This window comes from Chenopodium quinoa, unplaced genomic scaffold (assembly GCF_001683475.1).
Source record: "Chenopodium quinoa cultivar QQ74 unplaced genomic scaffold, ASM168347v1, whole genome shotgun sequence".
Lineage (NCBI taxonomy): Eukaryota > Viridiplantae > Streptophyta > Magnoliopsida > Caryophyllales > Amaranthaceae > Chenopodium > Chenopodium quinoa.
Window position 1 is genome coordinate 67,447 of NW_018744757.1, and position 72,089 is coordinate 139,535.

Sequence of the window (72,089 nt, forward strand, 5' to 3'; positions counted from 1 at the left end):
GTCAGTATATGCATAAACACAACTCCAAAAAAAGGGTGAAAGGTTCGAAGCCCACCAAGAGTGCCCCTTTCTTGGGGGAGTCGGTTGAAGCTTGTTGCATGATGGAGGCCCGCAACATGGTCGCCGCAGTCTTGGAGGCGGTAATTTTGCTCATAGCGTCCGCTGCAAAAACAAACAGCAAAGTTATTAAAAGTTATAACAAAAATGCACGGATCAACAGAGTATTCGACAGGCCGACTACCTCTTGAGGACCGACTGCTGAGGCCACAGGCGGCCAAAAAGTACTCGTCGTAGAGCCATTTGAAGCTCGGGACGCAGTGCAGGGGTACTTGCTCTAGTACCCCTGAAGTAGAGTCGACCCTCGACTCTACTTTAAAGAGTCCTTTATCCAGGATCTCTTTCTTAGCCTTGGGGGGAACAGGCGGCATGCTACGGCCGCCTGCAAGAAGGGGCGGATTCCTGTTCCACCTGTTGAGGCGCTTGTTCAGCTCCGTGTCTGAACTCTCAATGATGAAGAAGGTTCTCCGCCAGTCCTTCCATTTGTTTGCTTTACCTCTCGTCATGAGGTAGCCCCTGTGGCTCGTCAATTGATACCAGCCGGTACCGCCTGCCTTAGGGGTCCGGCTGAGGTAGTTCATGTGGGCGAAAGCCTCGAAGCTCGGCTCCACCCCGTGCAGTTCGCACCCGACCACATAGCCAAGTACGTTGACCCAGGAGTTCGGGGCTAACTGCCATAACCCCAACTCATACCCATCCAAGATCCGCTGAACAGCCGGATGTAATGGGAAGCGCAGCCCAGCCTTGATGGTCGCCTCGTAGCAGCCAAAGCAGGCGCTATCATAACTGGTACCAGCCGGCCAGACGACTGTGTCTTCTGGATCCGACACGAACACTAAAAAGCCGGGGCCCATTGTGTGGTTTGCGATAAAGCTCTCCACTTTCTCTTGCATGGCTGTGATCCGGCCCCGAGGTACCGTGCAGTAGTAGGGGGTATTTTGCTCTCGGTAAGAGGCGGATGGCTCCGCCCAATTGTCCCCCTTCTCAACTGCGTGAGAAAGCCTCGCCTCTTGCAGGCGACTGTTTTTCTCTTCTGTGTCCAGAGAAGCATGGCCAGAAGAGCTAGACTCGGAATCGTCCTCTGACGAGTCCGAAGAGGACGACTCGTCCCCTCTCCCGGCGGGGCCCGCCTCCTCTCCTTTAAAAGGAGCAGGAGAGAATGAAGAATTGTCAACTGAGAAATGGGAAGGGGTCACTTTTATTCCTCCCCCAGAACAACCGGCTTTCAAGCCGCTTTGTTTCACTTCCACATCTGGCGCCTGATCAGATGTTTCACTAATCGGCACCCTACGGGAGGAGCCGTCTTAATTTGAGATCCTGGCAGTCTTTTTTGTTCTGGCCATCATGCTCTGCATAGACACAGATACAGTCGGACTTTGTATAAAGGGCAAAGATGGGTCCGGAAAAGGGCAGGCGGCACTCCTAGTCCTAGATTCAGCCGTCCCCGGTGACCGAGTGATCACTAACCTAGGTCGTGTCGTGTGCTTCCGTGGTGCCATTTCAAAAAAAAGAATAAAATAAAAAGAAAATTAAGAGTAAGAAAACCGACAGTTACCTGAACGAGTGACAATTGATGAAGTTCTGAAAATCCTTTGCAGTCGGCTTGTCAGAGCAAGCGGTAGGCAGAAAAGTCCAAAATGTCAGAGCAAGTTCAGGGGTCCGAATGTTCTCTCACAAAGTTCTCAAGTGTGAAAATGACTGAAGTCAACACTCCCTTATATAGGCGAAGTGAGAAGGCGAAGGGTCACTTTCAGAATTCAAAATTTGGGCGGGAAAATCTCTCGGCCTTTCGCCGACTGACACCTGTAGCAGGTCGTCGCCTGTTACAGTGCGGCACCTGTCACAGGTAACACGTGACCAGTCACGTGCCACCTGTGAGGGGCAAATGATTAGGGGATTTTGCTCCTACCAATCGGAATGCGCCACGTGGGCCAATCAGGTCCTGCCAAGTGTCCCCCAGTTGGAACTGTCAGGGCTTGCCACGTGGCACACGCTTATTCGTCCACCTTGGACCTATTATGTCATGACACGTGGCATACTCCATGCCTAATGGAGAAACCGGCCACCCAGGCCCAACTTCTGAGGGAAGCCCAATCAGCCCTAGGTTAACCTAAACCTAGGATTAGCACGTTTCCCAAGGTTATAAATACCTCCCTTAATCCTCATTAAGGGAGATTACATTAATTACAGAGATTACACAGAGATAACAGGCTGATCACGCTAACAAAGCAGATTACCTACATTAAACACTCTCACCTAGAGAGACCCAATCACTTTAATTTCTACATTAATTACTCCTTAATCAAGTACTAACTTGAACGTTGGAGGCGGAGCTCCCACCACCAGGTGTCTCCGTTGTTTTGCAGGTACAGGCCTCCGGTTCCAGTCTCGGAATTGTAACTCTCCTGCAGGACATCGGAAAACCCCGAAACACTTAGGATAATTTAGTTTAGGAAGAAGTTGAATGGTTCGAGGATGTTTGATCGGTTCTAAGGAACCTGGGATCGTTGATGTTGATATCATTCGATCACTTGTTTGTCGATTGGGATTTTATGTGATTTTTATGCCTCGTTATGTACCTTTCAACTTATTCAGTTGGCTTAGTTGTTTATATATGTGTGCAAATAGGAAAAGCTTCTATTATGAGAATGTGTAGTCTAGTTTATATGATTTGCCTCATAGTCTTTTCTTACATTTTTGGATCGTGATAAACTTGTCTAATTGCATAAACTTTTGGAATAATGCTCATATTTTGATTCGAAACGTGAATGAATGTGTGTGGAATATCTTTTTCTACTTAAGCCAGTGATGAATACACAGTTTGAGTTTATTGTTGAACAATGTAGACGAGTCTAGGCGAAGGTAGTTGGTTAGAACACTTTTGTCATGTGAAACTCTATGCCTTTGAGCTGTGGTAAGATGAAGTCGCTTCCCGGTTGTGGATTTGACCCCCTTGATTGGTAGTTGCTTTATTTGTTAGATCCCGTGAGGTTTATTTGTTCTAGCCTTCATCATTCTTGTTGAGTGGCATATTTGGATCCTTGATTACGCATGTTTCGATCTTTGTGTTGACTTGTAGCTTCCAAGACCGACTTGACACTTTTAAGGGAGGAAGAGGGCACCTTTTTCATTTTTCTTATTTTGTTCCTTTCGTTTTGTTACAAATTGATTTTCTTTTTACATCATCTTACTTGCTAACCATGTTGAGCCTTTAATTCCATTCTTGGTTACCCATGTTACAAACCCGATGGTCGATGTTTTACCAACCCTTAGTTGTGAAGCGTTTACCTCGCAAGGTTTGTTTGAGCCTATTGTGTATAAATCAAGAATAATGATCGATAGTTGGTTTGAGCAAGTTTGAAAGTGAGCTTAATTGTAAAGATGTAATATGAAAATTTGTTTTTGAAAAAAACAAAGAGAAGAAAAAAAAAAGAAAATCAAAATAAAAAAAGGGAGAAAAGTCGTCCGAATTGTGAAAAAGGCGAAGACATATGAATAAAAGCTTTGAAGTTTGAAAAAGGATATTTGAGTGTGTATAACATAGAGAGTTTGGGATGTGTAAAAGTGTGATCAATGTTTATTGTGGAATGTGAATTGCATCTCTTGAGCTTCGTTTTTGAGAATCGTGATTCTTGCGCTTCATTTAGGATTTAACTCCACATTTTAAATTGTTTTCACCACCTTACCCATTGCCAATACATTACAACCTTGTAAGACCCTTAGACTTTAGAGGTGTTCGGTTCTCAAACGGTGGAGGGAGATACCTTTCAACCCTATGGAAAGATTATGCGTAATCGAGATGTCGGGATACCTTTGTTATTTCCTCAAAACATCACTTTTTCCGGTTCCTTCGAGGAATCACGAGGGGCCAATTAGAGTGGTGATTTGGAGCAAAAGGGGAGGACGTGGCCGGTTTGGTTGGGTTTAGAGGGAAGCATGATTTCTTTGTTCTCTATGTTTGGTTTAGGTCTTGTTCGCATTTGATTAACGATATCTTGGATTGTGTGTCTCGTTGCTTGTTTGAGTGAGTTTTCATTCCATGCATGGTTGTTCTAAGTAGGATCCATTGATTTCATTCCGTGCTTAATTTGATTTGTACGCAATGGCATAGTTTATTTGATCTTGTGTGTGTTTCCCTTGGTTTTTGCTCGAGGACTAGCAAAAGTGTAGCTTGGGGGGTTTTGACAAGCGCACTTTAGGGCGCGCTTTAGAGCATATTTTAGGATGATTTTGGATGTACTTGGGGCCGTTTTGGCCGATTATTACCTTATTATGCTTACGTCCCCCATATTACGTGCTTCACGGGTTTTCGGTTTGTTTTTTATGTGTTTTCAGGTAATATCAACCGAGTTTAATCGGATCCCGAGCCCTTGATGCGTAACCGAGCTAGCCTTGACTGAAGTCCGAGGAGTTAAGGAAGTTCAAGTGTCGTGCATTGATTACATAGCACAGGCAGCACGGCCGTGTTACCATAGGCACACCCGTGTTGGCCTATAAGCAAGCAACCCCAGGCAAGGCAGCACGGCCGTGCAAGCCAATAGCACGGCTGTGTCAGTATCCACGCACCCGCACGGCCGTGCAGGCCATTAGCACGGCCGTGCCAGATGTTGCCCGTGCCCGTGTCAGCTTCAGTATGAGCCCCGTGCTAGAGCATATTCAGCACGGCCGTGTCATTTTTAGCACGGCCGTGCCAGGAAGCTGCACGGCCGTGCCATATATAGCACGGCCGTGCCAATTTGAAGAAGAAATCCGGTTTACCTACTTACAAGCTAGCATGGCCGTGCCAAATACAGCACGGCTGTGCTGATCCAGGGTTGACTGCGCGCTTAACTTCTCCGAATTAGAAGACGTATATAAGGCCCGACTTTAGGAGGATTGCAGAGACAGTTTTAGAGATAGTTTTTGAGAGCCTTTGTAGAGAGTTATTGGAGAACGTTCTTAGGATTAGAGATTCATTAGTTTTCTTAGAGATTATTCTAGCGATTTTAGTTTTCTTGGATTGATTTGAAGCCAGATTTGTGAAGATTCTTTGTATTATTCATGAAGATGTTGGTCATCACACCAATGACTGCATTAGTCTCATGCGGTATCTGGACCGCCTGGCTGAGCAAGGTGATCTTGACACTTATGTCAAGAAATCTACGGGGAACACTTCCTCAAAAAAGCAGTCGGCCAAAAAGAATCAACAGGCCGACAGCTCCGACACAGATGATGCAGTCGTCTACACCATTGCAGGCGGCTTCTCAGGAGGCGGCCCCACTATTAGGGGCAACAAAGACAATATTAGGCGGTTAGATGTAAATTCCGTTCACCAAGAACGGCCGTCCAAATATTCATTTCCTGAGATTGTCATCACTGAAGAAGATCTAGGAGGGGTAAGAGGGTCGCATGACGACCCTATCGTTATTGAATGTAAAGTGGCCAACCAGAGAGTTGGCCGAATCCTCATAGATACCGGAAGCTCCTCAGATCTCAACAGTAGCAAATGTCTGTCAAAACTAAAATATCAGACTGACTGCATACATCCGGCCTCCCACCCATTAGTAGGGATTGGAGGAGGAGTCGTCCACCCAGTGGGACGAGTGGATTTACCCATTCGTCTGGGCGAAAAAGGGGAAGGACGACACATGGTAGTCCGGTTCCTGGTAGTAGAAGAACTCTCGGCCTACAACATGATTCTGGGACGACCAACCCTGAATAATTCCAAGGCTGTTATAATCCCATCTCTTATGTTGCTCAAGTTTGAGAGGGATAATGGAACAGTCGGCTTCCTAAGGGGAGATTAGAAGATGGCCCGAGAGTGCTATCTCTCGGATGTCAAGCCCACTGTTATGGCCACTGGGTCGACTGGTGGAAAAACAGACCTTGACAAAGTCAAGGAGAGTGCGCCTGTTCAAAGAGCAGGCGGCAAGAAGAGAAAGGCATCCCAGACAGAGGCCGCAAGAAAAGACAAAAAATAGCAATCATTGGCAGAGGAGCAGTCGGATGAATTCCGCCCTCAGCCGGCTGGTGAGCATACGGACTTGATCTTAGACGACTCACGTCCTGAGCGAACAGTCAAAGTTGGGACGACTGCTCTGAAAGACCTGGTGACGACTTTCACAAACTATTGAAAGAATACAAGGACATCTTTACATTCGAAGTCCATGAAATGCCAGGAATTAGTACTGATCTGGCGGTACATAAACTAGCCGTGGATCCGAAAAAGAAGCCGGTACGGCAGAAGAAGCGGAACCATGGCGAAGAAAGAAGTCAAGCGGCAGCCGCCGAAGTTAAAAAATTACTTGATGCAGGGTTCATTCGGCAATGTTACTTCCCAGACTGGGTTGCAAATGTGGTTCTTGTTAAAAAGCCGAATGGCACCTGGCGAATGTGTGTAGACTACACAGATTTAAACAAGGCGTGCCCCAAAGACAGTTACCCTCTGCCTAAAATTGATAACCTGGTCGACTCAACAGCCGGCCATGCTTTGATGAGCTTTATGGACGCCTACTCTAGTTTCCATAAAATTCCTTTCTGGAAGAAAGATCAGGAGAAGACGGCCTTCGTCACTGATAAGGGGTTATACTGTTACACGGTCATGCCGTTTGGTCTTAAGAATGCCCCGGCTACCTTCCAGCGAATGATAAACATTGTGTTCTTTGATCAGATTGGGAGAAACGTCGAGGCATACATTGATGATATGATTGTCAAGACTAAACTTCAGAAAGACCATCTGTCAGACCTCCGAGAAACTTTCGCCACACTCAGGCGGCACCATGTCATGCTCAATCCCAAGAAATGTGTCTTTGGAGTTGAGTCTGGGAAATTTCTCGGATTCCTTATCAATCAGAGAGGAATAGAGGCTAACCCTGAGAAGGTGCAGGCGGTCATTGACATGTAGTCGCCTCGTACCATCCGAGAGGTTCTAAGTTAACAGGTTGTCTTGCGGCCTTGGGAAGATTTCTAAGCCGATCAGGCGACAAATGCTTATACTTTTTCCAGGCAATTAAGAAAAAGGCAAGGTTTGAATGAGGGTCGGATGCTGAGGCCGCCTTCCAGAAATTGAAAGTTCACTTGCATTCCTTGCCGAGGCTGGTCAGCCCTTTGCCCAAAGAAGTACTCTACATGTATCTGGCCGTCTCTAATCATGCGTTAAGCGCTGTTCTCCTTGCTGAAAGAGACGGCTGTCAGCTCCCGGTCTACTTTGTCAGTCACGTACTGAAAAATGCCGAGTTGAGGTATCCCTTAGTGGAGAAATTTGGTCTTGCACTCTTCATGGCTGTTAAAAAATTGAAGCCCTACTTTTTGGCACATGCAGTCGTCGTGTATACAGACCAACCTATCAAGCGGCCACTGACCATCATGGAGTCGTCAGGCCGAATGATCAAATGGGCCATAGAAATACAGAGCCTCGAAGTTACTTTCGAGCCTAGAAAAGCAGTGAAGGGGCAAGCCTTTGCTGACTTTATTGTTGAGATGACTCGTCCTCCTGACTCTCAAGTTCCAGACCAAGTCTGGAAGGTATATGTGGACGGAAGCTCTACTTCAAATGGTTGTGGAGCAGGCGTCATATGTCAGTCGCCAGAGGGCGACAGGTACGAGTATGCTCTACGCTTCAGTTTTCAGGCCTCAAACAATGAGGCAGAATATGAAGCTTTACTAGCCGGAATCCGCATGTGCAAGGCGGCAGGGGCAAGAAAAATAGACGCCTGTTCCGATTCACAATTGATAGTGAGTCAGTACAATGGCGAATATGAAGCAACCCATCCGGCCATGATCAAGTATTTACAGGCGGTCCGACAAGCAGTCGGCTCCCTTGAGGATTTCCATCTGATCCAAGTGCCAAGATTAGAAAACAACCAGACGGATGCACTGTCAAAATTAGCATCATCCGCCTCCTCTGATACTCCTCGAACTGTTTTTTGGGAAGTAATGGAGAAGAGAAGCATCGAGGAAGACCTTATTGGAATCCTAGACAGAAGCTCAACCTGGATGGATCCAATCAGGGCATATCTGACAAACGGTACCCTGCCGGATGATCATCAACAGGTGGCAGCACTGAAAAAACGAGCAACCTGTTTTGAAATAATAAAGGGAGAACTTCACTAAAGGGGGTACCTTCAACCCTTCTTAAAGTGTGTTACTCCAGAAAAGGGACGAGAGATACTAGACGATCTTCACTCTGGTTACTGTGCTTCCCATATAGGCGGTAGGACGCTTGCTCAACGGGCAAGGCGGCAGGGCTACTTTTGGCCTACTTTAGAAGCAGATGCAATGGAGATGGTGAAAAAATGTGACAAGTGCCAAAGGTTTGGCAAGCTAATTCACCGTCAGGCTACTGACCTCACTGCCATTCATAGCCCACTACCGTTAGCTAAGTGGGGCATGGATATTCTGGGTCCATATACGCCTGCTACAGGCGGAAGGAGGTACATACTTGTTGCCGTCGACTACTTCACTAAATGGGTAGAGGCGGAGGCTGTAAAGGGAATCAAGACGAAGGATGTAATTTCATTCATTTGGAAAAATGTCATCACTCGGTTCGGGGTTCCCATGTCTATGGTTTTTGATAATGGTCCCCAATTTGAGACGCCTGTTCTCAAAAGCTGGTTGGGTGACCAAGGAATTGCACACTACTTTGCATCTGTCGGCCGTCCACAAGCAAACGGCCAGGTAGAAGCCTTTAATAAAATCATCTCAGACGGTCTTAAGAAAAAGATTGAACGAGCAGGCAGCCTATGGGCGGATGAATTACCACATGTTCTCTGGGCCATTAGGACGACTGAAAAAGGGGCGACTGGAGAAACTCCATTCCTCCTAACTTATGGTGCGGAAGATGTTCTTCTAATAGAACACTACGAGCCGACTCTTCGAGTAATGCTATATGACGAAGAGGCAAACTGGGAAGCCATGCGCCTGGCATTAGACTCACTTCCTGAAAGGAGGGGCAATGCTGTCTTGCGCCATGAAATTTACCACCTGAGAATGACTAGATCATACAACAAAAAAGTACACAGGCGTCCACTCAAAGTGGGGGACTTTGTACTTAGAAAAATGGAAGCAGTTGGTAGGGCTAATGAGTCTGGCAAACTAACTCCCAACTGGGAAGGACCCTACCGAATCTATGAAGAGGTCAGGGACGGTACCTACCGGCTGGAAATACAAGACGGACAACCGTTGCCTCGAACTTTGAATGTAGATAATCTTAAGAAATATTTCTTTTGAATGATGTAAATAATCAAGGGCTACTTAATAAAAGTTTGCACTTAATATTCAATTTTGTACTAAGAGGGGCACGCCTACTAACAAATAGTCGGCTACTCTCCATGTTTAAATTCTTACTTAAGAGGGGCATGCCGTCTGTACCTTTACAGCCGGCTACTCTCCATTGAGTATTTTACTCTCTTCAGAGGGGCATGCCGTCTGTACCTTTACAGTCGGCTACTCTCCATTGAGTACTTAACTCTATCTTCAGAGGGGCATGCCGTATGTACCTTTACAGTCGGCTACTCTCCATTGAGTATTTTACTCTATCTTCAGAGGGGCATGCCGCGTGTACCTTTACAGTCGGCTACTCTCCATTGAATATTTTACTCACCATAGGGGCATTCCGTCTGGACATAAAGTCGGCTACTCTCCATAGAAGAGGGCCGACTGGTTCCAAACACATAGCCACCCCCCTTATACTTAGCTAAAAAAGATTAGGGCCTGGCCGACCCTGTGCCTAAACAGGCGGCAACCCTCCTCTTACTTAGCACCTACGTTCACCAAGAACTAACCAAGGCCACAGGCCGAATGATCAGACTAGGCGCCAAACCAACTGATCAAATCTTCAAAACTAATACGACCTGTCCCAACATCATAGCAGGCGTCCGGCGGCATCCCTCCGGATGAAATTCGTCGCAGAGAGCAGCTCCCTTTTGGGTGGAACATTGCTCTATAAACTAATTACACGGCACCTATACGACTGCCCCCAAGGGCAACCACGTAGCCGTTTTTGAGACAAGGATAACTGTATCACTAACCAAACCAGTGGTAGCAGTTGACATCTGAGTCAGATGACCGCCTGTATTACTTGGGATAAATGCAGGGGGTACCTCTTGAGTTAATAGCCAACAAACATTGGCGAATCAAAAGGTTCAGCCGGCCTCCGCCGCCTGGTACCTTTACTACTCAAGAAGGAGTGACGGCGACTGAGTAACACCATTGTTAACTCATAGTCACTCTCTCAAACTTAGTATGGAGCCTAAAAGGTATGAGTCGTCCGCCTGTTTTTAGCAAACAGGGGCTCTCAACCACTACTCCTGCTAGGTTAACAACCTCTTGAGTCAATAGCCAACAAACATTGGCGAATCAAGGGGTCTAGCCGGCCTCCGCCGCCTGGTACTTCTACTTCTCAAGCAAGAGTGACGGCGACTGAGTAACACCAACGTTAACTCATAGTCACTCCCTCAAACTTGGTATGGAACCTAAAAGGTTTGAGTAGACCGCCTGTTTTTTGGCAAACAGGGGCACTCAAACCCCTATTCCTACTAGGTAACCACTCGGGTTAATAGCCAACAAACATTGGCGAATCAAGGGGAACAACCGGTACCCACCGCTTGATACCTCTACTACTCAGTTACTTGGAAACTAGGTAACAATCATGTTTACTTGGTCAGACCACTTTCCTACTTGGTTAATTTTGCAAATGATAGGACCGCCTGCCTAAAAGGGATCCAGTTTAAAATGGTTCGAATATCGATTGGATAAATGGCCGACTGATCGTCTAACCTGGAAACAGACAACCAGTCGTCCAGGGGCATAGGCGGCGTGACTAACTATCCGTACCTTTCTGCAACTATCGGCCATGTAAAACAGTCGGTAGTGTACAATTGGATATCAGAATATTCAATACTTGAACAAATTTGAAGCGAAACAAAAAATTCATTTAAAAGAAGCCGGTCATTAAAGACCGGCAAAATATTCAGAGCCCCGGCCCCCTGGCCGGGTAAATACAAAACAAACGGCACGCAGGCCGTGGAAAGAATACATAAAGCTTAAGAAGGGGGCAGATCTTCAATATTAGTAGCTGCCGCCTGGTCAGCACTCTTCTTGCTGGACTCGGCTTCAGTTGCATCCTTTTTTGATGCATTACCCCCAAGCGGCACAAGCGCCACTACCGGCTCCTCCTCCTCCAACGCTTCCTCCAACGCCTCTTCCTCAGCAGCCGCCAGGATCTCTTGATTATATGTGTTAGAACACTGGCGGTACGTTTTTTCCCATGAGGCAAAGTCGGCATTAGGGAAGAGGCGGCCCCAAGTCATGCGCTGGATTTGAGCAGAGTCTTCCATCATCTCCCAGACCAGCTCTTTCTTCTCTTGCTCGCCCTTCTCCGAGAGCTCCTGAGTAAGACTCTTCTCCTGGGTCACCAGGCGTTCCTTTACGTTGGCCAAGGATTTCTCCAAGGCTTCGTATGAGGACATCTTGTGGCGAAGAGGTCTCAGCTCGGCCTTGAGGTTGTTGATGGTCGCCTCCAGCTCGCCATTCCTCTTCTGGGCCGCCTCTAACTCAGCCTGGATAGCGGCGGTAGCCTGCGCCTGATAATAAAGAATATCAATGGTCAGAACTTCATTTTGGGCAATTTGAAACATTGCCTTATCACAGTTAGAGGCGGCCATAGCTTTTGTAGCCTTTACCTCTTTGTTCTTCCGGTTAAGCGGCTTGCGAAGGCCGTTCACCCGGAGTAGGGCCTAAGTAAAAAGGGGAACAGGCGTCAGTTTCCAAACAAAAAGAAAACAGGCGTCCTGGAATTCAAATACTCAAAAATATGCTAAGAATACCTCAGCAAGGACCCCTGCAATCCCGTCTAGGTCAAGGGTGCCGACACCCCTGACCGCCTCCCTTTCAGCTGGAGTAACGGCCTTGATCATAGACTTGGCCACCTCGACCAAGTCAGGCTCCTGAGGGCCGGCTGCATCAAGCATAACAAACGGATTAGACCTAGTAAAAAAGGGAGCAAGTCTAAAATTTACAAGGACAACTTCATACTTCTAGGCGGCCCAACTGGAGTTTTAGAAGAAGTGGCCGGCTGTTTCTCAGCCGCCGCATGTTTCCTGGCAGAACCAAGAGAGCTTGCAACAGTCGTCCTCCGGGCCTTGGGGTCCGGCTGTTGGGAAGAAGAAGCTCTTGGAGCGCCCGTCTAAAAAAGAAGAAAAAAGTCAGTATATGCATAAACACAACTCCAAAAAAAGGGTGAAAGGTTCGAAGCCCACCAAGAGTGCCCCTTTCTTGGGGGAGTCGGTTGAAGCTTGTTGCATGATGGAGGCCCGCAACATGGCCGCCGCAGTCTTGGAGGCGGTAATTTTGCTCATAGCGTCCGCTGCAAAAACAAACAGCAAAGTTATTAAAAGTTATAACAAAAATGCACGGATCAACAGAGTATTCGACAGGCCGACTACCTCTTGAGGACCGACTGCTGAGGCCACAGGCGGCCAAAAAGTACTCGTCGTAGAGCCATTTGAAGCTCGGGACGCAGTGCAGGGGTACTTGCTCTCGTACCCCTGAAGTAGAGTCGACCCTCGACTCTACTTTAAAGAGTCCTTTATCCAGGATCTCTTTCTTAGCCTTGGGGGGAACAGGCGGCATGCTACGGCCACCTGCAAGAAGGGGCGGATTCCTGTTTCACCTGTTGAGGCGCTTGTTCAGCTCCGTGTCTGAACTCTCAATGATGAAGAAGGTGCACCGCCAGTCCTTCCATTTGTTTGCTTTACCTCTCGTCATGAGGTAGCCCCTGTGGCTCGTCAATTGATACCAGCCGGTACCGCCTTCCTTAGGGGTCCGACTGAGGTAGTTCATGTGGGCGAAAGCCTCGAAGCTCGGCTCCACCCCGTGCAGTTCGCACCCGACCACATGGCCGAGTACGTTGACCCAGGAGTTCGGGGCTAACTGACATAACCCCAACTCATACCCATCCAAGATCCGCTGAACAGCCGGATGTAATGGGAAGCGCAGCCCAGCCTTGATGGCCGCCTCGTAGCAGCCAAAGCAGGCGCTATCATAACTGGTACCAGCCGGCCAGACAACTGTGTCTTCTGGATCCGGCACGAACACTAAAAAGCCGGGGCCCATTGTGTGGTTTGCGATAAAGCTCTCCACTTTCTCTTGCATGGATGTGATCCGGCCCCGAGGTACCGTGCAGTAGTAGGGGGTATTTTGCTCTCGGTAAGAGGCGGATGGCTCCGCCCAATTTTCCCCCTTCTCAACTGCGTGAGAAAGCCTCGCCTCTTGCAGGCGACTGTTTTTCTCTTCCGTGTCCAGAGAAGCATGGCCAGAAGAGCTAGACTCGGAATCGTCCTCTGACGAGTCCGAAGAGGACGACTCCTCCCCTCTCCCAGAGGGGCCCGCCTCCTCTCCTTTAAAAGGAGCAGGAGAGAATGAAGAATTGTCAACTGAGAAATGGGAAGGGGTCACTTTTATTCCTCCCTCAGAACAACCGGCTTTCAAGCCGCTTTGTTTCACTTCCACATCTGGCGCCTGGTCAAATGTTTCACTAATCGGCACCCTGCGGGAGGAGCCGTCTGAATTTGAGATCCTGGCAGTCTTTTTTGTTCTGGCCATCATGCTCTACATAGACACAGATACAGCCGGACTTTGTATAAAGGGCAAAGATGGGTCCGGAAAAGGGCAGGCGGCACTCCTAGTCCTAGATTCAGCCGTCCCCGGTGACCGACTGATCACTAACCTAGGTCGTGTCGTGTGCTTCCGTGGTGCCACTTCAAAAAAAAAGAATAAAATAAAAAGAAAATTAAGAGTAAGAAAACCGACAGTTACCTGAACGAGTGACGATTGATGAAGTTCTGAAAATCCTTTGCAGTCGGCTTGTCAGAGCAAGCGGTAGGCAGAAAAGTCCAAAATGTCAGAGCAAGTTCAGGGGTCCGAATGTTCTCTCACAAAGTTCTCAAGTGTGAAAATGACTGAAGTCAACACTCCCTTATATAGGCGAAGTGAGAAGGCGAAGGGTCACTTTCTGAATTCAAAATTTGGGCGGGAAAATCTCTCGGCCTTTCGCCGACTGACACCTGTAGCAGGTTGTCGCCTGTTACAGTGCGGCACCTGTCACAGGTAACACGTGACCAGTCACGTGCCACCTGTGAGGGGCAAATGATTAGGGGATTTTGCTCCTACCAATCGGAATACGCCACGTGGGCCAATCAGGTCCTGCCAAGTGTCCCCCAGTTGGAACTGTCAGGGCTTGCCACGTGGCACACGCTTATTCGTCCACCTTGGACCTTTTATGTCATGACACGTGGCATACTCCATGCCTAATGGAGAAACCGGCCACCCTAGCCTAACTTCTGAGAGAAGCCCAATCATCCCTAGGTTAACCTAAACCTAGGATTAGCACGTTTCCCAAGGTTATAAATACCTCCCTTAATCCTCATTAAGGGAGATTACATTAATTACAGAGATTACACAGAGATAACAGGCTGATCACGCTAACAAAGCAGATTACCTACATTAAACACTCTCACCTAGAGAGACCTAATCACTTTAATTTCCGCATTAATTACTCCTTAATCAAGTACTAACTTGACCGTTGGAGGCAGAGCTCCCACCACCAGGAGTCTCCGTTGTTTTGCAGGTACAGGCGTCCGGTTCCAGTCTCGGAATTGTAACTCTCCCGCAGGACATCAGAAAACCCCGAAACACTTAGGATAATTTAGTTTAGGAAGAAGTTGAATGGTTCGAGGATGTTTGATCGGTTCTAAGGAACCTGGGATCGTTGATGTTGATATCATTCGATCACTTGTTTGTCGATTGGGATTTTATGTGATTTTTATGCCTCGTTATGTGCCTATCAACTTATTCAGTTGGCTTAGTTGTTTATATATGTGTGCAAATAGGAAAAGCTTCTGTTATGAGAATGTGTAGTCTAGTTTATATGATTTGCCTCATAGTCTTTTCTTATATTTTTGGATCGTGATAAACTTGTCTAATTGCATAAACTTTTGGAATAATGCTCATATTTGGATTCGAAACGTGAATGAATGTGTGTGGAATATCTTTTTCTACTTAAGCCAGTGATGAATACACAGTTTGAGTTTATTGTTGAACAATGTAGACGAGTCTAGGCGAAGGTAGTTGGTTAGAACACTTTTGTCATGTGAAACTCTATGCCTTTGAGCTGTGGTAAGATGAAGTCGCTTCCCGGTTGTGGATTTGACCCCCTTGATTGGTAGTTGCTTTATTTGTTAGATCCCGTGAGGTTTATTTGTTCTAGCCTTCATCATTCTTGTTGAGTGGCATATTTGGATCCTTGATTACGCATGTTTCGATCTTTGTGTTGACTTGTAGCTTCCAAGACCGACTTGACACTTTTAAGGGAGGAAGAGGGCACCTTTTTCATTTTTCTTATTTTGTTCCTTTCGTTTTGTTACAAATTGATTTTCTTTTTACATCATCTTACTTGCTAACCATGTTGAGCCTTTAATTCCATTCTTGGTTACCCATGTTACAAACCCGATGGTCGATGTTTTACCAACCCTTAGTTGTGAAGCGTTTACCTCGCAAGGTTTGTTTGAGCCTATTGTGTATAAATCAAGAATAATGATCGATAGTTGGTTTGAGCAAGTTTGAAAGTGAGCTTAATTGTAAAGATGTAATATGAAAATTTGTTTTTGAAAAAAACAAAGAGAAGAAAAAAAAAAGAAAATCAAAATAAAAAAAGGGAGAAAAGTCGTCCTAATTGTGAAAAAGGCGAAGACATATGAATAAAAGCTTTGAAGTTTGAAAAAGGTGATTTGAGTGTGTATAACATAGAGAGTTTGGGATGTGTAAAAGTGTGATCAATGTTTATTGTGGAATGTGAATTGCATCTCTTGAGCTTTGTTTTTGAGAATCGTGATTCTTGCGCTTCATTTAGGATTTAACTCCACATTTTAAATTGTTTTCACCACCTTACCCATTGCCAATACATTACAACCTTGTAAGACCCTTAGACTTTAGAGGTGTTCGGTTCTCAAACGGTGGAGGGAGATACCTTTCAACCCTATGGAAAGATTATGCGTAATCGAGATGTCGGGATACCTTTGTTATTTCCTCAAAACATCACTTTTTCCGGTTCCTTCGAGGAATCACGAGGGGCCAATTAGGGTGGTGATTTGGAGCAAAAGGGGAGGACGTGGCCGGTTTTGTTGGGTTTAGAGGGAAGCATGATTTCTTTGTTCTCTATGTTTGGTTTAGGTCTTGTTCGCATTTGATTAACGATATCTTGGATTGTGTGTCTCGTTGCTTGTTTGAGTGAGTTTTCATTCCGTGCATGGTTGTTCTAAGTAGGATCCATTGATTTCATTCCGTGCTTAATTTGATTTGTACGCAATGGCATAGTTTATTTGATCTTGTGTGTGTTTCCCTTGGTTTTTGCTCGAGGACTAGCAAAAGTGTAGCTTGGGGGGTTTTGACAAGCGCACTTTAGGGCGCGCTTTAGAGCATATTTTAGGATGATTTTGGATGTATTTGGGGCCGTTTTGGCCGATTATTACCTTATTATGCTTACGTCCCCCATATTACGTGCTTCACGGGTTTTCGGTTTGTTTTTTATGTGTTTTTAGGTAATATCAACCGAGTTTAATCGGATCCCGAGCCCTTGATGCGTAACCGAGCTAGCCTTGACTGAAGTCCGAGGAGTTAAGGAAGTTCAAGTGTCGTGCATTGATTACATAGCACAGGCAGCACGGCCGTGTTACCATAGGCACACCCGTGTTGGCCTATAAGCAAGCAACCCCAGGCAAGGCAGCACGGCCGTGCAAGCCAATAGCACGGCTGTGTCAGTATCCACGCACCCGCACGGCCGTGCAGGCCATTAGCACGGCCGTGCCAGATGTTGCCCGTGCCCGTGTCAGCTTCAGTATGAGCCCCGTGCTAGAGCATATTCAGCACGGCCGTGTCATTTTTAGCACGGCCGTGCCAGGAAGCTGCACGGCCGTGCCATATATAGCACGGCCGTGCCAATTTGAAGAAGAAATCCGGTTTACCTACTGACAAGCTAGCACGGCCGTGCCAAATACAGCACGGCTGTGCTGATCCAGGGTTGACTGCGCGCTTAACTTCTCCGAATTAGAAGACGTGTATAAGGCCCGACTTTAAGAGGATTGCAGAGACAGTTTTAGAGATAGTTTTTGAGAGCCTTTGTAGAGAGTTATTGGAGAACGTTCTTAGGATTAGAGATTCATTAGTTTTCTTAGAGATTATTCTAGCGATTTTAGTTTTCTTGGATTGATTTGAAGCAAGATTTGTGAAGATTCTTTGTATTATTCATTGACGACGGATATCAAAGTTCTGAACTTTTCCATTGATTCGCATCAATACAGTTGGTATTATTCATTCTTGTTTATTAATCAAGCTTTATTATTCCTTAATAAGAATTCATGTTTATATCTAATATGCTTTTGGAATTCATTATTGCTTTGATTATGAATATGTTTGAGTAGTCTCCTAGCTAGGGTTTCGGGATGAAACCCGGCCTAGGTAATCTATGTAATTGAGGATTGATTTTGATAAACGGATTGTGATTAAATTGATTATATGCGATTGCATGTTAATTCATTATAATAGGAGTAGCTAACCTAGAATCTTGAATTTGATTGCATGATATTCTTGATTTGAACAAGAGATTGTGAATTGAGTATTTCATTATTGAATGTGGTTTGATTATGTATCGAGTAATGTTAAGTGCATGAGAAATCCAAGCTTAGTATTGCCCGTTGTCTTCCTATCACATGATATTGATCAGACTTATAGTCTTTGCATATCCCGTTTGTCTCTGTGATTCCTTGTTGCTTAGTTACCAATGGTTAGGCGGATTCCCGTTCTCCCTAGTGTCTTAGTTTATTTGGTTTATCCCATCTTATTAGTAGTATTTTAGAACACCATTTTCCATTGATTTCGAACTAGCTTAGGTTTAAGATTGATTTGCAATTACTCTCGTTCCTCGTGGACCGAACCTTTATTTGCCATTGTACTTGGTTATAGGGTGTTCGTATAAGTATTGTTTGATTGAGAGTTAGATTGTAGTGACTGATTTAACCCTCGTCAAATATTTATCCAAATTTTATATGGTTGGATAGATCTTGAAATTATCTTTCCAATGATATATTATAGTATTAAATCCGAGCTATAATGAAAAAGATATGAATGGAATATGAAACTCTATCCAAAACTAACACCCTTTCACTATTTCGGCCATATATTTTTATCTGAAAAATATTTCAATATGATTTTAATTGGGTTGGAAAGTAGACTTCAAGATCTTTCCAACGACATATTATATGACTTATTTGGACTTCTTGAACAAAAGATATGATAAAAAAAATCCGGAAAAAAAATGTCTTGCAGCGCCAGACTACAGGTTTGTCGCCTGGCGACAGGTCATGTTGTTGGCGACAGTGTCGTGTTTTATTCTTTTCAAAACTCTGATTCTATTTTTTATCATATCCGGCTGATTTTCTTTATAAATAGCCTCCTAATAAGACCTCTATTTTTAATCATCAACTCTCAACCAAAAACTCTCTAATTCTCTTTTCTCTCTAAGCTAAATCTTATTCTCTCTATCCCTCTTTTCTAAGTCTAGCATTTTACAAACACAATTCTTCATACATTAGCACTAGACATACCTAGCAAGTTTGAAGTTTCCTTCACCCTAGACGTGAAAGGTTTGATTTATGAGGGTTTGGTCCCAAATTTTTCTTTCAATTATTTGATTTAATTATTTGATTTTATATTTTCCTTGAAGTTACTAACGCGTGTATTTTGTTATTAAAAAGAGGTACGAGGTATCCAAGTAAGTTCTTTAATTGTTTTCATTGTTATTATGATATAAAAATCACGTTTGGGTTGTTCTTATGATTCCTAGTATCATGTTAGGATGTTTGATGTTTTGAATGACAACAATGTTTCCTAGTATTATGTTTAGAGAAAAGGTTATAATATCAAATATGCTTATTTATGATGGTTCCTATTCCTTCCTAATATTCATGTTAGTATTATGTTAGGGCAATATATTTTATATTTATTGTTTAGTGACATGCTAGGGTTTGTTCTTAATCATGTTAGTATCATGTATAAGATCTTGCTATTAATATTATGCTTTAACATGGTTATGATAATTATGATTATGATTATTGTTGTTTCGAATTATATAGTTTAACGTAATTTATTAATTAGCGAATTGTTTCACGTAATTTGTTAATTAGTGAATTGTTTCACGTAATTTGTTAATTAGTGAATTGTTTCACGTAATTTGTTAATTTACAAATTATTTTATGTAATTTGTTAATTTAGGAATATTTCATGTTATTTGTTAATTGACGGATAATTTATGTATAATTTGTTAATATCATGTTGCTTGATGCTTATTATTATTTATTGATTGATCACGTCTTTTATGCATGTTTAAAGGGAATTGATACTTGTAATCACACTTAATAAGATAATTAACAATCTTGTTTAGGGTTAATTTGATTATAATTCAAGTGATCACCAATAATAGATTTATTTATGCATTAATATTTAACCAACATAGATTAAACAGGTTTAAGGTTAACATAATGATTACATGTTGGTCAGAAAGCGCACATGAATACGAGAAAAATAAAGTAGAGGCATATTATTAGAGCATGTTCAATCTCTTTTAGGTTGGATTTGTACCTTCATCCCCGAACTTCCACTCTTAGTTCCAGATCTATTGGAGTGAACGATCTCCTGGATCGTTAAGGGGTGTAACCTTCACCCTGTAAACGGTTTACAAGTTCCTAAAACTTGTTGGTGACTCTTTTGCTCTAGCTTCCTTCTCTTTGGACGCCACCATGCTTAAGTGTATGATCACAGTGGGGTTCAAGTTTGGGGTAATGCTTGAAATATTCCCTATACTTAGATTTGAAAGTATTTTCGACAATAGACCAAACAAAAGACGATACTTAGTACGTATTGGGTATTATGATCTATTGTATAGACTTAAAAAAAATGTTTGAACTTGTAAAGGAATTTAGCGTGTTAAACATGAATTGAAGGACTTTGAAATACTTTCGACCCGTATGTATAAAACTAAGTAAATGTTTGAAATAAGTATAAGCTAGGCTAAATACTAAGTCGAACAAGAAATACTCTAGTAAGAGACTTTCAATTGTATCACATAGCGAACAATTTAAGCAAGAATCAGTGAAACTGAATGAGCTAAAATGTCACATGGATGGAATAAGATTGAGAATTACTCTGCAACTTAATCCATCATGTACGATATGATATTGAATCGTCGCAGGACTTACTTGCTTAGAGCATGTGAAGTATGTATGTAGTACCAATCAACCTGAATCTATGTAATAGATCGTTAGATTATGGCCAAGAACATCCAAGTACTTGGATAAGTAACATGATGAGTTCTTGACTTGTGGAAACAAATACAATTTGAGAATTGAGATTGCAAGCACAAACCTTAACAAGGATTAGATCCTTAGCAAGGAAGCCGTTTATAAGCACGTGCTAAAAATGAGTCATGTCTTGAGAATGGTAACATGGACGTGCATCCATGTGTAATGTGCGGGAATTTAAAGAAAATTTCCATGATCACAAGTGATTAGGGTATCCCAAATCATTGTTAGGCGTTTGGAGTGAAACCCAAGCAAAATATCATTAGGAAGTCTACTAAAATATATGTTTGAGAATATTGTTGCCTTAAAGGCCGGTAATAATAAAGAAGATGTTATATGGAAAGTTCGTTGTTGAACGTTAATGATTGTAGGTTGTCTAGTTGAAGATCTCAATCATGAAAACGAGTGCGAGCCATAACGTGGACAATAAATCCTAAATCACATATAATCCATGACACTCTCAAATTTATCATCTTATTATGAAAGTTTTTAGTAATGAAGATGCTAAGATTAGCAAAGTAATTGTAACTAAACCTATGCAATAAGTGAACGACAACATTCACAATTGCAAGAAAAAAATCAAGCATATTAGATATGGGTGTGATTTCTATAGATGTTTTATAAAGAGTGATACCCTTAAAACATTCGGAAAAACCATTTATCATAAGATGAACCATTCAGGTTTTGGAGTAATTTAAAATTTCATGCAATTTTTTATCACTCAGTTTGCTATTTAATTGTGGTTTAGAATTAAATTATGAGTCCATTCGATTCTTGGAATATTCAAAATAGGGTATCAAGACCAGTCTTGGTAAGGAAACACCTATTAAGTGAACATTGAATATTATAATTGAAAATTATCCCTAATCAAGGTCATTTAAACGATGGACGATTAATGACCATTTGAGATTAGTGTGTAGTTTGATTTGTAGCACCGTTTCTGACGCGGGTACATGGAACTTAGTGGAAGAAGTGGAAGACATGCCACGTGTTGTGACACGAAGTAGGGCTAAGCTCCTTGCAGGTCACGTTTCGGGACTAACCATCACCACACTTGAAGACAAGAAGAATTGAAGAGGTTCGGCCGAACCAAGGAAGTTCGACCGAACCATTTAGGCAGTTTCAAACCCGATTTTGTCAGTCTTGCAGCAGTGGTCGAACTCCAAAGGTTAGACTGCACCAAGAGCAGGATAGTTCGACCGAACCATCCCTAGCTTCGGCTGAACCTACCCACAAGTTCGACTGAACTTACCTTGAGTTCGGCTGAACCTTTTCCCGTTTTTCTATCAGCTTGTGCGAACTATTTAAGTTGTTTTAGGACGTTTTTCTATTTTAATTAATGTTGAACTTTGCTTGATTTTGTAATCAAAGAGACTTTCTCTCTCTACCATAATCTTTGTGATTATCTTGCTTTATTTGTGATTTCTACCTTGTAATCTTTGTGGTTACACCTTAATCCTAGCTTTACTTGGTGTTGGCTTTGATTAAGACCCCCTATTTCATTATCTTGGTGATTTTGAGATAGGTTTTCCTTATTTTGTTGGTTTAAACTTGTTGTTAGTTGATTTCTCCTCCCTTTTTCTTGGGTTTTGTTGGTTATTTCATATCATTTGGTATCAAGATACTAAGTTATTAGCCTAGAAAGATCCTAACTTTTTGAATTTCTCTTTCCCCCTCTCAAAAGATCTCATCTTTTCCCACAAAAATTTGAAATTTCTCTAAAAAATACAAGCTTTCTATCTTGAAACATGGGTGATAGATACTATTATGAAGATGATGAAAGTTACAATGAACACTCTAGATTGGATGCTCTAGAAAGGAAGTTTGATAGACTTGAGGTTTTGGAGAATAGAAGAAGTCCTATAAGAAGGAGAAGTCCTAGTGAAGAAGATGACTCTCACTCTCCTCACCGGAGAAGGGAACACCGCCAACGACACCATGAGGACAACCGTGACCGAGATATCAAGTTGGAATTTCCGGACTTTGAAGGTAATATTGATCCTAATGAATTTCTTGATTGGGTTAGAAGTATGGAGAATGTGTTTGAATATAAGGGTTATAATGATGAAAAACGTTTCAAAATGGCCATCCTTAAACTAAAAAAACATGCTTCTTTGTGGTATGAGAACTTAAATAATTGTAGGAGGAAATATGAAAAATCAAAAATCACTTCTTGGGAGATATTAAAGAAACATATGAACAAGGCCTTTGTGCCTGCAGGGAATATTTCAAGCATTACCCCAAACTTGAACCCCACTGTGATCATACACTAAAGCATGGTAGCTTCCAAAGGGAAGGAAGCTAGAGATAAAGAGTCGCCAACAAGTTTTAGGAACTTGTAAACCGTTCACGAGGTGAAGGTTACTCCCCTTAATGATCCAAGAGATCGTTAACTCCAATAGGTCTGGAACCATGACTGGAAGTTTGGGGATGAAGGTGCAAATCCAACCTAAAAGAGATTGGACCTGCCCTAATAATAGGCCTCTACTTTATTCTGATCGTATTCACGTGCGCTTTCTGACTAACATGCAATCAATAGGTTTAACCCTAAACTTGTTTATCTATGTTTGTTGAATATTAATGCACAAACAAAACTATTATTGGCGATCACTTGAATTATAATCATATTACTCTAAACAAGATTATTAATTATCTTATTAAGCGTGATTACAAATACAAATTCCCTTTAAACATGCATAAAAGGTGTGATCAAGCAATAACAATATATATCAAGCAACATAATAAAAATCATAATAATAATAATAATCATGATAATAAAAATAATCATAATCATGTTAAAGCATAATATTAATAGCAAGATCCTAGGCATGATACTAACAAGATAAATAACAAACCCTAGCATGTCACTAAACATCAAAAATCAAACATTTAGCCCTAACATGATACTAACATGAATATTAGGAAAGACAATAGGAAGCATCATAGAAATCATAATAAGCTTATTTAATATTATAACCTTTTCCCTAAACATGATACTAGGAAGATCAAAAGACCCTAACATGACACTAGGAATCATAATAACAACCTAGACATGATTTCTATATCATAATAACTATGCAAACAATTAAAGCACTTACTTGGATGCCTCGTACCTCTTTCTAATAACAAAATACACGCGTTAGTAACTTCAAGGAAAATAAAATCAATTAAACTAAATAATTGAAATAGAGATTTGGGACCAAACCCTCAGAAATTAAAACCTTTCACGTCTAGGGCGAAGGCAACTTCGAACTTGGCTAGGTGTGTTTAGATCTTGGGAATGCGGTATGGTGTTTGTAAAAACCTAGTTTAGATAGAGAGAAAGAGAGAGAGAGAGAGAGAGAGAGAGAGAGAGAGAGAGAGAGAGAGTAATTGAAAACGGAGGTTTTAGGAGGCTATTTATAGAGAAAATCAGCCGGATATGATAAAAAACGAATCAGAGTTTCGAAAAGAATAAAGCACGACTACAGCGCCAAACACGCGCCTGTCGCCAGAAGACATATATGTTGCCAGACGCTGCGCGTGTCGCCAGATGCCAGGGCTGTCGCCAGGCGACAAACTTGTCATATGGCGCTGCAAATAATTTTCCACACGTTTTCCTATTTTGATAAAATTTTAAGTGTACGAGAGGGCAAAATTATATTTTCCTTAAAAACACTTCTTTTATTCTAATTAAAACTCTTAAAAGTCAATTAAAGTCAATTTATTAATGCTAATTAAATTAGGAATGATAAATTAATAATAGGCTCTCCTCTAGATTATTGGGTCGCATATAAAGATCAAATCGGGCCCAGTTTAGTAATTTGGCCATAACTTACTCATTATTCATCGGAATCAGGCTTATAATATATCATTGGAAAGCTCTTTTCAAACCCGACCTAATACACCATTATTGGACCCTTACCATGGACCAAACCAAACTAGATTGGCTATTTTCTTAAAATAGGTTTTCAAAAATACAGAGAAAGAAAAGAAATAAAACTAACCGTAACACTAGACTTTACACACTTTCACTTCATTCGATTATGATTCGACATTAAAGGTATTCATCACTGGGTTTGGTTTTGGGGAGACACAAATGGGTGTCTAAAGAAGCCCCCACTTTGACTGATTTTGGAGAAACGTAAGTTTCGAAAACAAAAGTTAAAGTATCTATAGGGACGGAGAATGATTCAGAACGTTCTGCGATCCTAAATCATTCTTGTAACGCCAATAACTGCAAACTAGCGTTAGTTAAACAGATAAAAGAGTTAAGAAACGCGTATCTAGCACCGTCGAGCACACGTCTTTGAGGGTAACGAATTTGTTGCATTTGCCATTGTGACAACCTTTCATAAGCTAGGGAACGCCATCCTGCTGTTTGTTTTGATGGTCTTCCGTAATCTAGGGAATGCTATCTTGTTGTTTTGATGTTCACTCGTCTCTAAACAATAGAGATTTTTTGGATATGTCCACGCGTCCCTGAGCAGAAGAGCGTTGATATGATATACCCACGCGTCTCTGAGCAAAAGAGCTTTTTTCTTGAATCATAGTGACAACCTTCCCAATCATAGCAAAAGTCGTCGAAGACCGCCTCATCACGAATCGCTCTTCTCAAATCTCGGTGACAACCTCCACAATCTTAGCGAATGCCATCGAAGACCGCCCATCTCGTGCTATCTTCTCAAATCTTGGTGACAACCTCCACAATCTTAGCGAACGCCGTCGAAGACCGCCATCTCGTGCTATCTTCTCAAATCTTGGTGACAACCTCCACAACCTTAGCGAACGTTGTCGAAGATCGCCCATCTCGTGCTATCTTCTCAAATCGGGTGATAACTTCCACAATCTTAGCGGAAGCTATCAAAGACCGCTTCATCTTGAATCACTCTTTTTCTCAAATCAAATAATAACCTCCTCAATCATAGTGAAAACTATCAAAGGTCGCTTCATCTGAAACCACCCTTCTCAAATCCAAGCGAGAGACTTTTTTTAAAGCCCCCCTGTTGAAAGTTTTGTCATCTTAAATCTTCAAATCAACCCTTCCATCTTTGGAAAATCTTTTTCAAGAACCATATCTGCGATTATTAGAGGCTTCAAATTGATTTGTGAAAATCTTTTATCCTAGGAATTCTTCGTGAACCATTATGTCGGTGCTTTTACTGTTTGCGAACCATTATGTCGGTGCTTTTACTAGTTTGTGAACCATTATGTCGGTGCCTTTACAATGAACCAATGTTTAGGCCTTTAAGCTAAGTGAGACGATCTTTTATTAGGTCAATCACTTTATGTGATTGTAATCAAGCCGACTACTTAATCATGTGAAATTGCTTATAGGGGCTAGTTGGCGTACCAAGGAACCCAAAATTGTTGTATGAGGTTCGCATAATCTAATATGGGGGCCACACATTGTGTCGCCGCACCAGCGCTCGCTAGAACTATCTGGCGTCGCGCTTTTCTTCTGTCGCCAGGCGACAGCCTTGTCATCTGGCGCTGGAGTTGGGTCTTCCCTATTTTGCCCTTGCTGCTGCTATTCGTTGCTCGGTTTTGCTTCGAACTTTGAACTTGGTCATTTCCTTTCAACCAAATCCGCTCAAATCTTTTGTAAATTAAAGTTCTTCATCTCCAATTTACTAATCCATGTAATTTTTCTCAAACTCTTTTCATCTTTAGAAGAGTCTCATGCGGCGTATTCGCGGTTTTTTTCGAAAAAATCTGGGAATGTTCTTGCTTGCTGGGATGCACCTGCATTTATATTTTTGACTATAGGACTTTGATCATCTCTTTAATTATCTTAGGGTTGACCTAAGGCTTAGTGTTGCTTGACTCATTGACTCGACACGACTCAAGGTATAAACTTGACTCAATGATGACTCACTTCGTGTGACGAGTGTTTGCATAGTGTTGACTCAATGTGATAACACGACATGATTCAATGTGTACATGACTTGTGTGTGCATTGTAATGTGATTGTGCGACTCAAAAATGCAAAAAAGAAAAAAATTTCCGTCATTTTTGTGGAGGGTACCGACTTTCTCCCGAAAAAGAAAGACGCGAAAAAGAAAGAAGCGAAGTTTTTGAAGGTGCATGTTGAATGAGCTTAATCCTTTAACGTTGTCTCTCATAGTACAAGGATTGTAACATCTTAGACTATCCTAGTTGACTCGATAATGAAAGTATTTCAGTAACTTAGGTGCGGAGGCTAAGTACTTCATACTTTGTGATGTAATGATGATTGATGTTGATATGACAAGGCATGCTTCAACGTTGTGTTAAGATTTCATGACAATGGGTTCCTAAGGGAAGTATATTTGGTCATGTATCTGTGCAGTGTGTGAAAGTGACACTAAGGTTAGGCCGTAAGGGCTAAATGTGTAGAAAAGTATATTGAAAAGAGTCAAATGATGGTGACTCTTAGGCTAGGTAAGCTAATGACGTAGGGATCAAGCCCCCAAGTCTAGCTCTAAGTAGATAGGGATGAGCATAGGAGATCCCTTGATATGATCATGATGTGTGAATGTGAATGTGAATGCATTTTTATTATTCCCGCACCTCGATGTGAGGTTGCCTACGTATCCGTTAGGAATCAGGCCGAACGTAGCTCTAGCCGAACCTCGCACAAGTGTGTATACCTCAAAAAGGTTTTTTAAAGGGTTGTAACGTGGTTAGGCTAAAGGTTATAGAAGAAAGGGATAAAGGATAAACACCCTAGATAACCCCCAAGGTGTGCAAACCTTGCTTTTGAATTTTTATATTTTTATGCTTGAGGCTTTTACTCTTTTTTTTAGCTTTTTCTCTTTTTTATTTTTAGTTTTTTTTAATTTTTGCTCTTTTTTTTTGCTTTTGTATTTATTTTATTTTTATAAGTGTGGGCAATCTCGATCATGCGGTCTATCACTCACTTGGCATTCATGCTTCTCAGGCACGGTACCGAGCACTCAATAAGAAACGCAATATGAGACGTGTTCATATCGAAGACATGTTCATGTCAAAGACATTGTAACACTTTCCCTTTTGTACACTTTTATTTATTTTTTTTGCTTATTTTTTGCTATTTTAATCTTTTGAAGTCACTCAAGCTTTTTATGAAATTGAAAATTGCATAAGTTGCACACCATCCCATCCCAAGGTTAGGTAGATATGGGTTGAAAAATGAAAGGTCTATCGTTAGACGAGGCTCAAAGTGGTTTACCAAAAAAGAATTGCATATTTGAAGGGTGAAAGGTGATATGATGTGGCTACAAGGGGTGCCTCAAATCATTGGTATACCTTGTGCTCAGTTTGACATGGATTTTTTTTTTGATGCAATGTAATGAAATGATCATATGCAAGAAAGTAAATGCTCATTTTATTTAAGGGAGAAGAAATAATGTTCATACAAAATAAATTAAGGAGAATAAAAAAAATGCCTATGCTAGACTTATTGGGGAAAGGGTAAATAAAAGAAATAGAAAAAAAGGAGGTCACAAAATCTTGTCGTTGAAGGTCGCCTCTTGTCTTGTGTCGTTTGCTTCATCATCATTCACTCTTCTTGCTAGCTGGAGGCATGGGAAGCTTGTCATTATCGATCAAATTTTGAATAGCCTCCTTTAGCTTCCAACAGCTCTCAGTAGTATGACCCCTACCTTGATGATATTTGCAATGTGCATATGGATTCCAACTAGGCAATCTCTTTTCAGGTGCGGGATCTTGAATAGGTCCAATGGGATTAATGAGTCCCTTGGAATGGAGTCGATCAAAGGCAGTATCGTAGCTCATCCCAATGGGGGTGAAGTCTTTCCTTAGTTGCTTCTTAGATCCTTGGTTATCCATAGCTAAAACTTCACTGAGATTAATGGTACTAACATTGTTACTAGAGTGGGCGTTTTCAGAAGAAGAAGGATTGTCGTTCTTCTTTCCTTTCCAGCCACTGTGGTTACTATTGTTAGTAGCTTTTTTCTTTGCGAGGTCATCTTCGATCTCGATACATATGTCATAGACGGCTTTGAAAGTATTCAAGTTGTGCTGATATTTTAAGTGCTTTGAATACTTTTCTTGTAAATTTTTGATGAATATCCTCACAGATTCTTTTTCGGAGGGCACCTCAATCATTTTAGCGGAAGTTTCCCTCCACTTATTGAAGAAAGAGGTAAAGCCTTCATTCTCATTTTTTCTTAGCATCTCAAGTTGTCTATAATCAGTTTCGACTTGAATATTGCATTTATACCTATCGATGAAAGTGTATACTATCGATTCCCAGATAGAGGTCTTCTCTTTGTCAAGGGAGAAGAACCATTGTTGGCAAACGGTTTCAAGAGATAAGGAAAACAAGTAATGAAAGACTTTCCTATCAATTCCCTTAATGTTCATTATAGTTTCAAAGGCTCTTAAGTGAAGATAAGGATTATCTGTTGCCTTGAATTTAGGGATGTCAGTGGCATTGAACTTCTGCAGAAGAAGCTCCTTGTCCATCTAGACCCCTTGCGAACTGATGCCCTGGAACTTGTAGTCACTAGATAGCTTGCTCAAGCTTTCTTACATGAGGTCAATCTGTTGTTGCTTCACAGGGTCATTGATTTGAAGGGTTAAAGCCTTCAACACCTCAGTCACATCAGCCAATTGATTCCCAAGTTGTTGACTTCTTCCTGAGTTGCCATTATTTTTTTAGCTTTCCTCTTCTGACTCACTAGTTTATCAAAAAGTTGAACTTGAATGAAGGTGTTGCCTTTGATTAATCGCCCTTCTTTTCTTGACCAAGTACTGTGGAAAGGGAAATTAGGGATATTCATTGTTAATTATTTGACTCAAACTCTATTCAACATGCAATGGATGAAAGAGGGTTAGAAGAATGAATATGGTGATATGGAGAATCATGTAGATGGGGATATATAGAAGAATTTAGGAATAAAGAGGACCCAACTCAAATGACGGAAAAAACCAACTCATGCATGAATCTAAGACATGGTCATGGTGACATATACAAAGTGTGTGCTATGACTGGTGAGTGTATGTGACATGTTAAGACTCTTGTATAAGACCATGTGGCCAGACTATACGAACGGACTCAATTAAGGACTTAACAAAGGTACTGTGATTAAAAAAATAATCGAACTGATTAGCAAACTGTTCGATTAGACTCATAGTTATGACTCGAGCAAAATTCTGAACTGTCGCCGCACTTTGCAGTGCAGCGCCAGACGACAGAGCTGCCGCTAGGCTTTGCACAACATAGTGTGGCGCTGCAGTCCAAATCATGGTGCCATTGCTGGAGCGTTAATCTGGGACTGCTTTCAGTATTTTAACTCTACGGGACATGCTTAAAGTCGTACTAAGTCAATTTCGATTAAATTATTAAACTGTAATTACTCAAACTAATTAATTAATTAAGCAAAGTCCTTTTAGTCATTAATCAGTTTATTTTTGTCTTAAACACAAGTCAAACAAACGGTTAGGAAAGAACACATAGAGTATGCACAACAAATAATGCACAATTAGGCAAGCAGGCACAATATGATGCAATGAGTTTGCAACCTAACCATGGATGTAGTTCTCTAAAGTTCGGGATATGGGTTAGTTAAAGAGGGTCCATGGTAAATTGTCCGGATGCACCGCGCGGAAGCCTTACCTTTTAAAGGGTTGGCACGAGTGGATGGGACATCGCGAGTTAAAAACTCGCTTCCATGGTTTGGTGAATTCAACATTCTCGGATGTACCTTTTGTTGCACAGAGCGTTCAATCAGGTAGATGGAGCATTAATTCCCAGAGGGTTATGTCCATACGTAGAACACATATGGGTTACAGAAAAGTGAGAAAAACTCAATCAGGAAGTAGGATCGAGCAAACAGTGCTAAAAAACTGGTCAAAATTAGAACGCATACTTCAGGCTCGGTATTGGAAGAACTTGGCGCCAGCAAACAGAGGTCGTCGCCACAATATGGCTCTGTCGCCTGGCGACAGGAGTGTCGCCTTGAGAAAGAGCCATTTCGTTGGCGACAGACTCTGTTTTTGACGCTAGTTCCTACATGTCTCAACAGCTTTCTGTGCTCGATAAAATTTTCCAGTATCGCGCAGCATTATTTCGATGCTAGTTGTATAAGATATTACTCATATTTCCTACGTGTAAAAATCCGATGTTTTTAACTCATTACAGATGGTCTTTCCAAAGAGATCTTTTTTATGCATATAACAATAATGTTAATAAGAATTACGTACATGAAATACTTAGAATGTTTCTAGTCTCATCTACTCATTCTAAATCATTGCCGAAATAAATTTCAGGAATTAAAATAGAAATCCTCCCTAGTGGAGTCGCCAAAACTGTAGGGAATATTTCAAGCATTACCCCAAACTTGAACCCCACTGTGATCATACACTAAAGCATGGTGGCGTCCAAAGGGAAGGAAGCTAGAGCAAAAGAGACGCCAACAAGTTTTAGGAACTTGTAAACCATTCACGAGGTGAAGGTTACACCCTTTAACGATCCAAGAGATCGTTTAGTCCAATAGGTCTGGAACCATGACTGGAAGTTCGGGGATGAAGGTACAAATCCAACCTAAAAGAGATTGAACCTGCCCTAATAATAGGCCTCTACTTTATTCTGATCGTATTCACGTGCGCTTTCTGACTAACATGCAATCAATATGTTTAACCCTAAACCTGTTTATCTATGTTTGTTAAATGTTAATGCACAAACAAAACTATTATTGGCGATCACTTGAATTATAATCATATTACTCTAAACAAGATTATTAATTATCTTATTAAGCGTGATTACAAGTACAAATTGCCTTTAAACATGCATAAAAGGCATGATCAAGCAATAACAATATAGATCAAGTAACATAATAATCATAATAATAATAATAATCATGATAATAAAAATAATCTTAATCATGTTAAAGCATAATAAGCTTATCTGATATTATAACCTTTTTCCTAAACATGATACTAGGAAGATCAAAAGACCCTAACATGACACTAGGAATCATAATAACAACCTAGACATGATTTCTATATCATAATAACAATGCAAACAATTAAAGCACTTACTTGGATGCCTCGTACCTCATTCTAATAACAAAATACACTCGTTAGTAACTTCAAAGAAAATAAAATCAATTAAACTAAATAATTGAAATAGATATTTAGGATCAAATCCTCAGAAATTAAAACCTTTCATGTCTAGTGCGAAGACAACTTCGAACTTGGCTAGGTGTGTCTAGATCTTGGGAATGCGGTATCGTGTTTGTAAAAAGATAGTTTAGAAAAGAGAGAGAGAGTAATCAAGAATTTCTTGATGAGAGTTGGTAATTGAAAACGGAGGTTTTAGGAGGCTATTTATAGAGAAAATCAGCCGGATACGATAAAAAACGAATCAGAGTTTCGAAAAGAATAAAACACGACTGCAGCGCCAAACACGCGCCTATCGCCAGATGCTGCGTGTGTTGCCAGACGCCAGGTCTGTTGCCAGGAGACAGACTTGTCGTATGGCGCTGCAAATGATTTTCGACGCATTTTCTTATCTTGATAAAATTTTAAGCGTACGAGAGGGCAAAATTGTATTTTCCTTAAAACACTTCTTTTATTCTAATTAAAACTCTTAAAAGTCAATTAAAGTCAATTTATCAATGCTAATTAAATTAGGAATGATAAATTAATAATAGGCCCTCCTCTAGATAATTGGGCCGCATATAAAGATCAATCCGGGCCCAGTTTAGTAATTTGGCCATAACTTCCTCATTATTCATCGGAATTGGGCTTATAATATATCGTTGGAAAGCTCTTTTCAAACCTGACCCAACTACACCGTTATTGGACCCTTTCCATGGAACAAACCAAACTGGATTGGCTTTTCCTTAAAATAGGTTTTCAAAAATAGAGAGAAAGAAAAGAAATAAAACTAACTGCAACACTAGACTTTCCACACTTTCACTTCATTCGATTATGATTCGACGTGAAAGGTACTCATCATTGGGTTTGGTTTTTGGGAGACACAAATGGGTGTCTACAGTGCCTAAATATTATTTGCAAGATGCTTTTCTTAAATTGAACTCTCTTAAGCAAGGAACTATGTCGGTAGAGAAGTATAATAGGGAGTTTGAGAAACTTTCTATCATGAGTGGAATTGAAGAAGCATTGGAGCATAATATTTCAAGGTATATTGGTGGTCTTAAAAGAAATCTTGGGCAAAAGTTTGATGTGCATGCCCATGGAAGTTTTGATCAAGTGGTGCAAAAGGCTTTGAAGTTTGAGAAGTACGACAAGGTGAGTAGTGCTAGTGGGTGTACTAAGCCTAACTTCAAGAGCTCTTTTGCTCCAAAGGGTGAGACAAGAAATCCCATTGCCAAGGATGACAAAGGCAAGGCTCCTATGCACTCTTCTAGCAAAGATGATCACAACAAGACGAGCAATCAGAAGACTTGCTACAAGTGTAGAGGTTATGGACATTTTTCTAATGAGTGTCCAAATAGTAGAGCTATGATGATTCGTGAAATGGATGATGAGGAATACGAAGATGAGAAGAGGGATTTTGGAGACCCTATATATGATGAAGAGGATGAGATTCTAGTTGAAGCCGATGATGGTCAAATCCTTGTTGTGAGGAGGGCACTTCACTCCATTTTTACCCCTTTGGCGGAAGAGCAAAGGGAAAACATCTTCCAAACTCGTTGCACCATCAAGGATTGAGTTTTCAACCTTATCATTGATAGTGGCTCTTGCAATAATGTGGCTTCAACAACGTTGGTGAGCAAGCTCAATGTTGAAACTACCGATCATCTTAGTCGGTACAAGTTTCAATGGATTAACAATCACAATGAGATGAAGGTCACGAAACAAACTCTTCTTTGTTTCTCAATTAGCAAGCTATATAAAGATGAGGTGATTTGTGATGTATTGCCTATGGATGCTTGTCATGTATTTCTTGGTAGACCTTGGCAATTTGATAGAGATTTAATGCATGATGGAAGAAAGAACACTTATTCATTCATGGCGAATAAGAAGAAGATTGTACTCAACCCCTTGTCCCCCTCCATAAAACACAAAGAACCTTTGGGTACGGGAAACACAATCAAAGAGAACCTTCTCATTGGGGAAAATGAGATGGGAAAGAAGATAAATCCAGGACACCTTATCTTTATTTGTCTTCTTAGGGAAACACAAGAGGGTGAGCGAGAGAACCAAATCCACCCCCTTGTAAAAGAAGTATTGGTTGAGTACCATGATATTTTTCCCGATGATCTCCCACCCGATTTGCCACCTATTAGGGGAATTGAGCATCAAATCGATCTTATTCTCGGATCACAACTCCCTAATAGAACGACTTATAGGTGTACCCCCGATGAAGCAAGAGAGCTTCAAAGACAAGTTGGTGAGTTGATTGAAAGAGGATTTGTAAGGAAATACCTTAGCCCTTGTTAGGTTTTGGCTCTTTTAGTTCCGAAAAAAGATGGTACATGGAGGATGTGTGTTGATAGTAGGGCCATCAATAACATCACCATCAAGTATCGCTTCCCTATTCCCCGACTAGATATGCTTGATGAGTTACATGGTTCCAAGGTGTTTTCGAAGATTGACTTGAGGATGGGGTACCATCAAATTCGCATGCGTGAAAGAGATGAGTGGAAGACCGCTTTCAAGACAAAGCAAGGCTTGTATGAGTGGCTAGTTATGCCATTTGGGCTCTCTAATGCTCCTAGCACTTTCATGAGGCTCATGAACGAGGTACTTCGCCCCTTCATTGGTAAATTTGTTGTTGTTTATTTTGATGACATACTTGTGTCATAGCAAATGTTTACTTGATCATGTTAAACATTTGAGGAAAGTATTTGAAACATTGAGAAGTAGGTGGCTTTTTTCCAAGTTGGAAAAGTGTACTTTTATGGTGGATAGTATTGTTTTTCTTGGTTATGTGACTTTGAATGTAGGGATCTCAATGGACCGTAGTAAAGTGGAGGGCCATTCAATCTTGGCCTACTCCTACTACTCTTACTCAAGTTAGGAGTTTCCATGGTCTAGCTTCCTTCTATCAAAGGTTTGTGAAGAATTTTAGCACTATTTTGGCCCCGGTGACCGAATGCATGAAGAAGGGTACTTTTGAGTGGACTCCATCGGCTCAAAGGGATTTTGAGACCCTCAAGAAGAAGTTGTGGGAGGCTCCAATCTTAGCTCTTCCAAATTTTGATCAACCCTTTGAAGTTGAATGTGATGCCAGTGGGGTTGGAGTTGGAGCGGTTCTTGTGCAAGGAGGGAGACCGGTTGCTTATTTTAGTGATAAGCTTGGTGGAGAAAGAATGAGATATAGTACCTATGATAAGGAATTATATGCTATTGTGAGGGCTCTAGATCATTTGTCACATTACTTGAGGCCTAGACCATTTGTGCTACACTCCGATCATGAATATCTCAAGTATATTAGTGGTTCTTATAAACTCAATGCAAGGCATGCAAAATGGGTTGAATTCCTCCAATAATTCCCTTTCTCTTCTAAGTACAAGGAAGGGAAGAACAATGTTGTCGCCGATGCACATCCTAGGAGGCATTGTATGATCACTATTCTTGTTGCGAAGTTTTTAGGGTTTGAGTTTCTTAAAGAGTTGTATAGCGATGATGAGGATTTTGGTGGATTGATGAAGAAGTGTGAGGAAGGGGTCGATGGCTCTTTCATGGTGCAAGAGGGTTTCATTTTCAAGAGAAACAAGATTTGTGTTCCGAAATGCTCTCATCGACGGTTGCTTGTTAAATAAGCTCATCAAGGAGGACTAGCCGGACACTTTGGGGTTGCAAAAACATATGACATTCTTCAAGAAAATTTTTATTGGACCAAGATGTTTAATGATGTGCAAGATGTGATAGCTCGTTGTGGGGCTTGTCACAAGGCTAAGAGTCAATTTCGTGAAGGACTCTACTCTTCTCTTCCGGTCCCTAGTCACCCTTGGGATGATCTTAGTATGGATTTTGTGGTTTCTCTCCCTCGCACTCAAAGGCAAAATGATTCCGTGTTTGTTGTGGTTGATTGTTTTAGCAAGATGGCTCACTTCATTACTTGCCACAAGACCGATGAAACTTCTCATGTGGCTACTTTGTTCTTTAGAGAAGTGGTGAAGCTTCATGGAATTCAAAAAAATTATTGTGTCGGACCGAGATCCTAAGTTTTTGAGCTACTTTTGGAAGATTTTGTGAAGTTAGTGGGAACCAAGCTCTTGTTTAGTACTTCTAGTCACCCTCAAACCGACGGCCAAACCGAGGTAACTAATCGTACCATGTCCACCGTTCCCCAAGCTATCATTAGCAAACACATGAAAGATTGGGATCTTAAGCTTCCTCAAGTTGGGGCTTACAACCGTTCTCATCGCATAGCTACCGGGAAAACACCATTTGAAGTAGTGATATGAAAAGAAGAACAAAGATCTATTTTTGAGGAATTTTGGTGAATTTTTGAAATGCAAGAAAAATAAAGATATGATCTTGGATAAAGATCTAAGCTAAAATAATCAACACAAAGTAAGATTATTTAGCAAAATAACTTGATTCACTAGTCACATAGTCTAGAGAAACAAGGGTTTCAATCTAATCAACCACAAAGTTTGATAAAGATTGAGATTTTACCACAAAGGAGAGATCACAAAGAACTCAAAGAAGAGAAAAACTATCATAATTTCAATATTCAAAACAAGTCTATTCTATTACATCATAAAGTAACTCCTTTTATAGGGAGGCACTGGTACATGAAATAAAACCCCAAACCTCATTAAATCTAAACCATACAAAATAAAAGGCTAGGGTTAATTACAAGATGGTGACTAAATAAATACAACCTAAGTCACATCACGCACACGAGGAAAATTATCTAAATAATTCAAATTAAGCTCAAATATTTTCCGATCTTGATCAAGTCAACAATAGTCAATTTGGCCCAAAAGTAGTGTCCATGCTCTCGCATCAAGTAGTGTATGGTTTCAATCCCCGCCTACCACTTGACTTGTTTCCTAGTATCCCTCAAGAGGAGTTGAGCTTTGAGGAAAAAGGTAGAGTTGAAACGATAAAAAAAAACTTCACGAAGGTGTCAAGAAGAGAATTGAGAAGGCAAGTGAGAGTTACAAGGCAAGGGCAAACAAATTCAAGAAGCCAAGGGAATTCAATGTAGGTGATCTTGTGTGGCTCCATCTTCGGAAGGAAAGATTACTGGCTAAGAGAAAGAAAAAGCTCATGCCAAGATCCGAAGGCCCTTTTGAAGTTGTGGAGAGAGTTGGACCTAATGCTTACAAACTCAAACTACCGGGAGACTTTGGAGTTTATGCTACCTTTAATGTTGGGTATCTTGCTCCTTTTATTTTTGAAGTTGATATTGGTGATGATGATCCGGAATTGAGGGCAATTACTTGTGAAGAGGAGGGCTTTGACACGGGTGCATGGAACTTAGTGGAAGAAGTGGAAGACGTGTCACGTGTCGTGACACGAAGTCGGGCCAAGCTCCTTGAAGGTCACCTTTCGGGACTAACCATCATCACACTTGAAGACAAGAAGAATTGAAGAGGTTCGGCCGAACCAAAGAAGTTCGGCCGAACCATTTAGGAAGTTTCAAACCTGATTTTGTCAGTTTTGCAGCAGTGGTCGAACTCCAAAGGTTCGACTGACCCTAAGGCGAGACTAGGTCGTTGAAAACTAATCTACCCTTGGTCAAAAAAAAAATTTATAATCTCTCAGCACACCCCTACACAAAACATAGATTAAGTCGAGGGTCGAACCACTAGGAATGGGAAATGAATGCTAAAGTCAAAGCTAAGCTATTTCGAAGTAATAAAGTGAGGTGTGTGTATTCAAAACAATCAAACAATCAAATTAAAATCAAATTTAACAAGCACTAGGGTTAGGATCCACATGTACTCGGAATGGACATAACTAATTGGAATTGGAGATGACTAAGTTAAGTGTTGCGAGGGAAAATCAACTAAGCAATCAAGAGAGTAAGGTAGGCTAATATCCGAGAGGTCAAGCTAGCGCCAACTATGAGAGACTCTAACTAGGAGCCTTGCAAACCTACTCAATCGACAAAAGCAAGCCACATATCAATTTTCCGTATCAATGCAAGCTTACAATGCATTCTAGTGTAACAAATCAAAGTTAGCTACTCTTCAATTAATCACACACATGCACTTAATCAATCAACCAATTTAATCACAACATCAACTCCATCAATTTCCCCCAATTAGCATCAATCCATCACTCATACATGCTTCACCATTCCCTTAGCAAGAGAACTACTCACAATCCATTGAAATTAAGATCAAAACTAAGCTAATCAACAATTTCATCATCGTCATATCAATAGAACTAATTCAATCACAAATTCAATTCAATCTTGAACAATCAACAAAGCAATTGAAATGATAAGCTAAAAATTTCATTAAAGTAAAAGAAATCCTTACAAACTTGCTTCAATTCAATGGAGGAAATGCTAGAATTAACAATCTTTAATCATTAATCAACAATCAAGAACTTATCTCTTTACAATCTAGAGTTTCTCTCTTTAAAAATCTAACTTAATTCTCTTCTAATTTATGAAAAATTGAACTCCCTCTAAAAATAGAAAGAAAATCTATATATAGTAAAACTAACTAAGAGAAGTTAGTTAGATCGTCCCCAAATAAACCCATACAGGCGCGACCAACCATAAGGGGGAGCGCGGCCGCGCAAAACTGGGTACGGAACAGGGTCCCAAACAGGCGCTACCACGCCAGAGGGAGGCACGCCCGCGCCACCAGGCCGCGCGGTCACGCCATGATCGCGCGCGCCTGTGCCTGGGAGTAGGGGAGCCCTCTTCCCTATCATTTCGATGCTCCTTGTGCGTTCCACTTAATGCTCTTCATAAACACGGGACCTTGCAGTTAATAAACTCCATGTTTGCGGGTTCAAGACTAGAAATCATGCCCCCACGGCTTGAATGCACAGCTCAAGGACTTTAGGAACTTGCACTTCTTCATGTTTGAGCTTCAAATGGAGAACACTAGACATCTTAATCAATGTCGAACTTGGGAAGAGGCCTCGGGAAACTTTGATAGCGACCTTAACCTGAAAAATAAAGGAAAACAAGCAAATGAAAAAGAAAATAACAAAATAAACCAAGAAATGCATAAAGAAAGAAATCAAACTAAGAAAATGCAAACTAAAAGAAATTAAGAGTAAAATTAAGGAAAAGCTAAGTAAAAGAGCTATAGAATAACATGAAATTCACCCTAAAAAGAATCAAATGAGTGCCATAAATGACACTCATCAAATTCCCCCAAGCTAAACTTTTGCTCATCCTTGAGCAAAACAAATTAAGAAAGAATAAGGATGAAAAACTTGTTCAAAAAGAAAAAGAAAAACATAAGACAAGAATATACACTAAGACTCACTTTCGTAGGAATCACGGTTGTTTTTAGCTACAACAAGCCCTTTAAACCCCAAAGTCGCCTATGAGGACGAGTGAGGTCTCGTAAAGGTTTCCTAAGAGCTTAACCTATAACTCTCCACCAACATACATGAGGCAAACCACCAAAAGAAAAGTAAAAGAAAGAAAAACAAAATTGAAACCTTTACGAATTGGACTTTACAAAATGATCACATTTCAAATGAATAAACATCTTTCTTAAGCAATAGAGGTATGCACATTTCAAGATATCCGAGGTTGATTGAAACATAGAGTATGCTAAGCATAGAGAACTAGTTATCACAATTCACCTTCATCCCATTCAATCTTACCGCGTTCTCCTTATAGTCTCAAATCTCCCTCTAATGAGCATCTCAATAGCTCCTCGAAGGAGCCGGAAAAGTAACACTTTTGGGCTACACGACGTCTTGACTATGCATCCCCTTTCTTTAGGCTTTAACTCATAATGCCCTAACTCGAAATTTGACTCAACCTCTAGGTCGATAGGTCTTTCCCATGGTTGTAACGTAAGGGCAAAAAGGGTTAGGGGTAGGCTAAAATTTTAAAATTTGGTAGTATCCCTAATAGTGAAGCAAAGAACGGGCCCTTTCTTGGAATCACAATCAAGTAGTCACCAAACAAAAACAAACTAACTCCCACAAGCTTATTCAAAGCCATAATCACAATCATATTTACAAAAAGCGTAAACGCTTCTCCCCCAAGCTTAAAGGAAGCATTGTCCTCAGTGCTTGAAAAGGGGAAAAGAATCTCATTAAAATATTTTGATTTTTCTCGTTTTCAACTTTTTTTCTTTATCCAAAAATTCAAAGCAATTGTCCTCGCCTCTTTTAACTTTGGACAACTTTTAAAACTTTGCATTATTATGTCCTTGCCTTTTTTTAACTTTGGACGGCTTTTTCTAACATACATTTGCCATTATTCACAAAATATACACAAATCACAAGCTTGCTTACAAATAGAACCAATGTCCATACTTATAAACCACAAACTCCACAAACATGACCAATTGCTTCACAAAAACCAAAAATGGAACAAAAAGAAACAAAAGGCTCAAAATTCTAAACATGTGGCTTGAAAAGAAGGGAAAAGGCTCAAATGGTTAGTAAGAGGGCAACTGTAAACCCAAATAACTAAAATAAAGAAGATTAAACCTAGAAAAAGAAAAATTACCACCCTGAAAAGATGCCTTTGTCCTCCCTAGATGGTTTGGTCTCATGTTTGAGAATTATGATTCAAGATTCAAGATTAGGTCCGCAATAGTCAAGGATCCATGCCACTCATGCAAGATATGTAGAAGGCTTGAAAAATGAAGAACCTCACATGGATGTAGCAAAAACTCATTATAGGTGTCAAATCGACCATAGGAAGCAACTACCAACATGCCACTAACAAGTAGAATCCGGTTTCATGATCCTCCTAGTTCTAGAACATGCTACCTTAGCATATACCTATCCTAGAGTCAACCAAGCATATTCTCAAACCGTGCATACCCATACCGTTTAGGAAGATATTCATTTAAAAGCGAAGATCGGTGGTATATAGTCCAATTTAAAAAGAGAAACAAAAAGGTGACAAATAAAGCCTCAAAAACATACCAAAATCCAAAAACAAAAAGAAAGAAAAATAAAAGAAAAGAAAAGAGAAAAGAAAAACATAGATAAAGGAAAAGAAGGAAAATAAAGAATGGAACGAATATGCAAGTAGAACATGTAATTCCCAATCGACATACAAGTGATCAAATGACAACATCGCCAATGATCCCAAACACTCTAGGTGTTAAAAGCATCCATCCTCGAACAATTCAACTTTTCCTAAAACTAATCCTAAACTATGCATCCAAGAAAATAAAAGAGAATAAAGAGAAATAAGAAAGATCTAACCGGCTTCCAAGCAATGCTAAAATAGTAAGGTGAAGAATCAACCACCTCATGAAGCTCCAAGAAACAAAGCATCATCATCAAAGCCATGTGAGAACAAAAATGGAAAATAGAACTATGGATAAAGAAAACATTTAGTAACTTCAAAATAAAAGAAAAGAAAACGAAAAGGAAAGAAAATAAAAAGCAAAAATAAGCAAAACTAAACTATGAAGAAAACAAAAATAAGAAAATAAGAACTAAAGAACTAACTAAACATCTAACTAATCAACAAAATACTAAACTACAAAATTTGGATTCAAGGGATTTAGATTCATGGGATTTGGATATTGGAGGATTGGATTCAAGGGAGAAAACACACATCATGATCACAACAACAACAAGATCAAGAATGAGCAAACATCATCAAAGTAGGATCAAGAATGAGATCATCATGCAAAGAATCAAGAGAAGCAAGGTTAGTTTCAAAAACAAATTGGCCACCGAGACAAAACCCCTAAGAAAAGGAAACGTTCCCCCAAGCTAAACAAAGATACATCTCAACATCCCAACAATACAAAGCAAGCACACATAAGACAAGGGATGGAGGCACATAGCACAAAAATGAGGGAACTACCAACCACTACCACTCGACCCGGAGCCATCATTGTTATCCCCATCATAGGAAAACCCGGATGGGGGACCATGAGGATCCCATCCCCCGGTGTAACTAGGTGTCCAACCATAATGGCCCTTAAACTTATCTTGTTTCCAAGGGGCAAGGGGAGTGAATTGCTCGGGCAAGGCGAGCGGTAGTGGATGATCGGGGTGTACATAGGGGTAGTTAGGATCACCCCTATATTCGCTCCCACCGGGAACACGGTAATCGTAGTTACCGTGCTCATCGGGAAATGAGCGAGTCTCGGTGTTGGACCCTGGGGGTCCTTGCCAATATGGGTACGTAGGTACCTCATCACCCCCAAAAGATGGTAGAGGACAATATTGGGGTGGAAAGTAAGGGTAATTAACCGAGGGAGTGATTTCTCCCCGGTTAACACCCCCAACATATAAATGTTATTGTTGGAGAACATACCTTGTTGCATCTCCAAAATCCCTCTCATATGGGTATAGAGGGCCTCAAAATCTTGATCATACATGCCCTCTATCCAGATTTGCATGCCCTTCATTTGAGCACTAAGGGCATCTAAGTCGGAGTTGGCATATTGGTGATGTTGCTCTTGATGTTGTTGTTGTTGTTGTTGCGACTCTTCTTCTTCTTATTCTTCTTCACCTATTTCTTCATCATCATCATAGTAGGGTGGGAGGTGACTAATGGGGACATGCCAAATGTTTGCTACATTCTCTCGGTGGAGAGAAGTCAAGGAAGGGTTAGAGAGATAGCAACAACGCTCATTGTCCCTTAGCCAATCAAATACCTCGTCGTCATCATTCTTTGCTAAGAAATGGATTTGATTCAATTGCTTGACGTCGAGGTAAAGAGAATCAACATCCCCCATCGGAGTGCAAGATGGCAAATAATGCCCTAGCTCAAGGTTGGTCACTAGCCTAGTGACCATGCTCCCACAACGGATCTCGCCGGAATCCCTATCTTGCAACCCTTGGAAATAGCTTGCAAAAGTGTACCCCAAGTTTAGGCGACCCCAATACTCCGCACAAGTAGCTACCCATAAAATCCAAAGTTCCAATTGGCTCATATTTCCTAATTCTTGCTTCGGGAACACCGAATATCCCAATAGCCTATGGAGAACCCGGAGACATGGTTGGTATACCTTACTAATCTTGGCATACCGGGTCACAAAGTCACAACAACCAGTAATATTGTGCCACCACGAATTCTGGTCATACTCATCGTTGAAAAAGAAATCAGGATCCAAAATATCATAATTTGGATCAAAGTCTAGAGCCGCATTAAACTCTTCCAAAGATTGATCAAATTGAATGTTGAAGAGTTGAAATCAGACACGGTACATACCACCCTCAATCACCACAAGATCAAACGTGGCCAAGAACTCCAAAGTTGGTTCAACATATGTACGGAAGCTCCGGCTTACAAAAGATCCCATGCGAAGGTTGTTGAGCAACTCCCTCAAGTCTTCACCAATCCTCAATTTAATCATGTCCGGTTGAAAGTAGTGACGGGAAGGCTTGAGGGAAGAGTTTGCTTTGAGCTTGGAGTGTCATCTTTTTGTATTGGGTCGGTAATTCTAAGTTTGGGGATAGGGGTAGGTTGACGTTGTTGTGAGGTAGTAGGAGAAGGAGCGGGTTCTTCATTGGTTTTTCGTTTCTTAAAGATGCTTTTGATGAGTTTAGACATGATGATTTTCAAAGATAGCAACTCAAAACACCACAATCACTCCAAGAAACTCCAACCAACAATCTTGAATGCTTCAATGGAACTCCTTAACCAACAACCAACAACCAACAACCAACAATTCACTATTAAAGTTGAGCAATCCTAAATACACACAATTACCACCAATTCAAGCCACCAAATGCATTCAAACCATATGCCAAGCACAAAGAAATCAAGAACCAAGGCTCAACATTATCAACGAAGCACCATTACCAAAAATCTGATCACAACAGTTCTCAACAATAATGATCAATCAAGCTACACAAACAACAAACAGCACAATGTAAGCAATAAAAATTCTTTATACATCACCAATAACCAACCAAAATCCAATTTCAAACATCAAAACCATCAAAATACATACTACTACTATTCATGCCCATGTTTTAACTAAAACATGCAGTTATATGGTATAATAAAGCAATTAAGAGTAAGGGTAGATGATTATACTATACAAGAAGCAAGTTAGAGAAATCTTTAGCCACCAATTTCCACCCACACGATAAACCCCAAATAAGCTTCAACAATGGAGGAGAGAGATTAGTGGTTGTTATAGGTGAAATGTAGTATGAATTTGATATTAAATGGAAGAATTGTAAGAGGATTGGATGACTTGTGATGGAAATTTGGATGAATTTAAGTGAAGATTTGATGAATGTGAGTAGAGTATGGTGCGGTTTTGATGAGGGCGAAGGGGTTTACGTTCATGAGAAAAAAGGCTGAAGGGGAAATGAGGGAAAAGAAAGAAAAAAGAATAAAAGATAGGCACGACAAGGGGGGTGCGCGGCCGCGCGGCCTGGCAGCGCGGCCGCGCCAATGTCACGCGCGGCCGCGCACGGGCTAGGTGCGTCCGCGCCAGCTGCTGCTCCTCTTGCCTTTCTCCTTGGTGCGTTCTTGCGTGGGTACATCGATAACTATCATTCCCGGATTTTTGACCCCATCATAATAATCAGTTTCTAAATGTAAAAAATGTGGGTTCAACACCCCAAATAATGGTAGCACCACGATGAACTCACCAAGTTCCAATTTCTTCAAACTTAAGCCCAAATTTCCTAACTTACCTTTCTAACAATTCTTACCCCTTTTACCTCAAAATTTCAACAAAATTGAATATAAAACACTTCAAAAACCACGAAACACCATTCCATAGCTCGTTCCACTTGATGTAATCCAACTCCAAGAATTCAACCTATAAATCCAAAATAAAAATAAGTGAAAGAAAAGAAAAGAAATTAAAAGAAAGAAATTAAGAAAAATTGAAATCAAAAGAAAAGTTTAGAAATCTCCGGGTTGCCTCCCGGGAGGCGCTTGCTTAAGGTCCTTAGCTTGAACCTTCCTCCAAATCACGAAGGGTCAAAGATCACCACCTTGTCAAAGGTAGCGGATAGAACAACTTCTCTTTCATTTTTAAGCAACCTCTCATTGTTTCTTGACAAGAATTCACTAGCTTGCACATTAAAAAAAATCTTTTCATTTCTCATCTTCAATCTTATCCTCTTCTTCCTCGAAGCTCTTGCTTTCTTCTTGATTTTGTTTCCTTTTGTATTCTTTTTGTAGACGGTTTCACACCATCTACCTCCATGGAATCCTCCTCTTCCTCTCGAGGGTAGAGCTCAAACCAATGAGGAATGTCAATCTCCTCTTTGTTCATAGCCTTTGGAAGCTCCTTCTTATCTTCACTAACTTTCATGCAATCAAAACTCACAAGTACATCATCAAAAATATCATGAATATTGTTAGATGAAGAATCAATCACATACACATTATCAAAAGAACGAAGGGAATCATCACTCTTGATTCCTTTCACAAGGGATAAGGACTCATGCATTGGTTTTAGCTCAAAACTCTCTTTCTTGTTACCAACTCTCAAGGTAATACGGACTCCCTTAACATCAATCAAAACTCCCAAAGTAGCTAAGAACGGTCTCCCTAAGATAATAGGAATGTGGTTATCTTCTTCTATTTCAAGCACAATGAAATCAACGGGGATTGTAAAACCACCTATCTTTTGGGGAACATCCTCAACTCTTCCCTTTAGAAACTTGATGGACCTATCGTCCAATTGCAAAGTCATGTTGGTAGGAAGAAGTTCTCCTAGATTTAGCTTCTTGAAGACCGAGAAGGGCATTATGCTCACACTAGCACCCAAATCACATAAAGCATTCTCAAACATCTTTCTCTTAATTTTGCAAGGAATGGAGAAATTACCCGGATCTTTCATCTTCTCGGGGAGGTCATTGTGAATCAAAGCACTACAACACTCACCAAGCTCCACCAAATCTATCTCATTACAATCTCTCTTGCCACTCAAGATATCCTTAAGGAACTTGGAATATCTAGGCATTTGTGTCATGGCTTCGGTAAGAGGGATAGAAAGATGGACCTCCTTCAACATTTCAAGGAATCTCCCAAATTGTTCATCTAGTTTGTTCCTCAAAAACTTTTGGGGATATGGAAGGTCGGGTTTTCTCACTTCCTCTTGATTTTTCTCATGGCTCTCTTCTTTGCTCACATCTCTTGACACATCTTCCTCTTTTTTCTCACTTGAAACACTCTTCTTCTTGTCCTCCTCACAATCCCTAGAAACTCTCTCTTCAAGAACTCTTCCACTCCTTGTGGTGATGGAATAAACGGGTTTCTTTTGATCAACTACTTGAGAAGGCAATGAAGAGGGACTAGCACAATCTTTCAAAGTGTTTGCTAGTTGGGTGATTTGTGTCTCAAGCATTTTGTCATGTGTCATGATCTCATTAAATTTCTTATCACTCACCGCCATATAGGTGTTCAAGATTTTTGTTTGATTTTCAATTATCTCCTCCAAATTGGACTTGGATGATTGAGAATAGGAATTTTTACCAACACCTTGAGATTTTGGACCAAATCCGGGTGGGGGTCCCCTTTGATTGTTTTGAAAATTTCCCTATTTTGATTGTTCCAATTGCCTCGATTTTGATTGTTGCTAAAATTTTTGTTTTGGCCACCAAAGCCTTGAGATTGGATTTGATTTCCATAACCTTGGCCTTGGTTTTGATTCCCATAACTTTGGTTATTATAGTTGCCTCGGAAATTTTGGTTTCCTTGGTTCCTATAATTACCATTGTTATAGTTATCAAATCAACCTTGTTGGTGAGAATTTCTATTTCCAAAGTTTCTTGGTCCATCAAACCTTTGACCATTGTTATTGTTTAAGACAAAATTCACATGTTCACATTCATTAATCTCACCATCATCAAGAATTTCAAACCCATTTAAACAAGTAGATGTATCATGGTCATAAGACCCACAATTATCACAGAACAAGCATCCATTGGGCATATTATTAGAAGTAGAAAGAGGTGTAAAGTTAGAAGACGTACCTCTCCCTTTAATGCGGGAGGGATAACCTTGTGAATTGGAATTTGAAATCTCAAGCTTGGCCTTGATTGTTGTCATCCCCTTCCCCAAACTTGCAAATTGAGAGGAAAGATTGTCGTTAATGGCATTAAGGTGATCCACCGAGTAAACCGTTGATCCATTCTTGCTTGAAGACTCTGTTTCTCCTTCTTGCCAATCCATGTAATGGCGCACCACATCTTCTATAATGTCCACAACCTCTTCTTCGGTTTTGTTCATGATTGGGCCTCCGGCTCCCGCATCAAGACACAATTTTCCTTGAGGACTCAACCCTTCATAGAAAATTTGAATGATTTGATATGTTGGGATGCCATGATGGGGACATTCTCTTTGATACTCCTTATACCTTTCCCAAGCTTCATACCAGCTCTCACTAGGTTTTTGCTTGAAACTTTGGATCAAACCCTTGCCTCCATCGTTTTCTTTTGAAGGTAGAACCTAGACAAGAATTCCTTGGTTACTTCATCCCATGTTCTATGTGAATTTGGCTTGATCTCTTTGTCTAACCATTCCAAAGCTTGACCTATGAGAGAGAAGGGGAACAACTTGAGCTGAATAAACTCTTGAGAAACACCTTTCACTTTGATAGTATTACAATACTTCTCAAACTCTTTGAGATGGTTTAGCGGACTCTCAATCTTAGCCCCACTAAATTGTCTTCTTTCAATCAAAGTGATCATGGTCGGTCTTATTTCAAAGTCATTTGTCGGTGTTGTAGGCAATGCAATAACAGTTTCAAACCTATATGCACCGGGAGTTCCCAACTCCTTCAAAGCAACTCTTGGATTATCTCCCATGCTTACTTTATCCTTTTCTTCTCTTTCTTGATGAATTTCTTATGTTGGAGAGCTTGGACTCAAAGAACGATTAGCAACCCTTATCCTTGTTATTGTTCTCTCGATTTCCAGATCAAATGGCACTGAAGTCCTTCCTCTTATCCTACGCATACAAAAACTCAAAGCAAATATCAATAGCACGGCTACAAATTTAGCCTAAAGAGAAAAATATTTTTGTATTTTTCAAATTAAGGTGAAATAGACTCAACAACAACAGCAATCATCTACGTCATTCCCCGGCAACGACTCCATTTTTGACCCTAAGGCGAGACTAGGTCATTGAAAACTAATCTACCCTTGGTCAAAACAAAATTTATAATCTCTCAACACACTCCTACACAAAGCATAGAGTAAGTCGAGGGTCGAACCACTAGGAATGGGAAATGAATCCGAAAGTCAAAGCTAAGCTATTTCGAAGAAATAAAGTGAGGTGTGTGCATTCAAAACAATCAAACAATCAAATTGAAATCAAATTTAACAAGCACTAGGGTTAGGATCTGCATGTACTTGGAATGGACATAGCTAATTGGGATTGGAGATGACTAAGTTAAGTGTTGCGAGGGAAAATCAACTAAGCAATCAAGACAGTAAGGTAGGAATATCTCCGAGAGGTCAAGCTTGCGCCAACTACGAGAGACTCTAACTAGGAGCCTTGCAAACCTACTCAATCGACAAAAGCAAGCCACATATCAATTTTCCGTATCAATGCAAGCTTACAATGCATTCTAGTGTAACAAATCAAAGTTAGCTACTCTTCAATTAATCACACACATGCACTTAATCAATCAACCAATTTAATCACAACATCAACTCCATCAATTTCCCCCAATTAGCATCAATCCATAACTCATACATGCTTCACCATTCCCCTAGCAAGAGAACTACTCACAATCCATTGAAATTAAGATCAAAACTAAGCTAATCAATAATTTCTTCATCATCATATCAATAGAACTAATTCAATCACAAATTAAATTCAATTCAAACTTGAACAATCAACAAAGCAATTGAAATTATAAGCTAAAAATTGCATTAAAGTAAAAGAAATCCTTATAAACTTGCTTCAATTCAATGGAGGAAATGCTAGAATTAACAATCTTCAATCATCAATCAACAATCAAGAACTTCTCTCTCTACAATCTAGAGTTTCTTTCTCTAAAAATCTAACCTAATTCTCTTCTAATTTATGAAAAATTGAACTCCCTCTAAAAATAGAAAGAAAATCTATATATAGTAAAACTAACTAAGAGAAGTTAGTTAGATCGTTCCCAAATAAACCCATACAGGCGCGACCAACCACAAGGGGGAGCGCGGCCGCGCAAAACTCGGTACGGAACAGGGACCCAGACAGGCGGCCCGTGCCACCAGGCCGCGCGGTCGCGCCATGGTCGCGTGTGCCTGCGCTTGGGAGCAGGAGAACCCTCTTCCCTATCATTCTGATGCTCCTCGTACGTTCCACTTAATGCTCTTGATAAACACGGGACCTTGCAGTTTCTAAACTCCATGTTTGTGGGATCAAGACTAGAAATCATGCCCCCACAGCTTGAATGCACAGCTCAATGACTTTAGGAACTTGCACTTCTTCATGCTTGAGCTTCAAATGGAGAACACTAGACATCCTAATCAATGTCGAACTTTGGAAGAGGCCCCGGGAAACTTGGATAACGACCTTAACCTGAAAAATAAAGGAAAACAAGAAAATGAAAGAGAAAATAACAAAATAAACCAAGAAATGCATAAAGAAATAAATCAAACTAAGAAAATACAAACTAAAAGAAATAAAGAGTAAAATTAAGGAAAAGCTAAGTAAAAGAACTATAGAATAGCATGAAATTCACCCTAAAAAGAATCAAATGAGTGCCATAAATGACACTTATCATTGAACAAACCAGGAGCAGGATAGTTTGACCGAACCATCCCTAGGTTCGACCGAACCTACCCACAAGTTCGACCGAACTTACCCTGAGTTCGGCCGAACCTTTTCCCGTTTTTCTGTCAGCTTGTGCGAACTATTTAAGTTGTTTTAATACGTTTTTGCATTTTAATTAATGTTAAACTTTTATTGATTTTGTAATCAAAGAGACTTTCTCTCTCTACCATAATCTTTGTGATTATCTTGCTTTCTTTGTGATTGCTACCTTGTAATCTTTGTTGTTACAACTTAGTCCTAGATTTACTTGGTGTTGGCTTTGATTAAGACCCCTTATTTCATTATCTTGGTGATTTTGAGACAGGTTTGCCTTATATTGATGGTTTGAACTTGTTGTTACTTGATTTCTCCTCCCTTTTTCTTGGGTTTTGTTGGTTATTTCATATCAGTTTTTTTTGCTACAAGGACATGATCGTTATGAATCATTTGCACATGTATTGGTTTAGAACCATACTGGATCCACATATGAGAATACTTTAAGAGATAAAAAATCGTTACAAGTATACTTTTCATTATTGCTATCGGAACCTTTTTCCTTGACCATGAGTATTGTGAGCTTTCTTGTTTGAGTACTAGTCCGCTTTGATGATTGTCAAACGTCTACCGTAATAGGGGATTATAACTGCATCACTTGGGCAGCTAGGTCCTCTTAGTAAGAGAAGCTACATCATAAGACTAGAAATGTCCCCCTACTAAAAATAGGGAAGATGTCTTTGTTATTTACAAGGCCTCTCGTAGAGCGAGATTGTAAAATGCATGGCCGTGCTCAGATGGATTTTAGGAATCATTTGTTTATTGACAGTCGAACTCGGAATCGAGAAACACTTATGGACGTAATAAGGATGACAAATAAATCTTACCTTATAGTTCATGAAGAGGCATTAAGCGACATAGTATAAGGGCTATATACTAAAAGCACACTTGTCCGAAAGGACAAGTGGGAGATTGAAAGGAATGGTGTCCTTCGAACAAGTGTATTATTTTGATAGTGTGTTCAGAATTATTAGAAAGATAATATATTCAGTAAGGTAAAGTGATCGGAATGCCTGGTTGGAGGTCGTTTCCAATCAGTAATATTAATGCATAATTAATATTATAGCTTAGTCTTGAAAGAACCCTTCGGGTCACACCCAAGCAAAAAACGAGCCGAACTGACTAATTAATTTGGAAGGAATTAATGAGTCGACCGAGTAATTTATATTTAGACGTTGAAAATTCGAGCTTGGAGAGTTGAAACCGAGCGTCGGAGAATCTCAAATGTCGGGCCAAAATTCAGGAATTGGCGAGACGGGAAAATGCCTCAAGTAACAAGCAAAAACCGTAGCCATGCAAAAACAAGGGAAGCGCGCCAAATAGGAGTGTGACACGTGGCAGCACACATGCCAGCCACGTTGGCAGCGTGCCATGTTGACAGCGCGCCATGGTGACAGCGCATGTGGCAAGGGGGCCGTGGACACGAGTGACGGGTCATGGACACATGCGAAAAGAAAGTGGCCCAACCGAACCTAGCTTGGGGATCAAGGTTTAGTGTCACATGGTTAGCTCACAGTGCATGTGAGTTGCCTTGGGGACCAAATGAGAAAGTGGTCCTCACCTAACCATGTGACACTTGTTACTTGTTCCTTGATTTATTTAACTAAGGGTTCAACTCATCAATCTTTCCATGTGGGATATTTTTGTGAAAAAGTCCCACATTGAAAGATGAGTGGAATTCACAAGGAAGCTTTCCTTATAAATAGCCAAGGCATGGCTTGGGATTACTTGCTTGAGTAAGAGTTGGATAAGGCATCACTAGTAGTGAAAACCTTTAAACTCAAGAGTTGCAAAAGGAATCACCATTGTGAAATCCTTTAAACTCAATCACTCGGGTTTCGGTCGGGCCTTGCTTACTCCAAGGCATTGGACCTAGTCGGTGTTCGAGTTGTGGGTAAATCATCGTTGGAGGCCTTTGTATTTTCGAGACTAGCTTTCAACTAAGAGCCCTAGTGGTCGGACGACGCGCGCTTCAAAGGTAATGATGTGTCTATTTTATATAGTATTTTACCCCCGTCCCTAGGTCATAATTAGTAGTGTTTTTGGCTCTTTAGAGCCACTTTTATTACTAATTGGTGTTTTCTAGTGTTTTCGTAGATTTGGTTGACTTTTGCAGGGATTTATGCTTTTGGAGTATTTTCCCGAGATATTTTGGAGCAATCACGAACATTGGAGACGCACGACCAGATTTTATAGCTCAGGGCCAGTTAGAGCCATCGAACCGGTGATTAAGGGCTCGGTATAGGTGATACCGGGCCATTTGGACCGAGTATTCAAGACCGGAAGAGGAAACCCAGATTGGCCCGAAGAATTGGAGCCCAATCGTAGTCCAAATAGAGGCCCAAGTGAGCCGCTCGGCCAAAGAGGCTGGCGCCCGGAGGCGCGCCCGGCCGCGCGGGAGAAGCTAAGGCTGGCGCCCGGTGACGCGCCTGGCCGGGCGCGAGATTAGTATTAGGGATAAAAAGGCGCGCCCGATCGGGCGGTGCCTCGCCCGATCGAGCGCGTGTATTTATTAGTTGACGATTAGCGTCGTTTTAGTTTGTTTTACTTTAGGATTTGTACGGGGTATAAATACTCCTCCGTAATACGATTTTATCCTCTCTCTCTTTTTACTTTTTCTTTACTCTCTTAATTGTTCTCTTAGATTTCTTTCTCCTAAACTTTTGTTCTTAATCTACTCTTAATTCCAGATTTATTTTGGTAACGATTTCTCTTCTCTTAATCTTAGTTATTTATTTTATTCCTTTAATCATGTCTTGCTTTATTACTTTAATTAGTTTAGTTTTTACTATGTGTGAGTAGTTTTATTTCTAGGGTTTGTGGGGATCCATAAATAACATGAAGGGGTAATTTATTGTTGTTAATTATCAATGCTAGATTAATTTCCTATTGTTTGATTTAATGCTCTGTGACTAGATTAGGCCTGATCTTTTATGCATGAGTTTGACAATATTGATTCGAGATTCGACAGATGAGAATTAATGTTTAGGTCTAGTTTCAATAGGCAGGTTAATTTATAAATGGTTAAGTCGAGATTCGAGGGATGAGATTTAATACCGGTAGATTAATTCTGTGATTGTAATACGTAGCGAATGCCCTTTACAATCTGGTTAATTGATGCATTGATGATTAACTATTATTGATTATTAGTATTGCATGATAAATTCTTATTGAATTGTTTTAACGCTTTACAATTGCGGCTTGTAAAAGTATTGCAATATTGAATTGATGAATCGAGCAGATGTTAATTTAATATTAAAGGCTATTTTCAAAGGAACTTAGATCTAGTAAATTGCGAGAGCCTGTTTGATCTATGTTGGTTAATAAATTGCGAGAGCCTGTTAATCATGTTATTTATGCAATGTCAATGATTGATTATTATGTTTTACCCTGGAGTATTATTTATTGGTGAACCTATGCCCTAGATCCTTTTATATATTGTTTTCTCTCTATTCTCAATCTCCGTAGTTTAGTTTATTATTCATAGTTATATATTGGTTACTTCATAATCTAGATTATATTAGTTAATTAGGAATAGAAAGACCCGTTTCTATGTGGATTCGACCCTACTTCCCTATCTACATTAGTTAGTGGATTTAGGTATTACTTTTGATTTGTGGATACGACTTTACCCTGTCAAAATTTGGCGCCGTTGCCGGGGACACGGTTTTATTTTTATTTCTGATTGTTTTTGTAGTCTAGATTATTTTCTTTTTGTCTCAGAGAACATTAGTTCTCTGAGGCAAATCTCATATTTGCTTCTAGTTTTTGTTTATGTCCAGGTGTTCCAGATCAGGTTACATCCCATTCGATCCTGAGATCGAACGCTCCTTTCATAGACAGAAAAATTTCTACAAGCAAATCCTGGCGGATTCTGGTGATAATAACAATCATCACCGCGATCCTCCGACTGGTTCTAGCGATTAAGAGGTATCATCAGATCCAGAATCAGAGATGACGGCTCCAAAGAAGCTTAGTGATTACTCACAACCCAAGCTTACAGATTTTCCACATCTCACCCCTACTCCGGCTCTTGATGGCGTTCAATTCGAAATTAAGCCTCAATTTATAACGATGATAGAGAGGAAGCAATTCAGTGGAGCCAAGGGTGAAGACCCAAATCTTCACATTGCCGACTATTGTCAATATTGTAACACCATCAGGCAAGTCGGGGTCACTTAAGACAAAATCAGGGAGATTCTCTTTCCCTTTTCTTTAACTGGAAAAGCTAAATTGTGGTTTAGTGTCTTAAATAGAACTGCACTTGGTATAACTGACTGGGAAACTCTTGTTTTGAATTTTTATAACAAGTATTATCCTGCAGAGAGAACAGCCGTACTACGAAGTGCGGTTCAGAACTTTGCCCAAGAAGCCGATGAGTTTTTATATGAGGCTTGGGAGAGGTTCAAGCACTTACAAAGAGAATGCCCTCACCATAATTTAGCGCAATGGCAGTTAATTTTAGATTCTTATAGAATAATTTTAGATTCTTCAGCTAGTGGGAGATTTATGAATCTTAATGTTGATGATGCAGGTCAGGTTATTGAAGACATGGCGATACACAATTCCCAATATAGGAATCCTAGAGGATTTGCTAACAAGGGGAAGCATAGTGTTGACTCTGTATCCTTTTTGCAAGCTCAACTGACCTCTATTTGCCAAAAATTAGATAATCTGAGCACTGCCAATGTAGCTAATGTTTCTGCAATTAATAATAATTCTAATGAGGCTTTCTGTGAAAATTGTGGTATTGTAGGTCATTGAGAGCAAGATTGCAGGAGTTCCGTGGATCAAGTTAATGCCTTCCAAGCTTATAGGCAGAATAACCCATACTCCAACACCTACAATCCTGGGTATCAGAATCATCCGTACCTTTCCTACCGGAGCACTAATGTTCAAAATCCACCACCACAAGAACCACAGGCGCCGCAGCAACAGCAACAGAAATATTATCATCCCAATGCTAGCCAGAAGAACCAACCACAACAAACCTCCTCATCTTCTGACCCTTCTCTGGTGAAAATCAGAGCAATGTTGGTTAATATGCAAAAGCACATGGAGAGTAGAGATGCGACAATTTATCAAATTCTAGCGCATAATAAAATTGTAGATAATCAAATTGCGCAACTCTCTGCTACCCTACAAGCCCGCCAATAGGGAGCTCTGTCAGCACGGCAGACCAGGCATACGGATCAAGCATTTGAAATTACCCTAAGGAGTGGTTCAAACTATGAAGGGCCCTCTATGCCCGGAGTTGATGAACCTGTTTTATTAAATAATGTTAATCTTGATTCCGTTAAACCAAACAATGTAGTTGATAGCCCTGCAGGGCTAAAGGATAATACTAACACATCTAATTCTACTTTGCAGGGTACGACTCCAGAGAAGGTGGCTACTCCAGACAAGAGTAATAATGCTCCAATGCCAATTATCAAACTTCCATTCCCCAATCGTCAATTGAAGACAAACTTGGATAAGCAGTTTGGTAAGTTCCTGGAGATGGTAAAAGATTTGAAGGTAACAGTTCCCTTCACTGAATTAATCACACAAATCCCCTCGTATGCAAAATTTATGAAAGAAATATTAACGAGAAAAAGGTCTATTAGTGAGGTAGAGACAGTAGCTTTCACTGCAGAATGTAGTGCCGTACTTCAAAATAAGTCTCCACCTAAATTAAAAGATCCGGGTAGTTTTTCTATCCCTTGTCATATTGGCAATATCTTGATTGATATTGCATTATGTGATTTGGGTGCTAGTGTTAGCGTCATACCATTATCTGTGTGTTCTACGTTGAATACGGGTAAATTAAAAGCTACCAATATAACTCTACAAATGGCCGACCGTTCTTTCAAATACTCCTTAGGTGTTTTAGAGGATGTCCCCGTTAGAGTAGGTAAATTTTATATACCTGTTGATTTTGTTGTTCTTGATATGGCTGAGGATATGCAAACCCCAATTATTTTGGGTAGACCATTCCTCAACACTGCAGGAGCAATCATAGATGTAAGAAGTGGTAAGTTAACACTATCAGTAGGGGATAATAAAATTGTTTTTAATCTGAATAATGCCCCTAACATCTCCATGACTGAGGAAAAATGTTTCAGTGTTAATGTGGTTGAGAATTATTCTAACAAGCCCCAAGCTCTTGAAAAAGATCCCTTGGAGGCGGTATCTTGTGTTGCATCCTTTTCAGATGAGATAGACAAATGGCAGAAGGAAGTCGATGCAATAGAAAGAGCACTCTACAATGTTGGTCTTGGTTTTGAGGATGAAAAGGTGGAACCAATCGAGCAAGTTGTGCGATTTGAGCCTACGGTAAGTGTTCCGCCAGATCGAGTTGCAAGTGTTGATTGCAATGACAATTTGAAGCAATTTTCGATCAAAGAAGGATCTTTAGTGCGTAGCATTGAAGATCCCCCAGTCCAAGTTAAGGAGGATCCACCAGATAAGGTGATTTGGCGTCCCACAGGGTATGTCAAGAAGCCGCATCGCAGCCTAAACACCGCTAGACCGGGTGAGAAACCACCCGATCAAGCGTTAGGCAAAGGGTCCTAGTTATTGTACTTGGTAAGAAGGTTGTGCGGGACCTAGATAAACCAGCTCTTTGCGGGAGGCAACCCGTATTTTTAATGCTTTTTAGACTAGTTTTTCTTTCCTATATCTTATGAGAGGAGAGATGAGGGAATTTAAAGAGTTTTATGAGTGTTTGTACAGGTTTGAAGAAAAGAGTTAGCCAAATTTTGGAGAAAAGAAGAAGAATAATAATTAGACGATTTAGCCTCGGGCCCGATTAGGCGAAGCTCGCCCGACCGGGCGCAAGAGTTAGGGTCCAAAAATAAGTAATTTTGCCCGACCGGGCGCGAAACTCGCCGTATACGAACTAAATTGTCCGCCCGATCGGGCAAGCCTCGTCCGACCGGGTGCGAGAAGGGCGAAATTTTGGAGCTACACATCGCCCGATCGAGCGAAGGGCGCCCGTACGGGCGCGAGAGTTGGAAAAAATTGGATCTTTAGATCGCCCGACTGGGCACGAAAGGATAAGAAATCTGGTACATAAGATCGCCCGACCGGGCGAAGGCCGCCCGATCGGGCGCGAGAACACACATGCAAAAATACTCCAGATCGCCCGACCGGGCGCGCGTCCGTCCGCCCTTTTCTTCTTCTTTCTTTCCTTGTGTCTTCCTTCATTTCTTCTTACCTTCATAACTTTCTCTCTCTAAAACTCAAATTCTCTCTACCTTCTCTCTAAGATTTCTCCTTCATTTCTCACCCAAATTCAAAACTCTTTACATATTTGTGATCCTCTCTTCCTCCTCTACATTTCCATATAAAATTTTTTTAGATTTAATTCAATAAATTTTCAAACCCATTTTCTATTATGGCTTCAAAGAGGGCTAGGTCCATTTTCGGTAGGAGCTCCAGTTCGATGGAGGAATACGACCCAGATTTGCAACTTCCATACTGGCCGACGATCCGTATTGCTAGTCGAGAGCAAAAGGAGCGGCTAGAACATTTGATCGGTCGTGAGGTAATTCCATCTCGGTGGTTACACCGCCCTACTCTAGAATCATTTAGTTTGTTTGATTTTGTAAAACGATTTTTAGATGACATTGGCATGAGAAAATTTGTTGATATGCACTATCCTACATTCCGAGAACTTACTTATGAATTCTTGTCTTCTTTACACGTTGTTAGTAGTAGAAATGGGCCAAATTTATTTTTCTGGTTGAACAATAGAAATATTAGTTTATCTTTTGTATAATTTTGTAAAATATTTTAATTAAATTCTGAATTATCTAACCAATGGCATGCGGACTATAAAATGGGTGACATATATAATGCTTTGACTGGTTTGCCTACCCCCGACCCCCAACATGCTAGTTCCAAACCTATTCATAACCCTGTCCCAAAAATCTGGCAAATATTTGCGGATTTGTGTTTTTTAGGTAGGGCCGAGCCCCATAATGCCCAATCTAACAAACTAGCTGTCATAGGACACTATGTGTATGGGTACGGGAAATTGAACATAGGCAGGTTTATAGTTCACCATTTGAGTAGGCATGCCATGACCAGCACCACATCCAAGACCCCTATCCGTTTAGGTGGCCTTATCACTCGAATAGCAGTGAAAAAGGTCGGTTTTGTAGTGGACGGACCCCACCAGCTGACCAACTGTGGATCAGATACCTATATGACTGCTAGGTATTTTGAGGAGTTGGGGTGGGTTAGACCGGATAGCGAGCATACACCTTTTTGGTGTATTCGGACTGGGAGCGAGCAACCTTTTCCCACCTTTCCCCTTCCCAGTCCTGACTTGACCGCCTTTCCCCCAGGGCAACCTTTTTACACTTATGATGTTTTAGTTGCCAACGCTAGGGGGCAGGCACCACCACCACCACCAATTCCACCACCCCAGCCTCAGCCAGAGGTGGCATTTTCTCCACCTCGTATGTCTCACTCCGTCCCTCATGTTGACTCTGAACTAGTTTGGGATCTTCGGAGTATAGGTGATGAGTGACATTTATGTTACCCTTAGGGGTAGTGTATTGGTCTCTTTTCTCCTGTTTTTCTTAGGTTTTTCTACCTCTTTTCTCCTCTTATGGCTTCCTTTTTTTTATGGATGAAAAGTATGCTTATTTGCGCTTGTTTTGATAATCTTTATGCATAATTTTATCATCCCCATGCTCTCGTGATCTTTGCTATCTTTTGCAGGTTCCATGGCGGTCCTAAGCACGGTAGGAGGCCCCTTGGCCAAGTATGGAGGCATGGACAAAGACAAGAGGAGCAAAAGGGAAGGAGAGGAAGCAAGAAGAGGAAGTTCAAGAGGAGGTGTGGCCGAACCTCTAAGAGGTTCGGTCGAACCAAGGTGTGGTCAAACTTTTGAAAAGTTCGACCGAACCTCCAAGGCAGTTTCAACCAAGTTTTCAGCATGTTTACAGGAGGGGTCGAACCAGGAAAGTTCGACCAAACAAGGATCAGGGAGGTTCGACCGAACCTACCCTGAGTTCGGCCGAACCTACCCTGAGTCCGACCGAACCTACACAGAGTTCGGTCGGACCTTTTCCCGTTTCAGCTGACTTTTTGCGGAGCTTCCTAAGAAATTTTGTAAGGGGTATAAATAGATTTTTTTGCTCATTAAAGAAAGGGATTTTTTTCAGTTTAGAATAGATTTTAGGTTAGTTTTAGGTTTTAGAGAGAGAAACTCTCAAAATTTTAGAGAGAGAAAGTGAGGAGCACAATGGTTTTCATGGATTTTGGATAATCAAATGAGGAATTTGAAGATCTCCACCTTATATCAATGAGCATTTCTTACTTTCTCTTCTCTTATTGCTTTATTTAGTTGCTTTCATTATGCTAGAGTAGTTTCCCTTCTACTAGGTGTTGAGTGAGGCTTTGTAATGATTATTTGAGTTATTTGAGATAAATTTGATGATAATTGTGTGATTAAATTGATTGAATTGATGTTGGCATATTGTTTGTTTTAGATTGGATTGATCTCCCATGATAGCACACTTAATTGCATATTGGTTTTAGTTTGACAATGGATTGTGAATTAGAATTGATATATTTGATTTCATTTTGGGTAATTTTCTTCTATGCACCTAGTCAATGAGGGATCTAGGCTAGGAATTTGAGAGATTACTTTTGAGTGTAGTTAATTCTCATTATAATTTTTTCTTTGCATGATTGATTATCAAATGGATTCTCATTAGCTTATTAATTGTTCTAAGTGGATTTTTTCCCCTAGTAGACTTTATCATACCTTGTTTTTTATATGTGTTTTAGTGTAGTTGTAGTGTCCTTTATCCGTAAATCGACTTCGGCATAGCTTAGGCATTAGATTAAGAACAATATAGCATTATCGTTCCTTGTGGTTCGACTCCGAACTTACCACTAGACTTGTTTAGGGGTTAGTTTTAGGATTTATAAATTTATTTGATTGAGTGTGGAATGTGCGACCGTTCAAACGCTCATCAAAATGGCGCCGTCGCCGGGGAACGATGTCAATGCTTGATTGTTTTTTATTGCTTGAGTCTAGGTCTTTGTGTATACTTTTTTTATGTGTTTATTTATTTTTTGTTTGTTTGATTGTTTTTGTTAAAAAAAATTAAAAAATGGCATGTTTCTCATTTCCTCAATATGATAATGAGCCTTTTTGTGATTATTTCAATAGACTTGAGGGACTTGTAGATCGTAATTGTTATAGTCTTTGGGAGGCTTCTGAGATTTGTTATTTTGGTTTGAATAAGCAAACTAGGGATATTGTTGAAAGCATGTATAATGGTGAATTTAAAGCATTATCAACTGATGATGCTTGGGATTTTTATGTATGGTTTGCTAGGGATGTTTACAATAAGGGTAATCATGTTTCTAATATTGATGTGCAATGTGTCGATTCTTCTAATGTTAGCATGCATTCCCATGATTTGTCACATGATCTCATTAGTGAACCTAGAACAAATGATTTCAACTCTATTTCCCCTATTGTTCATGATGATGAGGTGCATTCCAATGTTGATGAGCATGGTGTGTTTCATTATTCTTCATTATTTAGCATGCCTTCTTGTGATGTACCTTTTTCTCCCAATAATGAATCTTATATGCTTGATTGTGCCCCCTCTCCCCGTGATGATGATTATACTCATCCTTCTAAAGTTGATGCTTACAATCTTGGTTGTGATCCTTCTCCCCTTGTTAACCCTCAATTTTCTTCATCCTATGAGTGTCCGATTGATTATTTAGAATCCCTTATTAGGTGTGTTGAGCTTGATTCTACTTTTGGGCCAAGTAAGGAGTTGTTTTTAAATTCTATGAGAAGTCAATTGGAGATGATGAATAGTAGTGAAGAGCGTATTGAGGAGGTAATAAGGAGAAAGGAAGAGCTAGAAAGCCAATTGTCATCTTTGTTGCATGATCTTGAATCTTTCAAATCCCATGTGTGTATTGAAGATGATGATGATGATGTTTTTGTGCAATCAAAAGATTGTGAGGAAGACAACAATGAGCTTTTGAGTGAAGGAAAGAGAGTTGAGAGTGAATTAAATGATGATTTTATGAATCAAAACCCTCTTTCTTATTTTGACCAAGTGCATGTTTGTGATTCCTCTATTCATGAGTATTTGGACTCATTTGAGATTATGTCCCATTTATTTTGTGAGGTTCAAATGAAAAATAATGACATTTTGAGTGAGTTCATTGAGAATGCTTCATGGGAAAGAGATGAATTTTCATCCATTCATGCATGGTTTTGAGATCTTAGGCTTTCAGATTTCTAAGGGAAATGTTGTTTATCGTCGTGATAGGGAATTGGAAGATGAGGTTGTTTCTCTTGGAGATTGGTTGTTTGAGGGAGATGTAGATCACGAGTGTTATTCTTTTGAGAATTCAATGATTAATTTTCATTCCCTTATAAGTGATGAGAGGCAAGGTGGTGAAAATGAGATCATTTGTGAGACCATTTCTCCTATCCCCCCACGTCATCATATTCCATTTTCAAGAAAATTTGATCATGTTCCCTCCTATCCCATGTCACTCCCTTCTTTTCTCAAAGAGCCTATTGGGGACCCTCTTTCTATTTGTGATCTTCAAGCTCCCCACTCATCGATTATTGAGGAAAAGGGTGATTTTGCCACCAAAAAACATTTTAAGGAGAGTTTGCCTTCCTTTTCTTTTTCTTCTTCTTCTTCTTCTTCTTCTTCTTTTGTTGAATTTTCTTTTGATTCTTCTTCTTCTTTTTCTTGGCATCTCTCTCCTCATTTGCGTGCACTATCCTTGTTGCACGTTATCTTCCCGTCATTTTCCTACCTTCTTTCTTATGAAATGTGTAGTAGTGCATTTGATAAGCTCTTACGATCCTTGCAATATTATTTACTAGAGCGGTCAAGCTTGGACCTTAAGCAAGCCTTTCTCGGGAAGTAACCCGTGTTTATTGCTTTCATTTTTTTTTTAGAACAGTTTTTGGCCTCATGGAAATGTTTGTGTGCTTGGTGCTAGGTACATAACTTAATATACTCTTATGCATTGGTTTGGATCAAGAATCAAGGAAGTTTGACTCCACTTTTGCTAGCACATGGAAAACAAGATTCAATTTTAGAGGTAGTCGGCTTCAAGAAGGTTTAATTGGGTCATTTGCGGGTACTATACCCACCTAATATCCGGTAATATCCTTCCTTGCTCTTCCCATAATGATTTGTGACTTGTTGGACATATGTTGGTTGGTTGGATGACTTTCTTTCTTTTCTCCTCCCATGGATTCTTTGGTTTAAAGTTTGAGCATGTTGCCTCATTCAAGCTTGGGGAGGGTATTCTATCATGTTTGGTGGAATTTTGATTCATATATGCCATGCACATTTGTATATGCATTTCCATTTTCTTTATTTTGAAAATTCCAAAAAGATTTTGTTTCTATCAAGGCAAATTTGCAATGTGTTTTGTTTTGTTCTTACTTTTGACATAATACGCTTGGACTTGTATTCTTGAATGTCTTTATTCCTAAATTATAAAGGTTTGCACGGTTTGAGAATGTGTTAGGTTGACTCTAGGATATGATATGCTAAGGTAGTTGTTAAGAACTTTGAGACCATGAAGCCCTAGTTCACTTGCTTGTGGTAAGATGGAGTTGCTCTCTATGGTGGATATGAAATCAAGAGTTAGTTATTGCTATCCCTAGTGAGGTAAATTGTTCAAGCCTTCATCATACTTTGTTGAGCGGCATATTTGGATCCTTGGCTATTGCATTCTCGTATCTAGAACTTGACTTTTAGCTCCCAAGATCGCGACCGTGCCACTTTAGGGGATGACAAAGGAATTTCTCTTTTTATAGGATAGATTTTCTATTTTTGAGTTTAGTTTATATTTGCCCCTCTTGCTAGCCCTTTTGAGCCATATACCTTCTTTTCTCTAGCCACAATACAAGCCTTGAAGCCTTGGTTTCACTTTCTACCTTTAGTTTTGTGAAGCAATTTAGTTTTCGAGCTTGTTTTATTGTTTATGGTGCAAGTTTAGAATTATGAGTTTATTTGCAAAGCAAGTATGTGTTGTATATAAGTTTGTGCATAAAAGCAAATGCATTTTGAGAAAAAGTCGTCCAAAGTTAAAGAGGCAAGGATTTTTAAATGAAAAAAAAAATGTCGAAAAAAAAGGTAAAAGAAGAATGAAAAGCACAAAATGATTTTGTTATAGTTGTTTTTTTTTCCCTATTTTTGTTAGTTTGTTTTAAATAAGCTTGGGGGAAATTTATTTTATGAGCATAGTTGGTACTTTTGTTTTGGATTCGTTTGGATCTTGTGGAAAAAGTTCCACCCGAGCTTCACATGTAGGTTTACCACCAATTTCAAAAGTTTTCCACACCTTTACTCTCCTAGCCTGTGTATTACAACCTTGAAAGTCCTTTTGATCCTAGAGGGTTAAGTCATTTAGTGGTGGAAGGAAATAGGAATCAAGCCTATAGAGCGAGTTTGCATAGCCAAGATGTTGGGTAACCTTCTCATGTTTTGAATTTCTTACTTATTTTCCGGTTCCTTCGTGGAATCATGAGAAGCTAACTTGAAAGTGGATTTGAAACTTGTAGAGAGGTTGTGGTTTGATTAGTTGGAACAAAAGATGGAATATGTTTCCGTTAGTTCTCTATGCTTAGCATATGCTATGTTTCAATCAACCTTGGACATCTTAGAACGTGCATACCTTTATTTTTTTTTTAGAAAGATTGACATTCTTTAGTGCTTGTTCCATTGTAAAAATCCACTTAAGAACGCTTGTAACCTCTCTTTTACTTCAATTTATTTTATCTATTTGTTTATTGCTTTGCCTTGATTTTTGTCAAGAGTTATGGGTTAAACTCTTAGGATACCCTTACGAGAGCATACTCGTCCTCTAGAGCGATCTATGGGGTTTAAAGTGCTTGATGCATACGCTAAATGCATTCGTGATTCCTACGAAAGTGAGTTAGTGTATATTCTTTCTCTTCTAGTTTTATTTTATTTTTTTTATTTATTTTTTTTTAAAAAAAAATACATCGTTTTCCGTTGTGTTTGTTTTGTTTTGCTCGAGGATAAGCAAAAGTTAAGTTAAAAAAAAAACATCATTTTCCGTTGTGTTTGTTTTGTTTTGCTCGAGGATGAGCAAAAGTTAAGCTTGGGGGTGTTTGATGAGTGACATTTATGTTACCCTTAGGGGTAGTGTATTGGTCTCTTTTCTCCTGTTTTTCTTAGGTTTTTCTACCTCTTTTCTCCTCTTATGGCTTCCTTTTTTTTATGGATGAAAAGTATGCTTATTTGCGCTTGTTTTGATAATCTTTATGCATAATTTTATCATCCCCATGCTCTCGTGATCTTTGCTATCTTTTGCAGGTTCCATGGCGGTCCTAAGCACGGTAGGAGGCCCCTTGGCCAAGTATGGAGGCATGGACAAAGACAAGAGGAGCAAAAGGGAAGGAGAGGAAGCAAGAAGAGGAAGTTCAAGAGGAGGTGTGGCCGAACCTCTAAGAGGTTCGGTCGAAAAAAGGTGTGGTCAAACTTTTGAAAAGTTCGACCGAACCTCCAAGGCAGTTTCAACCAAGTTTTTCAGCATGTTTACAGGAGGGGTCGAACCAGGAAAGTTCGACCAAACAAGGATCAGGGAGGTTCGACCGAACCTACCCTGAGTTCGGCCGAACCTACCCTGAGTCCGACCGAACCTACACAGAGTTCGCCGAACCTACCCTGAGTCCGACCGAACCTACACAGAGTTCGGTCGGACCTTTTCCCGTTTCAGCTGACTTTTTGCGGAGCTTCCTAAGAAATTTTGTAAGGGGTATAAATAGATTTTTTTTCTCATTAAAGAAAGGGATTTTTTTTTCAGTTTAGAATAGATTTTAGGTTAGTTTTAGGTTTTAGAGAGAGAAACTCTCAAAATTTTAGAGAGAGAAAGTGAGGAGCACAATGGTTTTCATGGATTTTGGATAATCAAATGAGGAATTTGAAGATCTCCACCTTATATCAATGAGAATTTCTTACTTTCTCTTCTCTTATTGCTTTATTTAGTTGCTTTCATTATGCTTGAGTAGTTTCCCTTCTACTAGGTGTTGAGTGAGGCTTTGTAATGATTATTTGAGTTATTTGAGATAAATTTGATGATAATTGTGTGATTAAATTGATTGAATTGATGTTGGCATGTTGTTTGTTTTAGATTGGATTGATCTCCCATGATAGCACACTTAATTGCATATTGGTTTTAGTTTGACAAGGGATTGTGAATTAGAATTGATATATTTGATTTCATTTTGGGTAATTTTCTTCTATGCACCTAGTCAATGAGGGATCTAGGCTAGGAATTTGAGAGATTACTTTTGAGTGTAGTTAATTCTCATTATAATTCTTTCTTTGCATGATTGATTATCAAATGGATTCTCATTAGCTTATTAATTGTTCTAAGTGGATTTTTTCCCCTAGTAGACTTTATCATACCTTGTTTTTTATATGTGTTTTAGTGTAGTTGTAGTGTCCTTTATCCGTAAATCGACTTCGGCATAGCTTAGGCATTAGATTAAGAACAATCTAGCATTACCGTTCCTTGTGGTTCGACTCCGAACTTACCACTAGACTTGTTTAGGGGTTAGTTTTAGGATTTATAAATTTATTTGATTGAGTGTGGAATGTGCGACCGTTCTAACGCTCATCAATAGGTCAGGCTTTAGGACGTATAGAGCATTCCCATACTGACCTTAGGAGGATGGTAGGCTCTTTAGACCAGAGGTTAGGGTACCTAGAGAGGAACCAGGGTAGAGCTCTCTACCCTATGTACGATGATTATGCTCGTCGGGGAAACATTCCCGACGACGCTATTCACCTTGACTGGTTTCAGCCTCCACCCCAGGGATACGATAGGGAGCCCACTGCCCGTGGTATTTACACTGACTATTCTTCCTTCTACGGGTACGGCCAGGACATTCCTTTCGGGGGACCGGCAGGTGGGAGTTTTCATGCTGATTATTTTGGTGGTAGCTCTTTTGGTGCAGGTGATGCAGGTGGCAGTGGAGGTGCAGGTTTCGGCTCGATGGATGAGGATGATCAGGACTAGCTATGTTGGGCTAGTTCCCGAGCCAATGAGGACATTGTCTGATTCTGGCTTGGGGGAGATTTTGGTTTTGGTATCTTTCTTTTTCTCTTTTCTTTTATTTTTGGTGTGTTTTCTTAGGTTAGATTTCTTGCTTTCTAGGTTAGTTTTTATTGCTTTCTTATATTTATAAAAATACAAAAAAATTGAAAAATAAAAAAATCCAAAAATACGTTCCAATGAATTGTAAATTATGCTTCCCTGTGCCCCTTACTTGAGAAAATTGTTTTGATTCTTGGTATTTGATGGTAGGCATTGTGGATTAGTTGATCATGACTTGAAGTTTGATTGCCTTGAAACCTTAATATGCGTCAATTTTGTCCAACTACTTGTGAATTTAGTGCTTGACTAGTTGATTTGGTTAGGAATGTGTGATAGTTCCATATTTCCTGGTATGTCAATGAATTTGAGTATTGGTTTGCAACTATTAGTAATATTCATATGATTCATTATTATGCACATTGTGGAGGACGAAGGCATTTGTTCTTTTAGGTAGCCTCCAGATGATTGTAGATACATTTGTTCCCTTCTTTCTACCCATGTTGTTGCCTTGACTTTTTTTGTTGTTTATTAGCCATATTACAAGCCTATTTTGCCCCATTGGTAACTAGTCCCAAGCTTGGCTTGGGGGAGCTATTAGTGAGTGAGATGAGGGAGTTTGTAGTGTGCTTATTATTTGCACAATTTGGGTGGGATTTGAGAAGTTGTTTTGTTGTTGATCATGTTTATTTTTGATCACTTTGAGAGTTATATTTTCTTGAAAAAAAAAAGCGTGATATTATGAAAAAAAAGAGAAGTTCAAAGAAAAAAAATGTGAAAAAAATAAGTGAACTTCGAAAGAAAAAAAATGTTCAAATGTTCTAGTTGGAGGTTGATCAAAAGAAAAATAATAGAGCTTCAATGAAAAAATATTCAAGTTTGAAAATAAAGTTTGTTAATTCACTCTACTTCTTCATTTTTATATCTTATGAGTGAAATTGTAAGAGTTGAGATTATTTATTATGATTGGAGTATATTTGGTTGATGTTAGAGTTGGTTATGTAGGAGATGTATGATCATTATTTATTTTGATCATGGGTTTTATTAGGATATGGCTCCTTTAAGCATAGCTTTTTTCTCACTTATTTCCAAATTTATCCTACCCTTTACCCTAGCCTTACATTACAAGCTTTAAAGACCTTCCGACCTTTGTGCATAGAATTGTATGAATGTGAAAGTGTTGTTTATCAATGCAAGTTATGATTTGACATATTTCGAGTCGACTAGTAGGATTGAGCGTTCATTGTTTTATACACACGAGAGTGTGAGTTGGGAGGGCATTGTTCACATAAAGGGGTTGGATGGAGAGCGATCGAGTACATCTTTTACTCGCCACAAAAATGAGAGTTGAGTGCGTGAGCACTAGTCTTGAATTCTATATGCTCTTGTGGTTTGCTCTGTTTGACAATTGTTAGGGAAGATTGGTAGTTAGATGGATTTGATTGGTTGATTTTGAAACATGTTTATTTGATTTATCCTAGATCGTTTGTGCTTGATTTTTACTTTTGGGGTGAAGTATATTTATTGATTCATTGATGAGATCTTTGCTTAGGGACAAGCAAAGGTTTGGCTTGGGGGAGTTTGATGTGTCTATTTTATATAGTATTTTACCCCCGTCCCTTAGTCATAATTAGTAGTGTTTTTAGCTCTTTAGAGCCACTTTTATTACTAATTGGTGTTTTCTAGTGTTTTCGTAGATTTGGTTGACTTTTGCAGGGATTTATGCTTTTGGAGTATTTTCCCGGGATATTTTTGAGCAATCACGAACATTGGAGACGCACGACCAGATTTTATAGCCCAGGGCCGGTTAGAGCCATCGAACCGGTGATTAAGGGCTCGGTATAGGTGATACCGGGGCATTTGGACCGAGTATTCAAGACCGGAAGAGGAAACCCAGATTGGCCCGAAGAATTGGAGCCCAATTCGTAGTCCAAATAGAGGCCCAAGTGAGCCGCCCGGCCAAAGAGGCTGGCGCCCAGAGGCGCGCCCGGCCGGGCGGGAGAAGCTAAGGCTGGTGCCCAGTGACGCGCCCAGCCGGGCGCGAGATTAGTATTAGGGATAAAAAGGCGCGCCCGATCGGGCGGTGCCTCGCCCGATCGAGCGCGTGTATTTATTAGTTGACGATTAGCATCGTTTTAGTTTGTTTTACTTTAGGATTTTTACGGGGTATAAATACTCCTCCGTAATACGATTTTATCCTCTCTCTCTTTTTACTTTTTCTTTACTCTCTTAATTGTTCTCTTAGATTTCTTTCTCCTAAACTTTTGTTCTTAATCTACTCTTAATTCCTGATTTATTTTGGTAACGATTTCTCTTCTCTTAATCTTAGTTATTTATTTTATTCCTTTAATCATGTCTTGCTTTATTACTTTGATTAGTTTAGTTTTTACTATGTGTGAGTAGTTTTATTTCTAGGGTTTGTGGGGATCCATAAATAACATGAAGGGGTAATTTATTGTTGTTAATTATCAATGCTAGATTAATTTCCTATTGTTTGATTTAATGCTCTGTGACTAGATTAGGCCTGATCTTTTATGCATGAGTTTGACAATATTGATTCGAGATTCGATAGATGAGAATTAATGTTTAGGTCTAGTTTCAATAGGCAGGTTAATTTATAAATGGTTAAGTCGAGATTCGAGAGATGAGATTTAATACCGGTAGATTAATTCTGTGATTGTAATACGTAGCGAATGCCCTTTACAATCTGGTTAATTGATGCATTGATGATTGACTACTATTGATTATTGGTATTGCATGATAATTTATTATTGAATTGTTTTAACGATTTACAATTGCGGCTTGTAAAAGTATAACAATATTGAATTGATGAATCGAGCATATGTTAATTTGATATTAAAGGCTATTTTCAATAGGAACTTAGATCTAGTAAATTGCGAGAGCCTGTTAGATCTATGTTGGTTAATAAATTGCGAGAGCTTGTTAATCATGTTATTTATGCAATGTCAATGATTGATTATTATGTTTTATCCAGGAGTATTATTTATTGGTGAACCTATGCCCTAGATCCTTTTATATATTGCTTTCTCTCTATTCTCAATCTCCGTAGTTTAGTTTGTTATTCACAGTTATATATTGGTTACTTCATAATCTAGATTATATTAGTTAATTAGGAATAGAAAGACCCGTTTCTCTCTGGATTCGACCCTACTTCCCTATCTACATTAGTTAGTGGATTTAGGTATTACTTTTGATTTGGGGATACGACTTTACCCTGTCAGGTAATCTTATTATCTTAATCTTGTCATTAAGTTATTAATTATGTTTATGGTTTTATTTATTGCGAGTGCAGTCTCGTTTTTGGGTTTGTTTACGCGGTGAGTCGGATTCACCAAACCCCAACACGAATAAACTACACTTCTCTCTATGGGGTTATAGAACGTCCATACGAACATCAATAGGAGTAACTCTGTGCTCCTTAGTTTTTGGAATGGACGCAGTTCAACCAGTTGAACTGGAAATTCCATCCTTACGCATCGTACTCGAAAGTAAGCTACTGGAAGCTGAATGGGTAAGAGCGAGGTATGAAGAGCTGTTATTCCTCGATGAACGACAATGAAGAGCTTTGCACCATGTACAAGTCTACCAATGACGCATTGCGTGACATTTTAACAAAAAGGGTACGACCTAGAAATATTAAAGAAGGTGACTTTGTACCAAAAGAGGTTAGAGGCCCACCAACCGATCCAAGAGGAAAATTCAAACCTAATTGGATAGGGCCATACCGCGTAATTGAAATTATATCAGGAGGAGCTGTCAGATTAATGGATATTGGAGGTGATGAAATTCACCAACTAATAAACATTGATCGACTTAAAAAATATTACATATGAAATTCGGATAAACTCGTTCATTCATTAAACAAATCATTTTTTTAGCATTCAATTAAAAGATTCTAAGTGTTACGCACTTTACTGAATAACACGGTAAAGTTCATAATACTAGGGGGTAATTTAAAAACAAAACATATACCATTCAAGTGTTCAGATTTTTTCGAACACCTTGAAAAACTCTTTACACTTGGGGGGGGGGGGTAATAATGCAAAAAAAAAAATGCTCGTAGCACAGGTTTCGCGCCCAACTAAAACAGTTGCGCGCGGATGTCACGCGCAACGGAATCAGTTGCGTGCGATAGGCTCGCGCAACCTTAGACGTTGCTCGCGCCACTTGATGACGAACTACGAACCCAGAATTTTTGCGCGAGAATAAAAATACAATTTTTACTTGCGATAAAAAAAGAGGGCGTTTCTAGAAAATAACATATACTCGGAAAATAAAAATTAAGTTTTGATTTGAATTATTAAACAAAGTTTGATTAATTTTTTCATTCAATTTTTACATAAGAGGTTGAAGAAAAAATATTTTAAAAAAACATAGTACAAACATTGTAAAGAACTAGCAAAGACTTGATTTGGTAATACGAATACGTAGGAAATCTTTATGATTTGGTAATATAAAAAAATATATAATAAAGCTCATTTTATTCCATTCGAAATTCCAAAAAAAAAAAAAACAAGAGTCATTGTTGAACTAGGGAATAAATTAAAAAAAACATAGTAGTGATTACACTTTATTTGAATTAAACAAATGACATATAGTGTAAATCTCTAAGGTTTTACTATATACTCCATTGTCACAGTAGACGGAGGAGTAGTTTCCATTGCAGTAGTTTCAGCAACCTTAGGGCTTTCTCCTTCACTCTTCTTTTTAATCCATACACTGTTCTTCAATTTAGGAATTGGGGTCTTTGCAACTTGTTTTCCTTTTCCTTTAACAATTGTTGGGGTCTTCTTGCGAGTATTTGGTGAAGGTTCTTTAATCTTCACCCCTTATTGCGCATGTTTAGGAGGAGCCTTTCTCTTTGGTTCCTTTGAACGAGCTTTAGGAGATGAGAAGTCTAATTTTCTTCTCACTCATTTGTTTTTGCCACTAAGAGGAGTAGTGGTGGCCGAATGCATCAAAGGTTTGGGTGGATTGCAAGCCAAGGTGGCCTGATTTTGTGATCGAGCCTTGTTTAGCTCACCCTTGTCCGTCGCATTCATCCAAGCCTTGTAGAAGGAGGATAACACGATACTTACAGTTGGACTTTAACTACCCATCTAGGGAGACTTGATCAATATTACATCCAACGAGGGATCCGTTCGGGTTTAAGAACCACGTATTTTGGGGGATCACAATCCCGAGGAGGGATAACTTGTTTCATTCCGTATTGTCTCATCACCCTACAAGGAAAAATGTAAGTAGTACTAGATAGCCCTAAAATCCTAATATAGGGACTATTAAAACTATTCCCAACCATACTACTTATGTTCCACCAAGGAATCACAAAGCGTATGTTGGGAACCCCATGACAGAAAAACGACGTCCATTCTTCTTCATTCTTGTGTTTGTAGAGAATTCGATGTCCAAGGAATGTTATCACTCCATGAGCCTTAAAAATTTCTGGCTATTCATCAATTCGCAAGCGCTCCATGAGCCAAATTTGAAAAAAAAACGAAGAAAATTAATTTGCGACTTTACACGAGCAAGTGGCGCAAGCATCAAAATAAGTTGTGCGCGCCATCCGCGCGCATCGGAAAATATTGCGCTGGTCAGGCCAGCATAACTTCCTAACTTGAGCTGCTTTACGACGAAAAAAAACGTACGTGTAATAAAAGTGGACTTCCTGTGAAATCATTCTCGTTAGGGTCTCCTCTAAGGCGATTCAAGCATAGAACGATTTCTGCCAAAGCTAAAGGACCGGGTGAATGACATCCCTGTATTTGCTCTACTATGGACACCATGGAATAATCTCCGTATTCTTTACCTGTCCTAAGTAAACAATTGACAACAAGACAATAACATATAGCACGAATTTTAAAACGTTGTTTAGTCAAGTTGTCACGAGGGGCGACAAAATGTTCAATAAATTGAATTAAATCCATGCCTTCTTCTTTTCCAATGTTAACCATATCATTGTCACTCAAACCAAAAAATCGCTGAAAAATAGGTTTGGGATTTGAGAAGTTAGGGGAATATGTCACAGGGAGAGTATTTGTAGGGAAACCTAGTAGAGCCTCAAACTCGCCTAGGTAATGGGACAATTTCATTCCCTTTAAAAAGAAAGAGATGGTGGTTCGAGTCCCAATGATTTCATTCCCTTTAAAAAGAAAATAAAATTTTATAACTAGTTGCATATAATTCAATAGAGGGTCAAGGTGGTATATTTTGAAGGCTAATTTATCTTCAGTTGAAAGGGAAGTGACCCATTGCTTCAACTGTTGTTCAAAGGTTTTTGCCATTGATCAATGTGCATAAAAAGGGAGAGGGAAAGAATTTAAAGAGATTAATTCTTTATAAATCTTTATAACACCACTAAGCGAATGAATGCAAGATGATCAAAAGCCTACACAAAACCACGCTAAAATAAACCCAAGAGGGGAAACTTTTCGGCAATTTTCGCTCTAAGGAAAGTTCACCCGCAGGTGGTGCGCGCAACTCAGGAGTTGCGCGCGCCTACCGTGCGCAACCAATTCACATGCGCGTGACAGCCGCACGCAAGATATCCAGTTGCGCGCGTCTGGTCTGCCGCGACATGTCGTTTTGATATATTTTCGTATTTTGAACTCCATAATAACGGAATATTGACGAAATCTTATAAATAATCATACGCTTAAATTTTGTTAACTCTTGTGTCCTTTTTT

General features: G+C 40.0%; 1 protein-coding gene across 1 annotated transcript; it reads right to left on the bottom strand.

The window, feature by feature from the left end:
* Nucleotides 1-44,551: 44,551 nt before the first annotated feature.
* Nucleotides 44,552-45,838, bottom strand: LOC110703747. The gene has a single exon (XM_021881532.1). It carries the CDS (start codon nt 45,836-45,838, stop codon nt 44,552-44,554), a length of 1,287 nt encoding a protein of 428 aa, XP_021737224.1.
* Nucleotides 45,839-72,089: the final 26,251 nt, after the last annotated feature.

Bases quoted from the DNA above. Each gene is read 5' to 3' on its own strand.
- LOC110703747 (XM_021881532.1), bottom strand. From the start codon at position 45,838: ATGGCGGTGAGTGATAAGAAATTTAATGAGATCATGACACATGACAAA.